Source organism: Gossypium raimondii, chromosome 2, assembly GCF_025698545.1.
Source record: "Gossypium raimondii isolate GPD5lz chromosome 2, ASM2569854v1, whole genome shotgun sequence".
Lineage (NCBI taxonomy): Eukaryota > Viridiplantae > Streptophyta > Magnoliopsida > Malvales > Malvaceae > Gossypium > Gossypium raimondii.
The window spans coordinates 3,696,558-3,768,646 of NC_068566.1; the positions used below are offsets into that span (position 1 = coordinate 3,696,558).

General features: G+C 33.6%; 3 protein-coding genes and 1 non-coding gene across 4 annotated transcripts; 2 read left to right on the plus strand and 2 right to left on the minus strand.

Moving 5' to 3' along the window:
- Positions 1-12,982: 12,982 nt before the first annotated feature.
- On the plus strand, positions 12,983-17,723 carry LOC105789460 (uncharacterized). Its single transcript, XM_012616836.2, has 15 exons — positions 12,983-13,095; positions 13,638-13,701; positions 13,794-13,915; positions 14,009-14,047; positions 14,263-14,502; positions 14,582-14,723; positions 14,805-14,975; positions 15,065-15,226; positions 15,541-15,647; positions 15,739-15,829; positions 16,048-16,189; positions 16,271-16,427; positions 16,549-16,665; positions 17,252-17,378; positions 17,478-17,723. Exons 1-15 carry the CDS (start codon positions 12,983-12,985, stop codon positions 17,721-17,723), a joined length of 2,040 nt encoding a protein of 679 aa, XP_012472290.1.
- A 2,503-nt stretch (positions 17,724-20,226) lies between these two features.
- Positions 20,227-23,155, minus strand: LOC105787743 (probable mannitol dehydrogenase). The gene is made up of 5 exons (XM_012614292.2): positions 22,992-23,155; positions 21,770-21,883; positions 21,021-21,534; positions 20,703-20,856; positions 20,227-20,618 (listed from the first exon to the last, which is right to left on the minus strand). Exons 1-5 carry the CDS (start codon positions 23,087-23,089, stop codon positions 20,413-20,415), a joined length of 1,086 nt encoding a protein of 361 aa, XP_012469746.1. The 5' UTR covers positions 23,090-23,155; the 3' UTR covers positions 20,227-20,412.
- Positions 23,156-27,307: 4,152 nt separating this feature from the next.
- Positions 27,308-27,414, minus strand: LOC128039327 (small nucleolar RNA R71). The gene has a single exon (XR_008193831.1). It is a non-coding gene; the product is annotated as a small nucleolar RNA R71 (small nucleolar RNA).
- Positions 27,415-58,574: 31,160 nt separating this feature from the next.
- On the plus strand, positions 58,575-60,008 carry LOC105787744 (dof zinc finger protein DOF5.7). Its single transcript, XM_012614293.2, has one exon. It carries the CDS (start codon positions 58,883-58,885, stop codon positions 59,813-59,815), a length of 933 nt encoding a protein of 310 aa, XP_012469747.1. The 5' UTR covers positions 58,575-58,882; the 3' UTR covers positions 59,816-60,008.
- Positions 60,009-72,089: the final 12,081 nt, after the last annotated feature.

The window sequence follows — 72,089 nt, forward strand, 5'->3', positions numbered from 1 at the left end:
ATGACGTTAAAAATTCAATAACAAGCCGAATAATGCAATCATATTCATATATACATATTCGAGTTTGCAAATCTTATATATATCAAATATATAACTATGAACCAATTTCAGCTTGGCGAATATACATTAAGTAATAACATAGTTATTTTTTCAGTATTCAAATCATATACCACTCTTTACCGAATGTACTCATTCATATATAAATGCATATAAAACATAGTTATGACTTCACACATATACTTACCATTTGGCCAAATATACATATATATAGGCTTTTTACACATACACATACTTTTGTATCCCAATTGACATAACCAACTAAATTTGATAGCATATATTAATTAAATATTACATACTTATACCAACATATACATATGAGTCACATTTATCATTCATCGGATCAGTACAATTTGTACTAAATAATTTATCGAAGCATTAATAAAGTTGCACCATTAGTGCTCTTCTCTCACTTAACCAAATTGATCTCGGTTTCGCACACTTAGTGCCCGTTATTTAACATCATTATTTAATTTCGCACACTTAGTGCTCGTTATTCAACCTCATCATTTAATTCGCACACTTAGTGCTAATCATATAGCCGTAGCTATTTAATCTCGCACACTCAGTGCTAAATATCAACAAATCACCTTCACATCTATCCCTGCTTCTCAAACATATACACATTTGGCTACCACATATATATATTGCATATTTCATTTTAGCATATATAATTAATATTTATCTAAAATTTACAACGTCTATTTGCTTATAAACTTACCTCGGACAACGATAAGAGAAACGGAACGATTAGTCAAAGACTTTAGTCTTCCCCCGATCCAAGTCTGATTTCTTTAATTCTTGATCTAAACACATTCAAATTGAACTCATTCAAACATAATTCCATTCAATTTTTTCCAACAACACATAAATGGAAAATTTACCATTTTGCCCCTGATATTTAACATTTTTATAATTTAGTCCAAATTGTACAAAACATAAAACATTCCAAATTGACCACACTATATTTTGGCCGAATATTCCTTAGACTCATACAGGTCCTTGCATGTCATTTGTTTCACCTTTTAGCCCCTCAATTAAATATTTTCTTACAAATTAACCCAAAATAATCAAATTCATCAAAAATTCAAGAACAAACATTATAATCTATCACATATCTTTCATATTTCATCATCAACTATTACCAAGATCAAGTATTCATAAATGGCATGTCTCAAAATCACCATTAAATTCTAAAATTAAAGCATGGGCTAGATATAACACGAAGCAACGATCACAAAAACGTAAAACTCATCAAAAACCGAAACCAAACATACCTTAAATCAAGCTTCAAAGATGGTCGAATAGCTTGGTTGTTCTTCTTTTCTTTTCTTTTCTTAGTTTCGGTTAGATGATAATGAAATAAAAGATGATAGTGGCTTTTATTTGTTTAATTATAATATTATAATATATATTATAACTTTTATAAATAATATAAAAACCATATATTATACACATAATGCCGTCCATTATCTTTTTAATGGTCAAATTGCAAAATAAAACCTCCATATTAAAAGAATAACCACTATTCAGCCCTTTTAGAAATAACCATTAAATTTTTATTTTACGCGATTTAATCCTTTTATTTAATCGGACACTTAAACAACGGAATTAAAGCACGAAATTTTCACACTAGTAAATTCACACATAATAAACACAAAAAATAATATTAAAATATTTTTTAACTCGGACTTGTGGTCCCGAAACCACTATGTCCGATTAGAGTCGAAATCAGGCTGTTACATGACGTCTATTTTGTAATGTATTAAAGGACCAATGACAGGGAACAATTCAAGTTTTCAATTTATGCATGGTCTTTGGGCTTCAATTTTTGTAGGTTCATCAAAAAGGAGTTATCAGGCTTCAAATAAGGAGACTAGGGATTCATAGCATTAGCGTATTGTCATTTGAGAACTGACTATTCAAAAAATGCCTTAGGTCATCCCTAAGCATCCACCATACACAATTTTCTTCGTGCTTCAAATTAAATCGAATGAATAATAATCAATTCAAGCATTCATGTCTCTACGACTACCTATAAAATTTATATCTCATATGGCATCATCAAACATTCTTACTTAGGTACTTCTAATCTATTATGCAATTTAACTCGGTAACCTAATCAATTTTCCTTAAAAATAATCAAATTATCTCATATCAATAAAAAAAATTCATGTTTGACAAAAATCATTACATGCTTCATTATTTTCAACTACTATTCGCAGTATTAATATAATCCAAATGCCATGCAACAAAAACAATAATAATATTTTCTTGGCAAATAGATAATCAATTAAATCAGAGTAAACACACAAATGAAAACACACAAAAAATTAATCCTATGTAGTTCCCCCAACACTTTAGAACATACATTGCCCTTAATGTAAAATAATTAAAGTGCAAACAAGAAAACTTCCATGAGTAGGTCGAATCCTTGTTGTTAAGATAATATCTAAGTTTGTGTGCTTCAAACGGATGGAGAGTACCTAAAAAAATTCTATGAAAATAAATATGAAATATAATATAAAGAAAATAAAAATAAAAAGACGAAGTGTCGATAATGGATGACAGAACGTCTACAGATATTCGGATGAACTTGGGCCTTCAATGTTGCAAGGTGCATTATGTCTAGGATGTTGACACATTAGGGTGCGATGTCACGACATCGAGCCCAGTTTCTTATTTCTTCGATTTTTTTTATTTTTTTCTGGTTCTGTCACTCCATGATATTTACACCTACTAGGAAAAAACTAAATACAACTAAAATTAATAATAAAATAAACAAACAAACAAATAAATAAATAAATAAAACTAAAACAATTTAAAGTAGGAAATAAAAGTTATTTAAAAATGGGACAATCCGTGTCGCCACCATAGAAGAACTTCCAGCTGGTTCTCGAAACTTTGAGGGTTTTAGGGTTTATTTTTTATCAACGTTTGTTCCTCTGCCGATGTATATGACCAGCCCTTTCGACTGATTCCAACGATGAGGCATTATTTTTTATCAACGCGACATTTACATTACAAGCCATTTGGTACCAAATCTGAGCCAACCCCAAATCGTTTTTCAGGGTATTACTTCCTCGAGCTTCCTTCCCTCCATGTCGTGTGAAGTTTTGGTCCCTTGAGCTTTATTGCATTTACCAAATGAAAATGGATCAAACTCAATGACTTCTTCGACTGGTTTAAGCTCCATGTTAGTGGTTGTTCGTCTTCCACTTCTACCTTTACGGTTAGTTCTGCTCCTATGTCAATTGGATCAGAGATCGTTTCAACTATGTTCAACTAATCCCCATGATATTCAATTACAAGCTTCGGTTAAATCTCACCATAATTCTCATCATGGTCATCGATAATACAAGGGTTCTCTTAATCCAAGTTTTCAGTGTCAGACATGTCATATTCCTTGGAAGGCAGCGCTTCGGATATTTCTTGCATCATTTTAATCATTTGCGCGATCATATCTGACATGTGTGATAATACCTCAAAGTTGGCCATCCTGGTGGTTTCACATGAAAGCATCTCATACAAATCACAGTGACGCTTGTTTGAATGTTTGGGCATATCATGATCTTCTTAAAATGCCTCATATAAATTATCAGTGAACTCATATGGATGTTCGACTATATTAGTATCTTATTTATTACTCGATATGTTGAGACTTCGTTTCCACGTTGGTTCATCTCCATCATGAACAATATTTTATTTTCCATGATCTCTCATTCTTCATATACTCTCTCATCGTATATTTCGTCATCAAAGTTCATCTTATCATTGAACCACATGTAATCAGTTTCATCCATGTTTGAATGGTTTTCTCATATTAGTCCATATGGATTAGTGACTGACGGAACAAGTTTTTCTCTCCTTTGAGGCATATACTAAAATTAACAAAGAAAAAGAAAGAAGTTAGTAAAGTAAATTAATAATATTAAAAATAAAAATTATAACTATAATTAAAAAAATTCCTAATTAGTCATTAAAACGTAAAAATTAAAATCAATTTAATAGCGTTTCCTCCCTAGCAACGACATCAACAACTTGACCGCCTCCGAACATACTAACGTCCAGAGTGTGAATACTACTACAAAATATATGGAATCTGAGGCAGTGTCCGCAAGTATAAATGTCAGATTGTAATATAGTTTTTTTACAACGAAACACTTCGTAAGTATCCCAATGATCGTACCCAAGGGAGGCTAGTACTAGAGTAATTCTAACCTAAACGTCAATAGATCTAATTCGTACTTTAAATAAACTATATTACAAATAAACATAAATAAAGGATTTTTAAGGTTTTTATAATAATAAAAATAAAATAACATAAAACGATAAAAATTCAAGAGACTAAAGAGTAGAGTAATGCACATCTTGATTATGGGTGTTAGACCGCTTCGGTAATCCCCATCAACTATCTTTTCGGGTTCCTCGTCAATAAACTAGTCGTTACCCTAGCAGGATATTCTGATCTTCCGCTAACATAACGAATCCACAATGACTACTTATCTTCTAACATTATAGTCTAGACCAGTTTGGGGTGAATGTGTTCATGGATGGACCATACCAATTTTGAGTTAATTCCCACCTTAATAACTTCCCGGGTTGTCAGGCCTAGGGTTTGTTTCACGTTCTTCCTTTCCTAAATAGCTGATCCACTTAGTAACCTTACAAAATAGTTAATAGATCATAACTCCACTTGCTAATCCCCCATAGAGGGATTAGTTCTTCATGCCTTCCATAGACAATATAAGATAAATATAAAGAGCAAACATGCTAAATAAATTGGCAGTATAGAGTTTACGAAAGAGCCTGATTGTATTAAGAATTAATTACGAAATCACATAGTTTGACGATCTCCCAAATCAGATATCTTGAAAATAAAGAACAACTGAAAATAAATTCTAAAACCCTAAGAAAGACAGAAAGAAAACTGAACTTAAAACTAAATTTTTCAAAGGAAACTAATAGTATCAAAAGCCATCCATAACAACTGCTAAATAAGCCTATTTATAGATTTAGGGTTGTCATCATCCTCAACCCTAAGTCAGCTAACATTCTTGTGTTAAACATTTGATTGTGTAGACCAAAACGCCTTTGGCTCATAAGTGTTTCCCGTACAGGACCAATATCGCGACGCCAAATGCAATCTTGGAATTCTTCTATTCTGCTCCCTATGTTGTGACATCAAACTCTCCATGTTGCAACACAACGACCAATATCAAAGTATATTAGCTCACCCATAGGCCACATTAAAAGACTTAAATTACACTTTTTATTGAATGTAAATGAAATTATGAAAACTTGACTGAAACATAACAAAATTGCTTGTATTCAAGCTCCTCAAATGTAAAAACTAGTTTAATCTGCTACACCGAATTACGACAGATCAGACATCCATAACATCATTGTTGCTACACCCACGTTGAATGTTTTCTCCCTACACTAACTCAAACGCACTATTAGGTTCCCCATGGCACCATTTCGCCAGTTTAGGCATCAAAATAAGTAAAACTAAACCAAAACGATTATTAATGGTAAAATGAAAAACTCAACAAAAATATGGAAAAGAAACTTAAATCACTTGAAAATAAGCTCCTCAAGTATTTTGGAGAGCCTAATTTGACAAATCAAATTACGGAAGATCAACGCTTATTCTAAACTCGACCGTAAATTCTCTTCCAATCCATTATAGAATGTCTGCAATTAAAGTCAATTTTTTAAACCATGATATGGAAACTTACAAAGCATTAACTTGAAGCACTCACATGCTTCATACGATGACTCTTCTAGTTGCTGAAAATTGGTAATGTCTATCTGTAACTTCATGGTCCTGCTCAGAGGGAAGTCCTTGGGAGATACTCTGTTATACTTAAATGTATAACAAAGAGAGAAAATGTAACAGCCCGTTTTTCAATGGTGTCAAAAATAATGGTGTTGGAAATAGTGGTTTCAGGGTCACAAATTCGACAAGTGGATTTGTAAACATTAGTATCTAATAATTACAAGCCAAATATAGTATTATAATACTTTTTTATTTGATAATTTATATTATCTGAACGAATAAGTAAGTTCAAGTGGTAAATCCTAAAGTCAAGTGATTTTAGAAAATGAGGTATTGGGACCTTGTTTCTATAAACCAAGCTCATAAATATTTTATTAAATATTTACGAGTGTTATTAAGATCATATTACAGTTTGGTTAAGAAATTTTATCATTTAAATAGTTAATTAATTAAAAGGACTAGATTTATTAAAGTTACAAGAGTTTATGTGGCAATTAAGCCATAATTATTTGGTAAGTGCGGTTGGGTTTTGATTTTAAATTTCAAATATGTTTATTTAATTAAAGTAAAAAGGTAAAAGTTGTATATTATAGATTTCTCTTAATTAAATAAATTAGATAATTAAATTTGGGGTTTTATGTTGCAATTAGACCATAATATGAATTATGGCATGGGTGTAGGAATTGAAAAGAAAAGAAAAACTTATAATTTAATATATGTTTATTAATTAAACAAAAGTTAAAGTAATAAAATAAAACAACCAAAAGCATCCATCATCTTCTTTCTTTTATTTCCTAAGTCGAACACCATTGAAGGAAGGAGGGAGCTTTGGGTTTTCTATTTTTCTTTGCATGTAAGTATTTTTTGACTTGTTTTTCATGAATTTGTGTATTTGTGAGGGTTGTTTTGATATCTAGCTAAATTGAGGATTAATTTGTGAAACCATCAAACATTTAGAAATTTACCATTGATGATTTTGAATGCCTTTGATGCTAATTGGTTTTTTTGGAAGCTTGATTGTTAGATATGCTTATTTTATTAAGTGATTTTAATGATTTTAATATTTAAGGATTAATTTGTTAAAATACTAAAACTTCATATAAATATTGGGAATTGATAATGGATATGGGCTGATTATAAATCATATGAAATTGGGCTAGCTAGTATTTTGATTAAATGTGGATAATTCATGAATTTCAAGATTTAGGACTAAATTGCAAAAAGGCTAAAATATCAGGGGCAATTTAGTAAATTCATAAAGATAAGGGTTATAGGCTTGAATTAATTATTTTAAATGCTGGAATGAGATTAATTGAATAAAAATATTTATCTAGATCAAGAAACAACTTGAACAGACACAAATCACGGAAAAGCCAAAGTAGCAGAATAGTAGTCGGTTCATGTTAAAAGTCATTTTTGAGTTCAGGTAAGTTTGTAGTCCTTAAACTCGAACTTTATTTATTTAATTAGTTTGATTATTAGTTAATTTGATAGTCAATTATATGTATTCAAATGATTAATATTTTAAATGTACTGTAATGTTATGGAAATATATTTATGAAAATGGTTATGGAATGAATTATAGAAATATAATATGGAAGATTAATGTAAAGGATTTAAATTATGAATTGAAGGATTGTGGAATGATGTAATTACGTATGTATTTTTCGGTTTATCCGACTAGCGCTAGGCGCAAATCATTGTTGATTTATCCGACTAGTGTTGGGCACATTTGATATCGTCAATTTATCTAACTAGCGCTGGGCGTAACTCATTGTCGGTTTATCCGACTAGTGTTGGGTACACATTTGATATCGTCGATTTATCTGACTAACGCTGGGAGCAAAACATTGTCGGTTTATCTGACTAGTGTTGGGCACACATTTGATATCGTCAGTTTATCCGACTAGCGTTGGGCGCAAAACATTGTCGGTTTATTCAACTAGTGCAGGGCACATCTATCGTCGGTTTATCCGACTAGTGTTGGGCGCAAAACTTTGTTACGGTTTATTTGTCGGGCACTAGGTGCCAATAACAGATTGATCCATGTTGATTAAGTATAAACAATCCATTGAAGAAGGTTGAAAAGGATATAAATGAAAAGGTTGAAAAGGATATCAACGAAAAGGTCGGTATCTCATCCTTCAATCGTTCGCTAATCAAGTAACATGTTTCAGGTGAGATATGTATCACAAGTAGGAATATGAGATGAATGTTTGACTAGTATAGTTTGGTGATGAATATATGTAATACCCCGAAAATTACTACAGTAAGAAAGTAGGTATCCTTGATAGTAAAATAAGGAAATAAAGTGACAAAAATGGAAATTTTGAGTTATGGCAACATTGGGAATTATATTATGACATATTAATTCAAGAAAGGATTAAATCGCAAAAGTGAGAAAATTTTTGTTGCCCAAGAGTAAATACTCAAAATTTGAGGGATTAAAGTGTAAATACAAAAAATTTGAAGGACCAATAGTGTAAATATTTTAAGGGTGGAATAATCTAGAAACTAAGAAAATGGATGAATTAGGACCAAATTGAAAAGGTGAAGAATTTTGAGGGACTAAATCATAATTTTACCAAATTAAGTGATGACTCAAGGATGAAATTTTTAAAGATTATGAAGGGCAAAATTGTCAATTAGAAGAGAGAGAAATCTAGAAGATAATGATGATGTTGGAGATATTTTATATTTATTAATTAATTAATTATTAGTTTATTAATATTTTGTTTTATTTTTAAATGATATTTTATTATTTTATTAGTATTTTATTTAGTATATATAAGAAAAGGAAGATGAAGAATCATCCATTCCACCATATTTCCATCCAACTAACGTGAGAAGAGAGGAGAAAAAAAGAAAGTTTTGCTTTCTTTACAATTTGGTCCTTTCACCAAAAATTTACCATTTTCACCTAGAAATCAAAAGAATTTCCATAGCTTCCAAGAGAGAAGAATAACAAGGAGACAATGGGGATCTAGAATATCAAGTTAGATTTAAGAAATAAAAGCTGGAGGAGAGAAAAAATCAAGTTAAAGATTGAAATCAATAGCACAAGGTAAGAACACCAAGATTTCAATATATTTTTAAGTTTGATATTATTGAAAAAGCATGGAAATAATGTTATAGTAGATTTTTCTTATATAAGATCTTATGTTGTTGATATATTAGTGAAGATAAATAAGTGAAAATGATGGGAAATATTATAGAGAAAGGGAATAATGGAGTTATACACCTAGTAATCAACATTATGCACTAAAACAGTTTTGGACAGCAGCAGAGGGTTAAACTTGAAAAATAACCATAAATTGTGGAAATATAATTAGAGTATTAATAAAATATGAAAATAAATCTTATTGAGTCTAGTTTCTAATAGAAGAAACAGTGTAAGTAATGGAATTGTAAATCATGAGATATAATAAATTTTGTGAGACAAGGTCGAAATGAATTCGGGTTCCCTATTCGACTTGGAAAAATCATTAAAATTGTAAAAAATAATTATGGGTTATAATTTATATTTTAAAATCCTTAATGAGTCTATTTTCAATAGAAACAAACAGGAACATCATCTGAATTCTGTACAAAGAGATAATTATTTTTTAGTGAAGAGGGGTCGGAACTGTCAAACAGTGAAATAATGAAAACTTTAAAGAATAAATCGTACTTATTGGATAAACCAAAAATTCTGAAAATTTTATGGTAAGAATATATTTGAGTCTAGTTTCAGATAAAATTTTCGTATCTCAATTCGGAGTTCTGTAGCTTAAGATATAATTAATTTAGTGACTATGACTCAAGTGAACAACTTGTTATGAGTAAACAAGTTAATAGTGGTATTATGTATATATCAAGGATGTGGAATGGAGTGGAGGAGGAGGAAAATTATATGTGAATATTCAGCTAATATGAGTTTATTTTAAAATAGCTAATTTACATGTTTTAGGTTTAGGGACTAAATTGAATAAAAGTAAAATTTTAAGAGTAATTTTGTAAAAATGTCAAAAAGTGACTAAATTGCATGAAATGAATTTTTTATTATTTAAATTAATAAATTGAATGAAATATTAATTTATATCAAGATTGGGTGGAAATTCAAGGAAAATAGAAAATTACCAAAATGTCCCTAAATTTTGGTATTTCTACAATTTAGCCTGGTAAGTTCGTGTAACTTGAATTATATTCTTAGATGATTGAAATATATATATTGGATTGAGAAATTGATTTGACTTGTGAACATGAGAAATTGTGAATTGAATGAAATGGAAATGAAGCTTTGAATTACATTAGTAAATATCGAGTCCTGTAGGCCCTATTTGTTATGAATATAATATTTCGAGGATATGTTGTAAAGAATTATAAAAGCACGTTAAAAAGCTGAAAATTTTAATTCGGATGAAATTTTGTAACTCGGTTTAATACGTATGCAAATGTATGTCTTCTAGTAATGCCTCGTACCCTATTCCGGCGTCGAATACAGGTAAGGGGTGTTACAATGTGACATCGCCAGATTCGGTCATAACGTTTAGACCGGGTTTGGGGTGTTATAATATAAATGCATTGTTGTAATTATATGTTTCATGAGTCTTTAAATATGTTAATTAGTTATGTTTGCGGTAGGTTTAAAGAGTAAAATGGATATATGAGTATTTTCTATGTACTCGATGTTATTTCATTAGGTACATTGTGAAGAATTGATATAGGATTTGATGAAGGTGAATTAAGTGTTGAAAGGAATTTGGAAGGCAAAGCTTATTACGCACGTTCAAGATTGGATGTATTTATATGTTTTATTGATTCATTTGCTAACCTTTGAAACATGTGTGTATAGAAATGGTATAGAAATGAAAGGTGTGCAATTGGCACATAAATGAATTCATGTTTAAATGGTTTAAATTTTGTATGTTAGGTAAGACTAAGTTCATGTTATACGAGCTTACTAAGCTTAATACTTATGTTAGTTATTTCATTTCTTTGTAGGTCATTAGAAAGCTCAATCAGTTGGGAATATCGTCGGAGCACGATCACACTATCCATCGATCTGTTTTGGTTTTTTTTTTTACTGTTTTAACCTATGGTTATAAATGGCATGTATAGGGTTGTATGTTAAATTGGTATGCTTTGGGTTGTGTCAAACTTTGGTATGTTTTAATATCTTTTTTTACTGATTGGGCATGGCCTTTTGAAATTATGAAAGAAATGTTTGATTGAGATGTGTTTAGTTCATTGAAATGATTAAATGATACGTTTGATTTGGCATGTAACAAGTGCTTGTTTAGTTTCATCACATGGTGTATTTTGACTCTTCTTGTGTCTAGTAGTATATATATATAGTTTGGTTTGGCTCGTATATGTTTAGACTTTTATGGATATGGTCATTGTAATTTTACTTATCTAAAGTGGTAAGTTTTGATGGTATAATTTGAAAAGAAATGATCTTTTGGTATTCATGATATATGATTGAGATGTGATATTGTAATTTAGTTCATGGATGGTTTTGGAGTGTTTGGGTGTTAGTCATAGGTTGGATGAGAATTTGGCATGTTTTTTATGCTTTGAATGTACTTTTAACCATGTGAAATAGGTTAGATATGGTGTGCAATGGTGTGCATTGGTATGCAAGTGATTGAATTTGAAATGGTTTGTTTAATGGGCATTTTTTGCTGCACACGGCCTGGGTCATACGGTCGTGTGTCATATTAATTTATGTGCAAGTTTCACACAATCTAACATACGACCTACAACACGGCTGTGTGACCCAAGTCAGTGAGTTACACGGTTTGACACACAAGCTGGGACACAGCCATGTGTCCCATCGTTCGAATGCTCACACGTCTGTGTGACTCCTATTTTGAAAATTCTCAAGTTTGGCCTGAACTTTTTGATTTGTTTCGAATAAGTCCCTGATTGTTTCCAAACTATATTTTTTAAGGCCTCTTAGGTTTAGTCCCGAAAAAGTAATTATGCTATAATTTAATTATGTTATCAAATGTTAATATATAAATTGCATGTTAATTTTTTTTCGATGTTAAATATTATGTTTTGTACAGTAATGTTTCATAACCTTGGTCTGATGACGGAGATGGGTCAGGGGTGTTACAGAAAAAACGTTTAAGGTGTTTATTAAAATCCTCATTCATGGAGCTCTTAAATTGCAAGTCGCATTGAATCATCTGAATCATTGTTGGCTTGATCTTAAAGTTGTTAGAATTAATTATCAGGTGATTATTAGCATTAATTTCAAGTGGCGTGCATGCACCGAGGGAAAGAGAATCAACACAAATACAATAAAAAAAATATGTAGTGATTATCTAGAAGTGTGATAGGTCAGTTGTAATATTTTTATGTTACAAAGAAACAGGGAGACTTCGGATGATAAGGTGATTAACAATGAGAATACATGCAAATAAGAAGTCTAGCCAGTTACTCACTAAGTATTATAATATGACAAATCATTATCAATGATTAATTACGTTGTCTAATTCCTAGAGGGACTAAATTGCAAAACAATCAACAATGCACAAAAATCAATTCAAAGAGCTAAAGTGGTTGGTTGACATACATGTTTCTAGTTAATTTTTGGATTAGGGATCTAAAGGGTTCACACTCCTAATTGGTCCAATTTTACCTTTCATTAATCATTTTATCAAATTAGACGATTTAGTCCAGTTTATCTCTTAACTTCACTAAACTAAATTGGGACAATCAAATTGGTTCCTAATAGGTTCTTCTCTTGGTCTCACTTATCTAATTGTTCACCTAGAGACATCAATTTTAAGTTTTAAAGTTATTCGATTTAGTCTAATTTTACCAATTGAATCTAGAATATACCATTCTGGTTTAAAACATCGTTATGAGTCAAAGATCAAACAACCTAACCAAAAATATATTAAAAACCAATCATAATTCTAATACTAAACGAACAAGGAGTCGTTCTTTCGCCATTTAAAAACTATAAATATACATACACAGATATTAGAATTCATTGATTTGTTTTTCGTTTTATGCTGACTCTGGTAAAGCGTTATTTCCTTAACTAGTTTTCGTTTACAAATGATATATAATGGAATCTTCGTCTTCATGGTTTGCATGTTTTTATTCTGTGGTTGTACAGTTGGATTAATTCATTGTAGGTAAATAATGGAGAAGGTGGTAAACATGAGCCATTGGAGAAGAAAACTTGTTTTGTGGATGGTAATGGTGATTCAATTATCACTGTTTCTCTCTGTTTTCTCTACTGAAATCCATGCCAGGTTCTTCCTTAATCTCTTCTCCTAATCTCTTCTCCCCACCCCCCACCTCCACCCACACATTTTCACTTTCTGTTTCGGGTTCGAGTTTGAGTTTTGCCTCCTGCTCGACTTTGGGTTTAATCCAAATCGCTGTTTTCTTGTCTGTTTCACAAAGTATTGAATTTTCGGGCTATAGGTTTAGGGACATCATAGCCTTTTTCACAAGGCAAGATTAAATTCTTACCGGTTACCACCATAACTTGGTAATAGAGTTGGTATCTCAACAGTTCCACATCCTCCCTTTGACAATTTCTTTTAATACAAATTATTTTTCTAGTGTTATTTATGATGTCTTTAACCGATGAAATCAAATTCAAGTGTAGATATTAATAAAGACATTTGAAACGTCATAATAGTTTAAGTAAAATAAAAGAGCTGGAGAATTATAGCATACATTAGTCATACTTTTCCAACAACAATTTAAAGTTCAACGTTTCGATTCCTTTTCCTTTTTAGAATTGTTCATATACTTCAAAATTATTATTATGTTTGATTAATTGCAGAAAATTCCTAAAGGACAACCACATTAACACTAATGATGTCCGTTTACACATAAGTGATCGCCTAGTAAGATTCATATTCTTACACTGTTCTTATCATTTGTTTTTGTTTTTGTTTTATTCATTATTATGATTAACTTTTTTATTTTTTATTTTTAGGTGGTTATTGATAATGGACTTGTTGAAGTCACTATTGAGAATCCATCTGGTTACTTGATAGGAATTAAATATAAAAAGATACAAAATGTACTTGAAAGAAGAAACCACAATTCTAATAGAGGGTATTCAAATTTTCTCGAGTTTTAAATAACGGTCGCAAGTTAATATTATCGTTGTTGTTTTATTGTTTCCATTACTTACATTTTATGTTTTAGGTACTGGGACATTGTGTGGGATGGTAATTCCTACGACAAGTAAGTTCTTAAACCCCAAATAATTTTCTTAATTTTTTTTACATACTCTATCCTCATTTAGAAATTAAAACATTTTATTGCTTTAGGAACTAATTTAAAATTTTAACGATAATTTGAGGTTGTCATGTTTTAGGAACTAATTTAAAATTTTAACTATAATTTGAGATTGTCAAGTGGAATTAACCCTCGTTTTAACTGTTTAATGTTTCATACAGACTAGAAACCAAACACGTTGAGGTCATAACACAAACTAATGACATTGTAGAGCTTTCCTTTACCAAAACATGGAATTCTAAAAACCATGGCAAGACAATTCCCTTGAACATACAAAAAAGGTACATAGTCCGGCGCGGCATCTCGGGGGTCTACATGTACGGCATTTTCGAGCGCCAGGAAGATTTTCCGAAAGCTCATATGTACCAAATAAGGATTGCTTTCAAGCTCAAGGAAGACAAGTAAAATACATGAAACCTTGATAACAACTATATATATATGGTACACGTGTATGTGACATTTTTTTATTTTTTGAATTAGGTTCCGATTCATGGCGTTATCGGACACGATACAACGAGTCATGCCTCGAAGTGAAGATCGGGTCAAAGGTCATAGTAAGCCTCTTGACTTCAAAGAAGCTGTTTTACTAACAAATCCATCAAATCCAAAACTTAAAGGAGAGGTAATAATTTTCTTATAGCCTTTTAAAACAATTAAATCGCATGCAAAATAATGTTCTAACTAAGTGCCTTAAAAATGACAGGTTGACGATAAGTACCAATATTCTACTGAGAATAAAGATAACAAGCTTAACGGTTGGATATCGGACCACGATTCCGTCGGTTTTTGGATAATGACCCCCAGTAATGAGTTTCGAACCGGCGGTCCACATAAACAGGACCTTACTTCTCATGTTGGTCCGACTGCTCTTTCGGTAATTTTATTTATAAGCCTAACACAAACAAGTTTTTTATAATGTTTGTCATAAAATAAATTTGATTCGATTTAATTTTCATGATTTAGATGTTTGTTAGTACACATTATACCGGAACTGAAATCGACACATTCTATAAGGAAGGAGAGGCTTGGAAAAAAGTTTTTGGTCCGGTTTTGATCTATCTTAATTCTGCTTCTTCAAAGGACGATGATCACCGAAAGATCATGTGGAATGATGCTAAAAGACAGGTTTTTTTTTTATCACTATTTTAATTTCAGTCCCTGTTTTTTTTTTCTCTTCAACATATTAAATAGTTAAATTTTAGTTTTGGTTCCTCTATTTTTGGTTTTTCTATTTTTATATTCTCATTAGTCATTCAAAATAGTTAATACTTTAATTAATGATGTTTTATTATAGAAACCAAATTATACCAAATCAAATCACAAATTATACCAAATATGAGCATAGTAGAGGGACCAATACCAAAATTTTCCCATATTTAATTTTAATAACGATTTAAACTCTTAATTTTTTTTATTTTTTTTTTATTTTTTACTATTAGTTGAGTGAAGAAATTGAAAGTTGGCCTTACAATTTCACTCGATCAGAAGATTTTCCTCACTCTCAACAACGAGGACAAGTTAATGGACAACTGCTAGTGCAAGACCGGTATTTGTTTAGTTAGCCCTTCTATTTCTTCATCTAATTCAATTTAGTATTGCATGAAGCTTATCTTTACTTTAATTTTCTTGGTGTTTAGGTACATGGATAAGCAATTAATGCAGGCAAAATCTGCCTTTGTTGGGTTGGCCCCCCCTGGAGAAGCTGATTCATGGCAAAAAGAAGGAAAGGTTAATATTATGAACAAATTTTGCATATTAGTCCCTAAATTTAAAAACTTTCCAAGTACAACCTCAAATTAAAGTATTGTTCTAGTCAGGTCCTTTAGTTAGTCTACCAGCTTATGTCAAATATAAACCAATAGCTAGACTCGCAAAAAGACTTGATTGAAACGTTACTTTAATATGAAGACTCAACTGATTTTATCATGTTATTGTTTTGTCTACAGGGCTACCAATTTTGGACCCAAACCGATGAGATTGGTCGTTTCAACATAAAAAATGTCCGACCAGGGGTGTATAATTTGTATGCTTGGGTTCATGGTTTCATTGGAAGCTACAAATTAGATCCCGATATCATTATCCAACCAGGTTAATTTCATATATTATTGATCTCTTTCAATTATAACTTTCATTATAAATTGGTTCCTTAAACAAATATTTGAATACCAGGAAATAAGATCGAATTGGATACACTTATATATGATCCACCAAGAAATGGACCAACATTGTGGGAAATTGGGATTCCAGACAGGACAGCGGCCGAGTTCTTCATACCTGAACCATACCCACAATATGTCAATTCAATTACCAATGATGGTGCAGACAAGTAAGCTCTTTATGTCTTAACACCATGGTCAAGATTCGAATCCTTTTTTTGCTTAAGATTTCAACGTGAATTTTCAATTTTTCATTAACTTACTATTTAATGTTATTATTACAATGAACAGATTCAGGCAATATGGATTGTGGGACCGATACTCGGATATTTATCGTGATAGTGACCTTGTCTACACTGTGGGTACAAGCAACTATTCAAAGGATTGGTTCTTTGCTCATGTTCCAAGGTGCCCTTTTTTTAACTCACTAATTTCATCAACATCTTTGAATGTTTTTCATGGTTGATTTAGACATTGGATTTAATTTTGGATAGGATGAATTTGTATTAGATTAATTTAAATTTTAGAATTTACGAATTATTTCAAGTTTGAATTCTAATCGAGTATTTAGGTTGAATTATCTAGAATTTAAATTATTTTAAGTTATTAGTTCTAACTATTTTTCATTTGAATTATTTTTAAGTTTGCGCTAATCAAGTTTAAGGTGCAGACTTTTATAATAAAATCGGATTAGATTAAGTTTGGATTCAAATTACTTGACTAAACTTTTTAAGTTCAAATTAGAATTGACAAGTTTAATCCTAGGGATGTAACTTAAGAGCCCTTCAAAATTTTAAAAATTTTAATTTGACTTTGGAAACTTTGAAATTTTTAATTAAATCTTTAAAATTTTGAAAATTCTCATTAGTTTTCTCAAAATTTAAGAGAAAATTAATTAAATTCCTAAATTATTTTTTTTTAAATTCTTAACCCCGCAACTTAATGCTATATTAGGCCATTGTCTAATCTGTTTTTTGATCCTTATAAATTACAGGAAAATCGGGGACGATAGGTACCGACCAACAACATGGCAAATAAAATACAATCTCCAAGATGTAAACAATAGAGGAACCTACACTCTCCAAATGGCAATAGCAGCAGCTTCTTTTGCAGAAGTAGAGGTACATAAATCTCTTCTCACATTTCCATCATTTATGTGAGATATCTTTTTCACTTAATTTCACTGTTTCATCCACTTATTCACGAATTGGCATTTACAGGTTCGATTCAACGATCCAAATTCCGATCGACCTCATTTTACAACCAAAAGAATCGGTTACGACAACGCCGTACCAAGGCACGGGATTCATGGATTGTACAGATTGTACAGCATTGAAGTACCTGGATATAGATTTCGTAAAGGGAGCAACATAATATATCTTACTCAGACAAGAAGTGACAACTCTTTTGAAGCTGTTATGTATGATTACATTCGGTTAGAAGGGCCTAATAGTTTAAACAATTAATTAATGGTATCAAATGTGATTTGTTCTTTGTTTTTTAAAATTCTTTTTTAGATGGTAATATGATTGTAATTCAAGCCTTGATTTCTATTACTTTGGCAATATTCAATTGTATATCGAATATTAATTTTATGAATTAAATTATGGGGTGTGGTAAACAGAGCTTTGAGCTTTTTTTAATTGATTTGGACACAAATTGAGAATTTGATACTCAAAACCTCTAATTGTAGTGTATGATGAATAGAGGTTTGTAAGAGCTTTTTGAGCTAAAACCTTTAAAATAAAAAACGCAGGGATAGACAATTTTTTTCACAACTGGTTGGGAATAACATATGTGAAATGACATATCTAAAAAATTATTCATTAATTATTTCCATAATGAATGTTTATTTAAATAAAAAATACTTGTGCAAATAAGGAATTTAAGAAATTTGTTTATTTAAATTTTCAAAATATTCACTAATTAATTTTCATAATGGATATGTTAATTCTTCGGTAATAATGTTTTATTTCAATAATTTCACCAGACTAAAGTATTATAAACAAATAAATACTTAATAATAAATTGTGTCATACCCTTGTTTGTCATTTTACATATCAACTTTCAGCTATTAGTTAAGTTTACCAAATACTTTTAAATAAACAGTTAATAGAATCAATCAACCGGTCAAATCAGCCACTGTAATCAGTTATCAATCAATTGCCAAACAGGTTTATAATTTTCGTAAAGAGATCAAGGATTGAGTATAGAAATGATCACAATTAGGGAAAAACAATTCAATTAAAACAATTGAAAACAACCAACAAACCTACTTAGCATTGGTTGGTTAAGTTTGTTATGAAAATTGATAATGGATAATAAGCGCACCGAAAAAAACCAACTTAACCATCATAATTGAGATGATTGAACCAAGACGTTGGTTAAATCAATTAAGTCAATTTAAACAAACTTTTGTTCATCTCTAATCATGATTAACATTAAGAAATAATTTTATCATAAGATTTTTTTTTTAATGCACATAAAAGTCTTGAAAAGGAGAGGCTATCTCGATCTGAAAATGAATTTTTTTTGGTGAATTGAACATGAAAATTTTAAAACAATTCAAGTACTCAAACAAAATTTATCACATGGTAAAAGAGATAAAAATTACGAAAATTTAAAATTACAGGGACTGATCTTGATAGCTTTTATATCTAAGTGGAAGGGAAAAACTTTTAAGAGGTGGGCCTCAATGTTTTACCAATGTCAATGACAAATCTGTATTTAACATCACCTTTGAGAAGGCAATCAAAGTCTTGATAGCTATAACTTCAATTGTTTGTTTTTATGTTGTGTTAGCTGCGAAATCAATCATTTCTTGGGTTTCTTTCATTCCTCTAATCATGCTTCCTCCTATAAATTTCCTCCCTGTCCATTTTGTGATGCCAAAGTTAAACCGTTAACATCGAAATTAACCATTTTATGACTCAAATTAAAAAAATTTAAAAATATTAATTTGTCTTTGAAATTTTTAAAAAATTTAATTCAGCGTTTTAAATTTCTTGAAAATTTTAGAAGAAAATTAATTATACTCCCTACATTATTTTAAAAAAATTCATTAACCCCGAAAGGTTAATACCATGTTACGCCACTGTCTAATCCGTTTTCTTATCTTTGTCAATTACACGAAAATCAAGAACAATAGGATCCAACCAACAACATGACAAATCAAATACAATCTCCAAGATGTAAACAATAGTGGAACCTACACTCTCCAAATGGCAATAGCAGCAGCTTCTTTCCAGAAGCAGAGGTACATAAATCTCATCTCACATTTCCATGCATCATTTATCGGAGATATCTTTTTCACTTACTTTCACGATTTCAACCACTTGTTCACAAATTAGTATCTACAAGTTCGATTCAACGATCCAAATTCCGGTTGACCTCATTTTACAACCAGAAGAATTGGTTACGATAACGCCGTACCGAGGCACAAGATTCACGGATTATACAGCATTGAAGTACCTGGATATAGACTTCCTAAAGGGAGCAACACAATATATCTAACTCATACAAGAAGTGACAAGCCTGTAATGTATTCGATTAGAAGGGCTTAATAATTTAAACGATTAGTTAATGTTATCAGATGTGCAATTTAGGATGGTTCTCTTTTTCTTTTTAATTCTTTTCTTTAATTTTAATATTATTGTAATTCAAGCCTTGATTTCTATGATTTTAGCAACCATTCAATTGTATATTGAATATAAGTTTTATGAATTAAATTATGAGGTGTTTTGTAAACAAAGTTTTGAGCATTTTTTAGTTGATTTAGACAAAAATAGAAGATTAGGTAATCAAACCCTCTAATTGAGATAACACGCTCATGTAACCTATTTTTAACCATTGCAAAACCCACCTTAACCATCATAATTCGATGGTTGAAGCAAAAGTCAGTTTGAACCAAATTTTGCTCATCTCTAATCACAATTAACCTTGTGAAATAAGTATATCATAAGAATTCTTTTAATGCACATAAAAGTCTAGAAAAAGAGAGGCTATCTCAATCCATAACTGAACATGAAAATTTTAAAACAATTCAAGTACTCAAACATATTTTATTACATAGTAAAGGAGATGAAAACTACCGGAATTTAAGACTACGGGGACTGGTCTCGATGTTTTTTATATCTAAATGGAAGGGAAACACCTTTAAGAGGAGGGCCTCAATGTGTTACCAATGTCAATGACAAATCTGTATTTAACATCACCTTTGAGAAGGCGATCCATGGCGGTATTCACATAGTCCATAGCTATAACTTCAATGTCTGTTTTTATGTTGTGCTCAACTGCAAAATCAATCATTTCTTGAGTTTCTTTCATTCCTCCAATCATGCTTCCTCCTAATAATTTCCTCCCTGTCCATTTAGTGATGCACAAATTATACCGTTAACATCGAAATTAACCATTTCACGACTCAAATTTAAATATATATAAATTACCTTGAATCAAAGGAAATACTTGTAACTCAAATGGTTTCCCTGGAATACCAAGAATCACAAGCTTCCCATGAGATTTCAACAGCCCAAGCAATGGCAACAATGGATGTTGGGCAGATACCGTATCAATGATTCCATCCAATGTGCCAATGGCAGCCTAAACATACAAAAAGAATGTAAGGCTAGCGATGACAAAGAAACAGGACAGAGGTTGAGATGTCCTCATCCATGTTCGTCCCACGATTGTATTGACGAAGAATTTACTAAAGTTGTCTCAAGTGAAATTCGTAGAGTGACTCGGGTTTTATAATCCATACATACCTGAAGCTGATCTTGGTCTCGGCTGACTAAAAACGAATCGGCACCGAGATTTTCCAATGCTTCCTTTTGCTTACTAGGAGATGTGCTGATCACCGTAACATTGGTTCCCATTGCCTTTGCAAATTTCACAGCTAAGTGGCCTAGTCCTCCTAGTCCAACAACACCAACACGCAAACCAGGCTTATCGAGTCCATAGAATCTCAACGGACTATACACCGTGATTCCGGCACAAAGAAGAGGGGCAGTAGCATCAAGAGGCAGGTTCTCGGGAATGCTGACGGTAAAGTGTTCATTGACAACCATAATGTTGGAGTAACCCCCATGTGTAACAGCTCCATCATAGTATTTTGTCCCATAGGTGAATATCATTTTGGGACAGTAATTCTCAAGATTATTCATGCAATTGTCGCAAGAATGGCATGAACCAACCATGCAGCCAACTCCAACTCTATCTCCAACTTTGAACTTTTGAACCTTACATCCAATTTCAGTCACTTCACCAACAATCTCATGCCTGCATAAAATCTAATGCAACTTAGCAACGAAAATGTACGAAGATAAAAAAGAGTTAACAGAACCAAGTGTTGGAATAAGTGCTGGTACAATGGTAAGGGACATTGTATTTTCAGGGAGAGAACACAGCTCCAAACTTTGAAATCATATTGTCGAGAGTAACAATACGATTTTGAATTAATTTTTATAGATAGTAGAATAAACACAAAAGATATGAATGGAGACAATTGAGTTACCCGGGGACAAGAGGATAAATGGAATTTCCCCATTCATTCTTAACCATATGAAGATCTGAATGGCATATCCCACAATAAAGCACCTTGAAAGTCACATCTTTTTCCCCTGTTTCCCTGCAAATCTCGCATCATTTTTGTTTAGCAAACAAACAGAGAAAAGGTAAAATTTAACGAAGGTCCTTGTATTATGTAGTTTTAGTACATTTGGTCCTTCTACTGTTATTTGATAATTTTTTTTGGACACATTGAAAGTCGAGACTCATTTCATCAAAAGAAATACAAAAAGATCCTAAAACCAAAAAAGCAACATCAACACCAAGAACACCCTAAAGAAAAAAGTAAGTGTCATCACCCCTTTTAAACAATTGAAATGTTGGAGGGATCATTATCATACAATGAGGTTCTAATAATTTATTCAAAGAAGTCGAGTAAATGTGTATGATCCCTTCTACACGAAGATCCTCCATTTCAGCTGGTTAATATGAACTTTAGATGAAGACCCAATATTAAAGAGCACCGGCACATGCAACCATGAATATGCATACTGGGTCAAATCCAATAACATGCCAAGACCCAAATAAAGGTCACAATGAGGAACAAAATACAAAAATCCAGAAAATTGAAGCCCACCATCATGGGAAGAGCCCCACCAGAACAACCAAACTCCCAACCACCAAACAAGGCACCGGCGAGCCATCAATGCCGGCATCCGCCACAAATGTCATAGGGAAAACAAAGAATGCCATTCAATTGCAAAGATCGAGAAAGGAGCTGGTGATGGCCACCAATTTTGAGAACTAGTATTAGAGTACGCTAGGTCGGTCTGGTTGTTGGCTGCATGCACGGTGGTGATACCAAAGGAGCCAACCAGACCTCGGGATAATAAAATGAATTTTTTGCAGAGATTCATTTCCATTAATTCAATCAAATAATTTGAAAAGATTTATTTTATAAAAACTACTTTAATATTACATAAACATATTGACATTTGACCGATATGATCATTTTTTTCTTTTTTTTTTTATACTTTTAAGAGTGTAAAAAAAATCCTATCACATCATCACACCTTTTCTCTAAAAATTATTAAATTAGGATAAACGGACTAAATCCACTAAAAATATACAATACCTAAATTATTTTATAGAATTTTACCATTAAAAAAAAACACCCTTTAGAAGAAGAAACGCAGATTTAAAGATAACATATAGTAAATAACAAACACCTTGTGAAAAAATTGAAGGGAGAAAGAACACAAGAGCTATCTTTGGCTGCCCATCCAAAAGCCTTGTTGGAGTGCACTTCTTCTGGCAATCTTGTCATTGTTTGAATCTCTAATTTTTGGAATTAAATTCTTCAAAATTTGAATCTGTTTTTGTTCTTTCTTTCTCAAAAGCTTCAATTTTATAGCTTAAAAACAGGCTTTATATTTAGCTTTTCATGAAGTTTAATCATTTATGAATTTTATAGGATTTATAATCTGAATACTTAATTGTTTAGTGTTATTTGAGGTTAATACTTTTATTCTACATTTATATCTTTGAATTTAATGCTTATTAAATTAATTGCTATTTGAGGTTAACATTTATATCTTTCAATTTAATGCTCAATAAATTAATTGTAGATTCTCTCCCAATACCATAAGCTGTTACAACGGATGTTTTAATGGTAATTACGACAATTTAATAAAATTGTTTACAAATTTCAGTTTCACAATTTATATCTATGGACTCTCGTTCCAAGAATGAATCAAAAATTTTCAGTATAATATTTAAGTTACAATTTATCTGTAAAATATACAGCAGATCATATATATAGTGATCCCTAATTTGATCGAATGTTTGACTCGAGATTTGACTTTTCACCATTGTCTGATTCGCCTGTTCTCTAGTTTTTTATCAAGTACACACGTGCTCGTCACTCATCTTAGTCCACAATGTATAGTCTAGATAACCAATGTCCTGCTCGCTCTCCCCTATTCGTCAACATTCTCCCTAAGGCATCTAAGACATGTGTCACTACTAGGGGGTAACCAAGCTCGTCCTTAACATTTTTGAGCCCTAGGCAAAACAATAAAATAAGGTTTTAAAAGTTGTAGAAAAAAAATTTTAGGTCCTTAAAAGTTGGTAAAAAAAAATTTTTGACCTTTTGCTTCCAAATGCTCTCCTATTTATTGAAATATGAATTTAAAGGATTAGGAATATAAAATTCACCATTTTAAATCGAATAATCATCCAAAAATGCATTAAGAATGAGGCTAAAACATGTTACTTTTGGCATTTATCAAATATCCCCACACTTAAGTGTTTGCTTGTCCTCAAACAAAATCCCCAACCCACATTCAAGTTAACTTTTCTTTATTCATTGTTTTCACCAATCATGTTTTAGGACAACCTATAGATAATCATACATTGGAAATTCAACCAAAATGACACTAAAGAACACAAGCAATCCAAGCAGCGATTTTTAAAACATAAAAACATATGCACCTCCCCTATCTCAATAATTACTTGAAACTCAAACTCAACAAGAATTGGCATCCTCACTAAGGTTCACTCAAAGCACTCAAGGTGTTTAAGGTTCAAGTTATATGCATTCAACAATCAAACGAGAAATATTATTACCATATGCTTGCTTGAAAATCAAATCTCCACCACTATAAAATGAGATGACACACCAATCAAGAGGTATTACATGGTTGTAATGGGGCTTAGATTAAGGGTATGAAAAAGGTCAGAAAAATTGGTTATAATCGAGATTGAGTTGATAAATTACCAAACTAGAAAAAAAAATCAATTGCTAAATTAAAAGAAATTACATCAACAAGAATAATCACAAACGAAATTGAGCTTTTCAACAGAATTTGAAACTAATTATTCAAGTTCAATCAAATATTTTTTATATTTTTATTTTTTTATTTTTATTTTTCCTCCTTTTTATTTTGATTTTTATTGATTTAAAAAAATAAAATTCAACAATTCAAATAATGGAACATAGTTAAGCAACTAACCAAATCAAATCTCGACAAAAAGGGAGTCAATAAAAATGATAATTTTACAACATAAATATGAGTTATGGGTTAACATTATCGGATTAGGAAAAAATGTGTTAGGATTAACGAGGCTTACTAAGGGTTAATTCAATGGGTAAGCTTTTTACAGGTTAAGTGAGTTAAATCCTAAGTGCCTTTATCATCTCAGTATATCAAATCAATAATGTGGTCTCCATATGCATAATCAAAGCAAGTTCTAGAATAACAAATCAAGTTGACATACTCACAACCAAAAATAAAATGAGCACGAAATAAAATATATGCTTTATAGGCTCAAAAGCTCACAAAAAATTATGATTTTGATGTCAAACTTGCAATTTCAAATTTCAAAATAATTTATTATTTCAGGGAGACAACCTAAAATATTTATTTCTGAAAAACAACTTATCATGTTTGACTCTCTCATGTCTTAAAGTATAAATCAACCAATACATAACAATCCACAAATTAATCCAAAACAACATCAATAAAAAATTATGATAAGTTTGTAAAAGTAACATATTTTAATCTCATTCTTAATGCATTTTTGGATGATTAATGATGTAAATTAGTAAATTTTATGCTCATAATTCTTTAAATTCATGTTTCTATACTTAGGAGAGCATTTGGGAGCGAAATGAGTGAAAAATGGCAAAAATCAGATGAATAGAGTTGTTTTCATGATCCACACGGCCTAGGCATTTCCACACGGGCTGGCCACACGCCCGTGTGAGACACACTGGCTGGCCACATGCCCATGTGCCAACCCGTGTCAATATCGCACCCTACTTTCCAAATACGAGGAAAAAAACTCAATTTTTAGGCTTTCTGAGCATTCTGAAGTCTATAAATACCAATTAGAAGAAGACATGAGGGGGTACTCAGAGAAAATCAAAGAAAAAACTCGAAGAATGCCATTAAAATCAACTCGGAAGCGGATCTCCTTCAAGATTGAAGATCTCCATTTAATTTCCTTCGAAGTTTTATTGAGTTTCTTTATATCTTATTGTTATCCTAACTTTAAGATGTTTTCATTCTAGATTATGAACTAAATTCCCTGGATAGCTATGGAGGATGAAACCTATGATGAATCTTATTATTTAATTCCTACTTTTACGCGATAAATACTTAATTTTTGTTCTCAATTATGTATACTTATTTCATGTTTTAATATTTTTAGGATATTAATTCATGTTTAATGTGCTTATTTCAATGAAGCAAAAGTCTCTGTTTAAGAGTAGATTTTAACATAATTGAGTGGAGTTGCATGCAATCCTAGAAATAGGACGACATAAATCTACCGGATTAGAGTCAAATCTAATAGGGGAATTCATAGATCGAGTTAATGCGACAATAGGGGTTTTAATTAGAAAGAGATTTCAATTAATCAACCTAAAGTCAGTTGTTCTTACTCTCGAAAGAGATATTAACATAATTTAGGGATTTCTACGAATCAAGATACAAGTGAATAAATCGTTTAATTCAAATTCAGAATAATAGGTGAAGTCTAGGTGGATTCTTTCCTGGGTATTGTCTATCTCATTGATTATCTTCTATTGTTTTCCTATTTCATTCTCTGTTGCGTTCTTAGTAAATTAGTTTAGTTAATTTTAGATTAAAAACAATCATTTCAATTTATCGGTTAAATAATAGAAAAATTGTAATTACTAGTACTTTTAGTCCTTTTGGATACGATATTCCCTACTCACCATGGCTATACTATTGCTCGAGAGGTGTACTTACCTTTGTCGTAATTATAGTTAGTTTAGTAACCATCAAGTTCTTGGCACCATTGCTGGGAACTAAAATATTAGGAACACTTGTTTTTTATTAATTTAGCCATTTATTTTTATTTCATTTCATTTTTGTTTTTAGTTTAATTTTTGTTTTCTAATTTTTCTTTTATTTGCTTCTGGCAGGTTCCTCTAGTTTATAACTAGAAGAAACTCGTCGGGACCATTATATTTGACAGTGAGATTGAAAGTACAGCTCACAGAAATCGTAAAGAAGCAAAGCAGAGTCGACAAAGTATAGTAGACGAGCAAGAGGACGTTATTATTATTACTAAGGATATGGGTGATAATCAGAATAATCAGCTATCTCCTACAGTTGTTGCGAATCCTGCAAATCCAAATCCTGCTCTTCGTACTATGTACAATTATGCCCAGCCCATTTTAACTGGGGCTGCATCGAGTATTGTGAGACCCACCATTGCTGCGAATAATTTCGAACTGAAGTCGAACACTATTCAGATGGTACAACAATTTGTTCAGTTCAATAGTTTGCAAGACGAAGATCCAAATACTCATTTGGCTAATTTTCTGGAAGCCTGTAACACTTTCAAGATTAATGACATTTTTTACGACGCCATTCGCCTACGGTTATTCCCCTTCTCGTTGAGGAACAAAGCTAAACAGTGGTTGAATTCTTTACCACGAGATTCTATCACTACGTGGGATCAAATGACCGAGAAATTCCTACTGAAATATTTTCCACCGGCTAAGATAGCCAAGTTGAGGAATGATATCTCTTCCTTCGTTCAAATCGACTTAGAGACCCTATATGATGCATGGGAGAGGTATAAGGACTTACTGAGACGGTGCCCTCACCATGGGTTACCTCTATGGCTACAAGTTCAAACCTTCTACAACGGTTTGAATCCCTGAACTAGGCAGTTAATCGATGCAGCAGCCAGTGGTACTCTGAACAATAAAACACCTGAAGCGTCTTATGAGTTTAGAGAGGAGATGTCACTGAATAATTATCAGTGGCAAGTCATGAGGACGAAGTCGATGAAAACAGGCCATGTTTTTAACTTAGATGTGGTCACCATGTTATCGAATCAGGTAGAACTTTTAAATAAAAAAATTGATGGTTTATGTGTTTCTATGCAGGTACATCCGGTGATGCAATGTGATGCAAATGGAGGTGGAATAAATAATCCAAAATATTTACCTTTCGGTCCTAACATGGAGAATGAGCAAATAAATTATATTGGTAATAATTCTAGAGCTCAAAATAACCCCTATAATAATAATTATAATGCAGGATGGAGGAACCATCCAAATTTCTCATGGGGTGGTCAAGGAAACCAAAGACCACAACCCCTTCAAGGCTTTCAACAACCCTATCAGTAAGAGAAGAAACCGAACCTTGAAGAAATATTGGTAAAATTTATTTCGGTGTCAGAGACCCGTTTTCAAAACATTGAGACAACCTTGAAAAATCAACAAGCGTCAATTTATAGGCTTGATAATCAAATTGGGCAGCTTGCTAAATTGGTTTCAAAAAGGCAGCAAGGTAGTTTACCTAGTAACACCGAACCTAACCCAAAAAAGCATGTGAAAGCAGTTACACTAAAGAATGGGAAAGTGTTGGCTGAACCTGAAAAAAAGTTGCAACAGGAATCTGATAAGGAAAATGACGAGGGGGTAAATCCCGAAGTGATTCAAACACCAGTACTTAAATAATACAAACCACCGATCCCATATCCGGCAAAGTTGACGAAAGACCGCATGGATGCACAATTTGGTAAATTTCTTGAACTTTTCAAACAGTTGCATATTAACTTACCTTTTGTTGAAGTTATCTTACAGATGCCCACATATGTAAAAATTTTTAAGGAGATATTAACAAATAAAAGGAAGTTCGAAGAGCTATCCACTTTGGAACTCAACGAGGAATGTTAAGCTATTCTCCAAAATAAACTACCAACTGAGCTGAAAGATCCAGAAAGTTTTACTATTCCTTATTTTATTGGTAGTTTAAACATTGAGAAAGCATCAGCTGATTTGGGTGCTAACATTAATTTGATGCCTTATAAAATGTTCAAGCAGCTTGGTCTTGAGGAACTAAAACCCACTAGGATGAGTATTCAATTAGCTGATAGATTTGTTAAATATCCTAGGGGTATTATTGAAGATGTCCTTGTAAAAGTAGATAAATTCATATTCCCTATTGATTTTGCTGTGCTTGACATGGATGAGGATGTTGAGGTGCCTTTAATTTTACGTCGCCATTTTTTAGCGACTGCTAGAGCTATCATTGATGTGGGTGATGGTAAATTTGTGCTTAGGGTAGGTGATGAAGAGATTATTTTTAAAATCTATGATGTCATGTGATTCTCTAGAGAACAAGATGATTCCTGTTATTTTATTGACTCTATAGACCATGTTATTCAAGATTCATTATAGGAAATTGTTCATAATGACACGTTGGAATTGTGTTTTGTCTAAGGAGATGAGGTAGATGACGATACTACTGTGATAAGTGAGATAAAAATTGATTTAGATTCTAATGAATCTTCACTGAAACAGAAGAATTATGAGGGCATTGAGGTAAACGATGAATTAAAATTAAAATCTTCTATTGAAGAACCTCCCAAATTGAAACTGAAGTAATTACCAAATCACCTAGAGTATACGTTTCTTGGAAACAATTCTAAATTACCAGTGATTATTGCTTCAGATTTGAAGTCAAATGAGAAAGATAAGTTATTGCAAGTATTAAAGGAGCATAAAATAGTTATAGCCTGGAAGATTTCTGACATTAGAGGGATTAGTCCTTATTTTTTCACCCATAAAATTTTAATGGGGGATGAATACAAACCATGTGTGCAAGTTCAAAGATGGCTAAATCCTAACACGAAGGAAGTCGTTAAGGCTGAGGTAATTAAACTTCTAGATGCTGGAGTTATTTATTCTATTTCTGATAGTACTTGGGTGAGTCCTGTGCAGGTTGTTCCTAAGAAGGGAGGCATGATTGTTGTAGCCAACTAGAAGAACGAGTTGATTCCAACGAGAACAGTCACGGGATGGAGAGTTTGTATTGACTATAGGAAGTTGAACGATTCCACGAGAAAAGATCATTTTCCTTTGCCATTCATAGATCAAATGTTGGAAAGATTATCTGGGCATATGTATTATTGCTTCCTAGATAAACTCTTTGGCTACTTTCAAATCCTGATAGCTCCCGAGGACCAAGAAAAAAAATGACATTTACATGTCCGTATAGTACATTTGTTTATCAAAGAATGCCTTTTGGATTATGTAATGCTCCTGCTACTTTTCAGCGTTGCATGTTGGCCATCTTTGATGAACTTGTAGAAGACATTATAGAGGTATTTATGAATGACTTCTTGGTATTCGGTAATTCTTTTCATCTTTGTCTTAAAAACTTAAAACAAGTTCTAATGAGATATGAGGAAACAAACCTTGTGCTAAATTGGGAAAAATGTCACTTCATGGTTCGAGAAAGGATTGTGTTGGGCCATAAAATTTCTAGTAAAGGGATTGAGGTTGATAGAGTAAAAATTGAAACTATCGAAAAACTACCTCCCCTTAGTTTAGTTAAGGCTATTAGAAGCTTTTTAAGACAGGCTAGATTTTATAGAAGGTTTATCAAAGATTTATCTAAAATAGTTAAGCCTTTAACTAATTTGCTAGAAAAAGATGTGACATTCAAATTTAATTAGGAATGTTTAGAAGCATTTAATACTCTTAAAGAAAAATTAATTAATGTTTCGATTGTGGTTGCACCTAATTGGAATTTACCCTTTGAACTAATGTGTATGCGATTGATTTTGCACTAGGTGCAGTTCTTGGACAACGAAGAGACAAGCATTTTAAGCCAATTTATTATGCCAGCAAGACGTTGACATATGCACAAGAAAATTACACTACTACAGAAAAATAATTGCTAGTTGTGGTTTTTGCATTCGATAAAGTTAGACCATATTTGATATTATCTAAAGTTCTTGTTTACACTGACCATTCAACTCTTCGTTATCTCCTAACTAAATCAGATGCAAAACCTCGACTTATAAGACGAATTTTATTATTGTAGGACTTTGATTTGGAAATCCAAGATAAGAAAGGAGCTGAAAATCTTGCAGCAGATCACCTTTCCAGACTAGAGAATTCACATTTCAAAGAGCTTAATGAGAATGAGATAAATGACTCGTTTCTTGAGGAACAACTCTTGGTTATAACCGATTATGAAGTCCATTGGTTTGCAGATATCGTAAATTACTTAGCTACTAACATCCTACCAAAAGGGTTGACACATCATCAAAAGAAGCGATTCTTTGCCGATGTGAAAATTTATATTTGGGAAAATCCTTTTCTTTTTCGTGTATATACAGATCAAGTAATTTGGAGGTGTGTTACAAAATCGAAATCAAGTAAAATTTTGGAACATTGTCACTCAGGACCAACAAGAGGACATTACAGTGGGACTAGAACAGCAATAAAACACTTAAATCAGGTTTTTATTGGCCCACACTGTTCAAGGATGCTAACAGGTATGTTGCTTCTTGTGATAGATGCCAAAGAACAGGTAATATTTCTAAACATGATGAAATGCCTCAAATTTATATGCTTTCATGTGAAACTTTTGACATCCGGGGCATTGATTTTACGGGCCCATTTCCTAGCTCGTTTGGTAATAAATACATCCTAGTAGCAATCAATTATATGTCAAAATGGGTAGAAGCTCAAGCTTTACCTACCAAAGAAACAAGAGTGATAGTTCAATTTCTTAAGAAGCTCTTTTCTTGATTTGGAAAACCTAGAGCGATTATTAGTGATAGGGGTACGCATTTTTGTAATGCTCAATTTGATAAAATTTTTAAAAAGTATGGGCTACATCATAGAACAGCTACCCCTTATCACCCTCAAACTAGTGGACAAGTTGAAGTTACGAATCAAGAACTCAAACGTATCCTAGAAAAAATTGTAGAGTCAAATAAAAATGATTAGGCAATAAAAGTATATGAAGCTTTATGGGCTTATAGGATTGCTTATAAAACACCCATAGGAACATCTCCTTACAAATTTGAATATGAACAAAGTTGACATATATCGCTTGAACTCGAGCACAAATCATTCTGGGCAATAAAATTCCTAAACTATGATCTTAAACTTGCAGGTGAGAAGAGATTGATACAGGTGAACGAGTTAGAGAAGTGGCGAGTGAATGCTTACGAGAACTCGCGACTATATAAAGAAGTGACAAAGCGACGCCACGATGCTCATTTGAAGCAGCCCAAACAATTCACAATTGGAGATCTTGTCCTTTTATAAAATTCAAAGCTCAAGTTGTTTCCTGGAAAGCTAAAATCAAGATGGTCAGGCCCATTCGTAGTACAAATTGTTTTCCCAAACGTTACGATAGAGGTAACCCATCCAGCATATGCCACGTTCAAGGTAAACAATCATCGACTCAAACTTTATAGTGGTGACGAATTTAGAAATGATAGAGAGGAACTTCGGCTTCGCGAACCTTCGTAGTTGTGCGCACAAGGTAAGTCGAGCTTAGACTTTAAATAAGTACTTCTCGAGAGGCAACCCAAGTGTTAACACTGCTAATTTTCTTAATTTTATTTCACGTTATTTTTAAAATTAATTCATAAAAAGTGTGTTTTTTGATCCACACAGCCTGGACACACGAGCGTGTCCCAGGCCGTATGCACTAAAAGGTGTTCGACAGTGAGTTACACGGCCACACGACATGGCTGGGTGACCCACACGGCCTGGACACACGGGCATGTCCTTGGCCATGTGGATCCTAAGGCTTAATTTTAAAATTTTAAAAAAAATCAAAAGTGAGTTATACAGCCTGGCAACATGGCCGTGTAACCTACACAACCTAGACACACGGATGTATCCTTAGCCTTATGAATCCTGTGACTTAATTACTCAAAAAGTTGATAGAGACACGGCCTAAAATGTTCCACATGGCCGGGACACACGAGTATGTTCTAGACAGTCTGAAACTTGGAGCTAATTTTTTTCATTTTCAAATCAAGTCAGAGAGTTACACGAAAAAGGCACACGGCCGTGTGCGAGACACGACTGAGACACCCGGGCGTGTGGAATTGCACACAGGAGTGGGAGAAGCGAAGGAGGTTGCACATGGCCGTGTGAAGATTGGGCCTATATTTTTAAAATGCACACTAGATGAAAACAAACCACACGGGTGTGTGACATGACCGCGTGGCCTAACATAATTCTTACACGACCGTGTCCCCAATTTTAACCCCAAACCCTAAATTTTTTACATTCATCTTCCCTAAACATTTTTCCCACAAACCCTAGCAACCACCGCTCCCCTACCCTCCACACTCCAGCCACTATTGTCGCCCCCTTCCTTACCTCGCCAAATCCTCCACCCTCTCCTTCATCCCCTTCGCACAGCACACACACACCGCCCTCCCCTCTCCTCTCCCTCGGACTTCTCTCAGTCCTGTCGAACCACCCGCACGACCCACTAACCACACCCCCATGTCCCTCTCATCTCCTCCTCTACTCAGCCCCATTCCACCCCCGTGCCACCAGCCTCGCCATCCAACCTTCCCATGCTCGAATCGTACGCCCTAAACCCCCATTTTTCCTTCTCCCTCTCTTTCACCCCTGTCTCACAGTACACACCTACCGACCACATCCTCCTCGCCCCAGCCCTTCTCCCTTGCTCCGACCACCAATGCCACACGACCCTCCAAGCTCCGGCCACCCACCGTCAGTCCCCCACTGTTTTCCTTTCCTATTTTTTATTTCATTCTTTTTTATTATTTCATTATTCAAATATTATATTTTTTTTCTTTATTTCTTTTTATTTTTCTTATTTTGTTTATTTTTCTAGTATCTGTTAATTTTTATTTATGCATTCTTATTATTATTGTTATTTTTGTCCTTAGTATAAGTCATCATATTTTCTTCATATACTTATTATTATTTTCTTCTTAATGTTCTCATTATTATTTGTTTTAATGTTTTATTTCTTATTATTATGATTATTTTAAATTTTGTCTTTTAGTTTCTCATTTTGTTGTTTTATTTATTCCTTCATTATGATCTATATTATTTCTAGTTGAAATCTTCATAGCTTAAGTTCATTTGTTTTTTTTAATGATTAGGTGTTCGTACATATTGTTTTAGGATTAGATTCTTATTTTGACAACTTGGATTCTACCTTCTCGGCCCTTTGTTTACATATTTGGTGATGTTTTATTTATGAATTCTTTTCTTTTTCAGGCGCACCATGACAAACACTCGTAGCAAGTCCATAGTCGTCATCCTCACTTCGAAACAGTGGATGACACTTGGCGCGACCTCCTCCTCGAGTGCCTTCGCCAAGGCCCACCACCCTTATCTCCGATTTTCAGCGAGTCCCCAAGAGGACTTATTTCAATTACTTCGACTGGGACCACACGGCTTAGGCCGATGTATTGATTGGGCCACTTTGGAACAGGTCTAGTTAGCTAATCTTGTGTGCGCCTTTGTTACCACAGCCTCATGGGACTGGTTATTCCCTATCATCGAGCCCACATACATGGAGTTGACATTAGATTTTTGCTCTACATTTCCTCTCCAGCATACAATGACGACTCATAACGAGTAGGGCACCATCAGTTTCAGACTCGGTGGCCTGGTGCGCCATATAAGTGTCCCTGAGTTTGGCACTACTTTGAGACTCTACATTGAGGATTTTATGAGTGTCGAGAACTTCCTCCACCTACACCGGCACATCCACTACTCGTCATCTAGTTGTTGGGCAGATCTTACGACGAGTATAATACCTTATGACGCGAGTCGCTCGAAGGCAACTTCTCTCTCTCCGACTTTATGGTATATCCATGCCCTTTTAGCTCATACTTTGATCGGTAGGAGAGAGAGCACTGGAGTCGTCAGTACTATCGATGCCAATTTTTTATGGAGTATGGCCACCGAGCATATTTTTCATTTAGCCTATTTCATCGCCCTCGCCTTCCGCCATCAAACAGACCGCAACAGGAAGGGTCCTATCTGTTTAGGCCCTTATGTGACTCGACTTGCTCAACACTTCGGTCTCCTCGACACACCAGAGCAGTCCTCTACACTTACACTCGCCGACCAAATGTCCCCACAGGGAATATCGAGTATGACCCATATGAGGATGACCGAGCGGCTTTGTGGAGTAGATCCTCCTCAGTACCGATTATTTCATTCTGACTCTCCGAATGAGCCCGAGGACTTCACTGATGATGTCCATTTCCATCACGAGGACCCACCTCATCCTTCCCCTTCGAGTCACCGTCCTGTTTCTTCTACGGCTACTTTAGCGGACCTCTCCGAGTGGTTCACTCACTTCGAGCACCACTACTTTTAGAGGTTCGGTAGTATTGACGCAACATTACAGCAGATCTGTCAGCATCTCCATATCTCTTCCTTCGTGCAAACGACTCACGACACCGACACTTCTGATGATGAGGACCATTAAGCTTATTTGTTTTATTTTTATTTTTATTTTTACTTTTATGTTTTTGTTTATTGTTATTTTTATAGACTTATTTCGTCTTTCTCTTTTGAACTATATTTTTATTTTTATGGTTGTTTCTAATCGAGCTAGTAACCCTTAATCTTCTTCATTATTTGTGTTTATTTTCTTATTAGTTTGCTCGGTATCATGCTTTACATTTAGATTTGACTACAATTTAGCTTTTCACTATTTTAGGATTTCATCCAATATTCAATGCAATTTTAGTTTTCTCCATCTTATGATATTCTATTTATCTTGTGATTATATCTATTTGTACATTGAGGACAATGTATATTTTAAGTGTGGAGAGGTTATTTATATAATTATTAGAAATCCCTAAATTATGTATTGTGTTTAAGTAATTTTCTTATACTTCTTTTAGAATGAATTTTATTGATTTATGGTTTTATTAATGTGTTTTGGATTAAATTCATAGATATTTGTGCATTGGTTGTTTTAAACTTTAAGACATGAGAGAATCAAGCATGATAAGTTTATTTTTAGAATTAAAAATTTTACGTTGTTTCCCTGAATTGAGGTATTACCTTGAAGTTTTAAATTTACAAGTTTGACATCAAAAACCATAATTTTGTGTGAGATTTTGAGCCTTTAAAGCATACATTTTTCTTGCTCATTTTTATTATTGGTTATGAGTGTGTCAATTTGATTTGTTATTCTAAAACTTGTTTCGATTATGCATGTCGAGACCACACCTTTAATTTGATATACTGAGATGATAAAGGCACTTACGTTTTAACCCACTTATCTCATAAAAAGCCTACCTACATAATTAACCTTTAGTGAACCCCGTTGAGCCTAACACACCGTTTCTTGATTTACCCATTAATATTAACCCATAACTCATTTTTTTCGCTAAAATTTTTTCTCATTTTATTGACTCCCTTTTTGTCGAGATTTGATTTAGTTAGTTGCCTAATTATAATCTTTTGTTTGATTTGCTGATTATTTCTTATTGAAAAAAAATCGAAAAAAATATTGATTATTATTTAGTTCTATGTTGATTGAGCTTGAACAGTTGAATTCATATTTTGAGAAGAAGCTCATTTTTATCCTTGAATAGTTTTCAATTGATGTAATTTTTTTAATTCAGCATTTGTTTATTTTTCTAGTTTGGTAATTTATCAATTCGATCTCGATTTTTAACCAACTTTTTCAGCCTTTCTCCACACCCTTAACCTAAGCCCCATTACAACCTCATAAAGACCTTTTGATTTGTGTTGGAAGCCTATGGTAATGACTTTTTATGTTTGACTGTTGAGTGTTTATTCTTGAACGTTAAACACTTTGAGTGATTTGAATGAATCTTTAGTGTAGATGTTGATTCTTGTCGATTTTGAATAAAAGGTAATTACTTAGATAAGGGGAAATACTTATGTTTTCATGCTTTAAAAATGTTTGACTTGGATTGTTTGAATCCTTAGTGCTCTTTTAGTTGAATTATCAATGTATGATTATTTCTGAATTATGACGAAACATCATTGATGAGAATTATGAGTTGAGAAAGATTAATTTTAATTGAGAGTTGAGGATTTTGCTTGAGGACAAGCAAACGCTTAAATGTGGGGATATTTGATAAACTGTAAAAGTAACATATTTTAATTTCATTCTTAATGCATTTTTGGATGATTAATGATGTAAATTAGTGAATTTGATGCTCCTAATCCTTTAAATTCATGTTTCTATACTTAGGAGCATTTGGGAGCCAAAGGAGCAAAAAACGAGCCAAAATCAGACGAATAGAGTTGTTTCTAAGATTCACACGGCCTGGGCATTTCTACACGAGCTGGCCACACGCTCATGTGCCAGCCCGTGTCGATATCGCACCCTGTTTCCCCAATAGGTGGAAAAAACCCAATTTTTAGGATATTAATTCATGTTTAATGTGCTTATTTCAGTAGAGCAAAAGTCCTTGTTTAAGAGTAGATTTAATATAATTGAGTGGAGTTGCATGCAATCCTAGAAATAAGACGACATAAATCTACCGGATTAGAGTCAAATCTAATAGGGGAATCTATAGATCGAGTTAATGCGACAATAGGGGTTTTAATTAGAAAGAAATTTCAATCAATCAACCTAGAGTCAGTTGTTCTTACTCTTGAACAAGATATTAACATAATTCAGTGATTTCTACGAATTAAGATACAAGTGAATAAGTCGTTTAATTCAGATTCATAACAATAGGTGAAGTCTAGGTGGATTCTTTCCTGGTATTTTCTATCTTATTGATTATCTTCGATTGTTTTCCTATTTCATTCTCTGATGCGTTCTTAGTAAATTAGTTTAGTTAATTTTAGATCAAAAACAATCATTTCAATTTATCGGTTAAATAATAGAAAAACGGTAATTACTAGTACTTTTAGTCCTCATGGATACGATATTCGTTACTCACCATAGCTATACTATTGTTCGATAGGTGCGCTTGCCTTTGTCGTAATTATAGTTAGTTTAGTGACCATCAAATTCAAATAAAATAATTTACTCTAATGAAGGGTATGAGAAAATTACTTAAACGAAACAAATAATTAAGAGATTTTATCATAGATATACAAACAACCGCCCCACACTTAAGATGTACATTGTCCTCAATGTATAAAAAGATATAAGCATAGAATAACTACAATATCAAAAGAGAGGAAGAGAATTGAAACTGCCCTGAATTTGGATGAAATCGTCAGAATAGTGAAAACCAGCATTGTGGGAAAATCTAAATGAAGTGCATGTTTCCGAGCAAAAAAATAGTGATCGTCGTTGTAAGAGGCGTTGTGATCGTGTGGTGCATAATCAGAATTAGAGATATGAAGGTACTGGTGAATCTGATGCAAAGTCCCGTCGATGCTATCGAACCACTCAAAGCATCGCTGCCCACAATGGTCAAACCGTTCGGAGAGATCTTCGAGTGTAATAGCGAGAGCAGCGGTCAGGTAACTCGGAGGTGGATAATAAGGTTGGTCCTCATGGTGAGAAGGATCATCATCGAGAAACTCCTCGTGCTCATCTTGACGATCAGAATGAGATCATCTATATTGATGGAGACCCACTCCATATTCTCACTCAATCATCCTCATATGACTCATAATCGATAATCCCTGCAATATCATCTATCCAACTAGTGTAAAGGAGGATGTCTGTTCCGAAGTACCAATGAGGCCAAAATACCTTGCTAGGTGAGTCACGTAAGAGTTCAAACAAATAGGACCCTTCCTACTACGATCAGACTGTGGCAAAAAGATAAGGCGATGAAGTATGCAAGATCAAATAAGCATCGCATCGCCATTCTCTAAAGAAAATAGGCACCATAACTATCGATAACCCTAGTGTTCTCCCTCCAAACGGTCAATGTGTGCGCCAAAATGACATGGATGTAGTGCAGCGCTGGAGGTAGAGAAGTTACCTTCAACTGACTCGGGTTATATGGTATTGCAGTCGCAGCAATGCCAATCTAATAGAGAGAAAGTGACTGATGGATGTGCTGGTAGAATGTGGAGAACCTCTCAGTTCTCATAAATTTCTCATAATAGAGTCCAACTGCGGCTTCAAAACCTGAGACGCTCAGATAGTATGTCACACCCCCGAGCTTGAAGGAAATAGTGGGTGGCTCATCTTACTACGACATCGCCTGTTGAAGGAAGAATGTAGAATATAACTCTTGTGTGAGCTCTGAATAAGTCAACTCAACGATGGTGAAAAATCGATCCCATGGAGCTGTGTCGATGAGGGCCTGAACCCGGTCACCCAAATGGATCACCTCTAATGCCTCTTAATCTCGACAATGACCTAAACCCAATGGTCGCGCCTTCAGCTACTAATATTGGTCCTCATGTGAACCTAAGAATGATTGAAGACACAAATGTCTCGCGACTGAATGAGTGGCCAAGGATAAAATCTCCCCAAGTGTTTTTCACCCTTTTGAAGCGGGGACGATGGTCTTAGTCTTACCTTTGGTATTAGTCATAATATACCTGTAAGAATGGATAACAACCGAATAATGCAACATCACTACAAATGAAATAGCACATGGACAAATAAACATGAAAAAATAGAACACATTGGCAACCAACTCAACCAACGACAACCAATGACGAAAGCCAAATCACATAACCAAACTAAGAGTCTACTCCTAATTTCAACTAGAACTAATACTAATTAGAATCAAATAGGAACAACAATAATAATAAAATTATAACTAAACCTAAAAATTTTAATTACAATAGTAAGCTCACGCATTATACTAAAGATAATAAAAATAAAACTGATAATAATAATGATAATAATAATAGTCAAATAAATATAATAAAATAAGGGAAATGAAAGGACTGTTCAGGGTTATAGTTGGAAGATGGTAGTGGTTATGGACAGAGATGTGGCTACCGACGCGAGCAGTGATGTTGACGAAGAGGAAAGATCGAATGGTGGGCTAGTAGAAATGGCCGGTGAAGGAAATTGTGGGGGAAGTGGGTTGTACACGGTGTAGATCTAGGGGAGGTTAGGGTGTTGTTGACAATGGAAATAAGAAAAGGGAGGCGCGGGTGGTTGTGCGTGTTAGACTCGGAGAGGAGGAGGGACAGTGGTTTTGGTAGTTTTTGAAGGAAAGGACAGGGAGCGCTGTCAGTTAGGGGGATGAAGGAAAAAAGAGAGGGGGAAGGGAAAGTGTTCGTCAAGCAGGGGTGACTATGAAGGAACTAGTCGAAGAGTGGAATAGGGCTTGTGGTGGTCAGATAGGTGTGAGGTTGGGGTGTTGTTGACGGTTGAAATAAGAAAACTGAGGCACAAGTGGTTGGGTGTGGTAGACTCGAGGAAGAGGGACATTGATTTTGGTGGTGTTTTGAAGGAAGGGGCGGTGAAAGGGGATGGGAAGCGCAATCGGTGAAGGGACGGAGAAAAAAGGATAGGAGGAGGGGAAGAGTTCAGTCAAGCAGGGATGACTACGAAGGGACTACTCGATGAGCAGAATAGAGCTTGTGGTGGTCGAATAGGTGTGAGAAACGGTTGACAAATATTGTGAGGTTGGTACGTGAAAAAGGTATAGCTCGAATGTGGTTTTAAAGGAGATGGTGAGTCGGTGGCTAACGGTGGAGAAATATACAGTGGTGCGAGAAGACACGGTGGTCGAATGGAAATTGGTGCTTAGTTGGGGGCAAACGGCGTTGAGATGCGGTTGATGGAAAAATACAAAGCAAAAGTGCTAAACAAATTAGGGTTTAGGTTAAATTTGGAGGGCATGATCGTGTTAGGCCCCGTGTTGGGTCAAACGTCCGTGTCACACGCCCATGTGTGCCCTTCCAGGTCGTGTGTCCATTTAAAATCCAAAAAAAATCTTGCCCAAGGTTCACATGGCCTTGGACACGCCCATATGTCAAGGCCGTGACATAGGGTCGTGTCGCCAGGCCGTGTGGTCACTTTTAGCCCGTGTGATGCTTCAAAATAAAAAGAAAAATACGCCCAGTTCCACATGGCCTATTGATAACACTCTAGAATAATGTATTTTTATGTATTAATTATGTATTTATTCTGAGTATGATCCTGGTAATTTGAGCTATTTATGATCTTTTATCTCATAGGGACTAAATTTGAGGCAAAAGCAAAATTAAAGGCCAAAAGCGTGAATTTAGAGATAAAATGGGCCAATGTGCGACACAAGGAAAAGTTGGAGCCAAAAGTGCAAGCATGGAGGACACAAGGGTTGAAATGCAAAAAGAATAGATTTTATTCTATTAAACTCTATTTTAATTATATTAGGATAATTAATATTGAGATCATTATTAAGGATTATTTTTAGAATTTTATTTTATTTATCTTTATTTATCTTCAATTAAATGTATTTATCTTCTAAGAATTTAAGTAGGATTAGACTATCTCCCCTAGCACTATAAATAGGGGGTGAAGTGACTCAAAAGAGATCCATCTTTTTCTGTAAACACTTTCTCCCCAAAAGTCTAGGCTTTTGTTCTTCTCATATTTTCTTTCAATAAAATCTCCTTTTTTATTATATTTATTTTCTTTTCCACCACAACCATGAGCCACTAAACCTATCTAGCCAAAAGTTGTCGATATTCACCAAAAAGGGTTCTTGAGGCTTAGAGTCCGTACTTAGCCTCCTCGCTGAGTATTCATCGTTTCTCCGCACTATAGGGCTGACGCTTCGTCCATGTCCCTTAAGAAGTAAGCTTTTCAACGTATGCAAAGGCGGCCGCTTTGCATGTTTTGAGAAGGTTGCACAGCCGGTTCGTTAGCTTACTGCGTCAGAGGTTGGCGAGCCCAAAAGATAAAATGGCGTGTGATTCGCCATTGAGAAGCGTTGATCTAACATAAGACGATCCCACAGAAGTGATTGTTGGCTAGAGTCAGGTTCCACTAAATCATACGTCTAAATCCTTAGAGCTGGTGGTCGTAGGCATCGTTTTCCACCATAACTGGCTTATTCGATTTGGGAAGGATCATCTAAAAGTCGAGGATTGAACCCAAGGCGGAACGAGACAACTGGAGGCTAGAATCTTCCATAAGAATTTCATTTCTCTCAACTCTATTTTTAATTTCTCGAATTTTCAATTCAATATTCTTAATTCTGTTTTTATTTTATTTTTTGTTTCCCGATCCAAACCTTTAATTATATTATTTTCTTATTTTTTTCCAGGAACGCAAGTTTTCTTGGGAAAGATTCTGCCTTGGATTTCACAGAACAAGACATTGTGCAAATCCAGTCCCTGAGGATTTGACCCTATTTCCCTTTTACTATTCTTTTTCATTATTTATTAGGGATAGGATATTTTTGTTGCTTTCAACGACCACATCAAATTTTGGCGCCGTTACCGGGGACTAGCAACGTACTAATCTTGTTTTTTATTTCTTATGACCAGATCTACTCCAAGTACTCTTGCGTTCGATTCAAAAATTTAGAAGACTGCTACAGCCTATTGCAAGAAGACAAAGTTACAGAAAAAGCAGTCAGCGGTGGTTGGAACTTAAAGTAACCCACCGCTAGAAATGGAAGCCGACGACGAAGCTGAGTTTAGGGTTAACAAAAACCCTACTCGAACACTTGAAAGCGAAAAAGTAGAAGTCGACTCACCAGAAGAAGTGCTTAACGCTAGGGTTAACGAAAACCCGAATCTAGCATACCAACCAACGGCTCAAACGATTCAGTAACTGGTCGAAGGTCCGGTAGAACAACCGCCATTCTGCATTCGTATCCTACTGTGGATGCTGATTTTGAGTTGAAGTCAGGTTTAATCCAGTTGCTGCCAACTTTTCATGGGTTGCAAAATGAAAATCCCCACAAGCATCTGAAAGAGTTTCAGATGGTTTGTCTTAGCATGAAACCTCGGGGTAACGAGGATCGATTAAATTAGTGCTTTCCTTTCTCCCTAGCAGATTCCGCTAAGGAATGGTTATTTTATTTACCCCTGGATCTATTACAACTTGGGCTGATCTATCTCGTTTGTTTCTGAACAGGTTTTTTTCCAGCATCTCGAGTAGCTGAGCTAAGAAAAGAGATCATTGGAATAAGGCAAAAAGAAGCTGAGTCCCTTTACAATTATTAGGAGCGGTTTAAGAAGTTGTGTGTAAGCTGCCCACAACGTAGTATAACGAAGCAATCTCTCCACCAATATTTTTACGAAGGTTTGAAGCCCATAGAGATGAATATGGTAGGCGCCGCTAGTGGAGGAGCATTGGTCAACATGACTCCTCAACAAGTGAAAGACTTGATCTCCACAATGGCTGCAAATTCTCAGCAGTTTCGAGCCAATACTGAACCCCCTAGAAGGGTTCACCAGCTAAGTAATTCAACCCTAGAGGATAAAGTTGATAGACTTACTAATATGATGAACTCTTTTATTGCAAAAAAAGTGAAGGCAGCCCGGTTATGTGAAATATATACTACACCTAATCATGCAATTGATGCATGTCTCAGTTTGTATGATAATACCATGGCCCATCTGGATGCTGTGGGAAATTTCCCTGGGCCACCACAAAGGCAATACGACCCCTACGCTAATACCTACAACCCAGGGTGGAGGGACCATTCTAACTTAAGTTATGGGACCAATCCACGAAATAACCATCGATACCAAAATCGATTTTCACAATAGCCGCAAGGTTCATGTAATTTTCTAGAAACCATGGTCAATAAGTTAGCAACTAATGTTCTTGATTTTCAACAGCAAACTCTTAATTTCCAAAAAGAGATGAAGGATTTTTAACAGAAAACCGAGGCGTCCATCAGAGAGTTGACCACATCGATCGAGAAATTAACCTCTCAAGGGAAGCTGCCGTCACAAATAGAAACAAACCCTGGACAAAATGCAAATGCAATAACGTTGCGAAGCGGAAAGGTACTGGAACCAATTCCTGACAGGAATCTTGGCCAAGAAATCGCCCAGGAAAAACTTGAGAAAGACGAACAAGTCCGACCGAAGCCTCCATTGCCTAAAATTCAATCTCTATTTCCAGAACGATTCAACCAGTGTCGAAGAGGTAAAGAGGATAAGGAATTCCTCGAAACATTTACGAATGTCGAGATCAACATTCCGCTGTTGGACGCCATCAAGCAAATACCACAGTATGCTAAATTTCTTAAAGAACTTTGCACCAACAAGTGAAAATTAACAGATAATGAAAGGGTGAATGTTGGTGAGAATGTATCCGCAGTGTTATTGCGGAAAATGCCAGCAAAATGAAAGGATAGGAGCATGTTTGCAATACCATGCAAAATAGGCCATCTGGCAATTAAGAAATGAAAGGGTGAATGTTGGTGAGAATGTATCTGCAGTGTTACAGCGGAAAATGTTGGCAAAATGCAAGGATAAGGGCATGTTTGCAATACCATGCAAAATAGGCCATCTGGGAATTAAGAGGGCTATGTGTGATCTAGGGGCTTCTATAAATGTAATGTCATATTCTATTTATGAATCACTTAAATCAGGTTTTTTGACAAAAACAAGTGTTATCATTCATTTGTCGGACAGGTCTGTTGTACATCCAGAAGGAGTCGTTGAGAATGTTCTGGTAAAAGTTAACGAGCTTATTTTCCCTGCAGATTTTTATGTAATCAAAATGGAGGAGGATAGCACTCTTGGATCTTCAGATCTCCTGCTGGGTCGACCGTTCCTTAGTACAGCTAGTACTAAAATCGACGTTCGAAATGGAACTCTCAGAATGGAGTTTGATGGGGAGATCGTAAAGTTTAATGTCTACGACTCCATTTGCCATCCAAGCGAAATCTTGAGCGTAAATCGTATCGACATAATTGACTCTTTGGTGGAAGAGAATTTTCAATCAATTTATGGAGATAATTCTGAACTTGATGAATTTGAATCTGTCAATGAGTTATTCTCTCCAAATCCTAAACTGTTACCTTTTGTTATACAGGCACCAGAGTTAGAAGAAATTCGCAATGATGCCTACGAGAATGCTCGCATTTATAAAGACAAGACAAAGTTGTTTTACGATAAGAGAATAGCTCAGAAGCATTTTTCTGTAGGACAAAAAGTTTTACTTTATAGCTCTGTGTTAAAGTTATTCTCAGGTAAGCTTCGATCATGATGTCAAGGATATTTTATTGTTACTGAAGTGTTCACACATGGAGCGATTGAAATAGAGACTGAAGAATCTGGAAAGCGGTTCGTAGTCAATGACCAGCGGTTGAGGCCGTTTTATGAGAATTTTCAAGCCCACACGGTTGAGAAAATCCATTTGGAACCACCATAGATCCAATAACGGCGTCGAGCTAACGACGTTAAACAAGCGCTTGTTGGCAACCCAATTTTTATTATTTATTTATTTATTTATTTTCTTTACTTTATTTATTACTTTATTTTATTTTATTATTTATTACTTATTTGGATATTAATAAATTTTTCTTCTTTTGCTTAGATAAAACAGAACAAAAATACGAAGAAAACCATTAAGCAACGCTTAGAGCGCATTGAGGCCCGTCTTGAAACCTTCGGCCAGCAACTGACCGAGCTCATTGCCATCATATGCGATTGACAGTAACAACACAGAGAGTTTTTCTAAACTTTTCTACCTATTTATTTCTTTTCGTCCACATTGAGGACAATGTGCTTTCAGTAGGGGGAGGTACTCTTCGTTATTACTGTCATTTTCTGCTGTGATTTTGGTTGTTGTTGCTGTTGCTGTGATTATTTTTGGTTGGTGTTGCTGCTTGAGGCTCCATTTTGTCCATATTATCTGCCTCTTTTCATACTCAAGATTCTTGCCAAAAATTTCCTACTGCTTGACCTACAAGCATGATTCTTGTTTTCTGAGGAAATTATGGATTTTCCATAATTGATGTAATCTCTACTATTTTATTCTTATTAGGCTAAAAATAATTATGATTCATAGATTTAACTTTATCTTGCTTTTCGTAAAATTGATCAAGTTTAATACAAAGTGGACACTTAGTATGTTTGCATGCTAAAATATGTTCATGACTATTAAGGTAATTACTGAAACTTATTTTTGACACTTGATTTTTTTTCTAAAGTCCTCATAAAAAAAGTTATTATTAAAATTTTGTTTAATGTTTTCGTGGTTATGAGTGCAGCTTAAAAACGTTACTAACTGAGTATCCGGGGTAGGGTGCTTGGGTTGTCATCCTATTTCGCGTCAAAAGGTTGTATGACGTGTTAGGTAAAACTCCGCTAACCTGAATTAATTTTTAAGAACATGTTGGGCTGAGTAACCGGGGTAGGGTGCTTGGGTTGTCATCCTATTTCACGTCAAAAGGTTCGATTTGTCTTTAAGAAAAAATTATAATAAATTAAGAGTCTGTTTGAAATTTGAAATGCTTAGGGTGGGGTGCTTGGTACATTATCTCTCTTCACGTCAAAAGGTTCAGTATATTCCTAAAGGATAAAAAAATATAAATAATAAAAAAATAAAAATAAAAAAATAATTTGGGGACTAAAGGAGGAAACAAATAAGGTGTTTTGGTAGGTTTGGTAATTTACCTAATTTTCATTAAATAATTCAAGTCGATTCTAATTTTTGTGTGTATTAATTGGAAAACTTTTTCTATTTTACTTAAAGCAGCCTTAGGATCCTCTTAATTTTTCATATGCATTTTTGACTGATTTTTATAAAACTTTGGAGTGATATTTCTTTTATGGCAGAATTTACCTTTCACAGTATATAGGAACCATACTTGAAGGCAAGCATGGGTTAAGTAGGGGGAATTTGATAACACTATAGAATAACGTATTTTTATGTATTAATTATGTATTTATTCTGAGTATGATCCTGCTAATTTGAGCTATTTATGATATTTTATCTCATAGGGACTAATTTTGAGGCAAAAGCAAAATTAAGGGCCAAAAGCATAAATTTAGAGATAAAACGGGCCAATGTGCAACACAAGGAAAATTTGGTGCCAGAAGTGCAAGCATGGAGGGCAGAAGGGTTGAAATGCAGAAAGAAGAGATTTTATTCTATCAGACTCTATTTTAATTATATTAGGATAATTAATATTAAGATAATTATTAAAGATTATTTAATTTTAGGATTTTATTTTATTTATCTTTATTTATCTTCAATTAAATGTATTTATCTTCTAAGAATTTAAGTAGGATTAGACTATCTCCCCTAGCATTATAAATCGGGGTGAAGTGACTCAAAAGAGATCGATCTTTTTCTGTAAACACTCTCTCCCCAAAAGTCTAGGCTTTTATTCTTCTCATACTTTCTTTCAATAAAATCTCCTTTTTATTATATTTATTTTCTTTTCCACCACAACCATGAGCCACTAAACCTATCTAGCCGAAAGTTGTCAATATTCCCCAAAAAGGGTTTTTGAGGCTTAGAGTCCGTACTTAGCCTCCTCGTTGAGTATTCATCATTTCTCCGCACTACGAGGCTGACGCTTCCGTCCATGTCCCTTAAGAAGTAAGCTTTTCAATGTATGCAAAGGCGGCCGCCTTGTATGTTTTGAGAAGGTTGCACAGCCGGTTCGTTAGCTTACTGCGTCAGAGGTTGGCGAGCCCAAAAGATAAAATGGCGTGGGATTCGCCATTGAGAAGCGTTGATCTAGCATAAGACGATCCCACAGAAGCGGGTTTTGGCTAAAGTTTGGTTCCACTAAATCGTAAGTCTGAATCCTTGGAGCTGGTGGTCGTAGGCGTCCGCTTCCACTATAACTGGCTTGTTCGGTTTGGGAAGGATCATCTAAAAGCCGAAGATTGAACCCAAGGCAGAACGAGACAACTGTAGGCTAGAATCTCCCATAAGAATTTCCTTTCTCTTAACTCTATTTTTAATTTCTCGAATTTTCGATTCACTTATGGTGTATACGTGTGTCTAGGCCGTGTAGCACACGGCCATGTGTCAGGCCATATGTGATGATTCTTTGCTTCTCACACGTCCGTGTGTCGCAAACGACCATGTCTCCAAACCATGTAACTCTCTGTTTCTTTGTGTATCAAAATAAAATTGGAAAAATTAGCTTCAGTACCCACACGGCCGTATGACTTTTCTTTTACATACTAAACATGCAACAAAATTAAGGAAAATAAAATTTTAAACACTCGGGTTGCCTCCTAAGAAGCACTTATTTAAAGTCTAAGCTCAAATTTCCTTTCCAAGCTCACGGTTAATTCAGATCTTAGAGCCAAAGTTCTGACATCAGTCCCCAACGTCACGACATCCCCTATTGAGGTTGTGACGTCAACAATATGTTTTCGGAGTTGTGACATTGTATTATTAAAGTTGCAACGCCAAGCTTCTACTCTAGAAGTCGCAACTTGATTCTTTCATAGGCACGACATCGACCCGAAACATGTGAAAATGTTTCATTTTAGTCCTCAACAAGTCTTGGGTTATCAAAAGAGCTTTCAGAAGCTCGTTTAAACCCCATAATTGATTATATAACATGTTGTGATTACATATTGAACTTAATAGTATGTATAAATTGTAGTATTGAATTGGAATTGAGATCGTAGTTGTTTTGGCAATGAATGTGGTATCACGTAACTTTGACCTGACGATCAGATCGAATATGCAGTGTTACATTTAGTGGTATCACATATATATACACACACTTTTCAAAACATTCCATATTTTCAGCAAAATGTTATAAATACAATTTCATTTTCATTTTCATTTTCATTTTTTACTCAAAATGTATGGTATAGATTTATGCATTCTATTAAGGCAAGTCGGGAAGTAATGTTCTAAGTGACACGTAGTAGTATCCACTACAATTTATCATTGAGAAAGTGCAACAAAACTTGCTATATTTGAGTTAGAAGTTTAATGAATCTCAAAATCTTTGAGCAATTGAAATGTAGATACTTTAAAGATATAAAAGTCGTTTATGAAAATTATATGTAAATTTATAATTTTGATAAACTCAAAAACTCGAACCCTCGAAAACTCATTAAATTTATTATTTTTATAAACATCATCCAAGATTATGCTAATAATATTCTCAACATATGAACCTAATTTTTCTATGAAAACAAATAATTAACAAATAAAATGAAAAACTTTGTATAAGCCTTTCTCAAATCATAATATTTTGCATTCTTGTCAACTTAATGAATCTTGTAATAATTTGCACCTATCTCTAAGCATAAATTTTATTAAGATGTACTTTTGGGGGTTTCAATCTAACTTGAATTTTTTATATTTTTATTTTGTAATATTTTTTATTTTTTAGTTACATATATTTTATAATTTATAATTTCTTTTACATTTTAAAATTTTAGATATTTTTAGATATTTTTAGATATTTTCTTTTGATTTTAGATATACTTATAAAAATAGATTATGGCATCATTAGTGCCACATGTCACAACCTAAGAGTGACATGTGTCCTATATTTAACACAATTACAAAGACGTACCAAAACCCTTGTTGGATACCAACTTGAAAATAATCATAAGTACCATCTTGAGAGAATGTGTCAAATTCGAGGCTAAATGCATATTTGATCATTATAGTTATAGTCAAATATAAACATATATAATATTATCTATATAAATATATCTATAACATATATAAAAATTAAATACATATTAGGCATTGTAAAAGTTATTATTCCACAGTTTGACACCTAGCATTTTGTATTTAAATTAGGGTTAAATATAAATTTGGTACCTGAATTTGTCCACTTCTCTCATATTGGTACTTAAGGTTGTTTTGTCTTAGATTGGTACTCAAACTTTTTCTCCATCAACTAGTTTAGTACTTCTTTTAACACCGTTAAGTCTCAAACAGGTGGCAATATTAGACAACGACATGTGTTATTAGTGACATCAAAATGATGTCATCATCTAAAAATTAAGTTAAAAATTATTAATATATTTAAAAATATATACAAAAATAATAAAAATGATACTACCTATTTTCTTTTCTTTCTTAGATTTCTTTTCTTTCCTTTCTCTCATTTCTCATCATCTTCCTCTTTTCTCCTTCTTCCTCCCTCAACCCTAGCCACCACCTAGCCCACACCAACATGATTGGTCGCTTTTCTGGCCCGAAAGTGGCACTTAACTTTTTCTCTCCATTCCCCATTTTGAATGCTCCAATTATATTTCTTGGAAAATTTACCAAAAGCCACAAAAATGCCTTCAAACTTTTGAACTTCTCTAAAGTCAATCTAAAGATCCGACCGTTGAACCATCTTGTAACTTTGACTACGACTTCTCGTTGGTATGATGAACTTCCTCACAGCTTAGATCTCTCAAATAGGTTTCAAAAAAATTAACCTTAAAATTCTGAAACACTGGGTTTCTTGTGTTTGATGGGTTAAATCCATAGTGGTTGGTATTTAGCCCTTTACTGAATCATTTTCTGCAGCCATGGGGTTTGAGGGTCTTGGTATTATGAAGGATTGAAGGGTTGGTTGATGGGGGTTAGGAGTTGATGGTTCAAGTACCTTACATCCCATTGTTGTAGTTATTGTAAGCAAATAAAATTGTTGCAAATTTGGGGTTTTCTTTTTTCACAATTCCAAATTTGAGTTATTTTTTGTTTTGTTTTGTTTCTTGATATTTTAATTGATTTTGGAATTAAATGAGTGATGTTTTCTGGGCAAAATACCAAAAAAAGCCCATTTTTTTAAATTTACCGAAATGGGCCCGGTATTTTATTATTTACCGGAATGGGCCCTTTACACGAAAATGTGTCCCGTCGGTAGCGATGTTAGGGGCGTGTCGAAAAAAGCAGCGTCCCGGGCGCTTTGCTTACGTGGACACAAAGATTGCTGACGAGGACGCGTTTTGTTGCCACGTGTAAAGCGCGCCCGGGGGGCGCTTTTGTTGCCATGTAGCGCGCCCCTGGGGACGCGTTTTTGTCGTTTCTCCACGTTAGGTTTTGGGTTTTTAGGGTTAGGGTTTAAGGGTTTAGAGAAAAAAATTAAACAAATAAGGGATTAGGATTTAGGGTTTCTTAATTAAAATAATTAATTTTTTTTAAAAATTATATTAGGTTTCGTGTTTATGGGTTTTTAAGATAAAATCAAAGCAGGATGCTTTATCAAAAGAATTTCTGAAATCGTGCCCACGTGGACGCGTTTTTGCTATAGTTGGTCCTGAAAAAAATAATTTCGAGTTGACGTTTCTGAGCGAATAGTATAAAAAATGCTTCAAGCAGGATGCTTTATCAGAAGAATTTCGCGCCTACGTGGACGCGCTTTTGCTACAGTTGGTCCTGAAAAAATAATTTCGAGTTGACGTTTCTGAGCGAATAGTATAAAAACGCTTCAAGCAGGATGCTTTATCAGAAGAATTTCTGAAATCGCTCCCACGTGGACGGGTTTTTGCTACAGTAGGTCCTGAAAAATAATTTCGAGTTGACGTTTCTGAGCGAATAGTATAAAAAAGCTTCAAGTAGGATGCTTTATCAGAAGAATTTATGAAATCGCGCCCTCGTGGACGCGCTTTTGCTACAGTAGCATGTTTGGTGTGAGGCTATAAATGAGGCAAAAAATGTTTTCAGATTGCATAAGTTACAGAGCAAAAAAATTTAGAGAGGCTAAGAAGGTTAGAAATTAAATATGAGTGAACGTATTAGTGATGTTATTTACTATGATGGTGAGGTTTGCCACACCGAGAACGATGTTATTTTTTTTCAGAGAATACGGTGCGATTGGTTTTTAACCAGAACATAGATTTGACAGAACTTCGTAAATAATTAGGGGTAAAATTTTCGGAACGACGCCAATAAAAGTTCTATCTATTACGTATCAATTTTGTTCTTCTGTTGATCCGGTGACATATGACTCGTTCGACATAAAAGGTGCTCGTAGCTTGGAGGCAATGGTGCAGACTCATCTTGCTAGTGGAGCACCTTATATTGAGTTATATGTACAATTTACATTGCCAAATGATGTACTTGCGACCGGTGTTCGAGATGTATACACAACCCCTGGCCGACACTCGGTTAGCAGGTTACAAAACACGGAACAGCCTATGTTTGGTAGCGGTGTGGAATGCACATCCCCTGCAACACACTCTGTCGGTGGATGGGACATGTACGTCGGTGGCTCGATGTTTGATGCTGGAAATACGTACTGGGAACGGCATCAAGTTCTAGTGGTTGGCAATCTACATCCAATTGGGGACGTTATGAAATGCCCAGAAGAAGGGATGATGTACTCCCTACGACGTCCACCTGTGAGGGGACCTCTTACGCTGCAGATGATGGTGGGTTAGAAGATGACTCCGATGTGGATCCACCTGGAGAGCCCAGGCCCGATGGTGCAAAAGTTGGCTTACTTTCTGAACCGGAGTCTATTCCAACAGAACCTGAAGATGCTAAAAGAAGTTCAGATGAAGAAGAAAATCCACGATTCAAAGCATACTCACCTCCAGCCCACATTTTTATAAAATTATAAAATTATAAATTTTTAATAAATTAGTTTAGGGTTTTTAAGTTAAGGGTTAGGGTTTTTAAGTTAAGGGTTTAGGGTTTTTAAGTTAAGGGTTTAGGGTTTTTAAGTTAAAGTGTTAGGGTTAGGGTTAGGGTTTTTGTTAGGGTTTGTCAATTAATATCAAAATTTAATTATAAATTATAAATTTATAAATTTTAATAAATTAGTTTAGGGTTTTTAAGTTAAGGGTTACGGTTTTTAAGTTAAGGGTTAAGGTTAAGGTTAGGGTTTGTCAATTAAATTATAAATTTAATTATAATTTATAAATTTATAAATTTTTAATAAATTAGTTTAGGGTTTTTAAGTAATACCTCAAATAAATTTCTATTTTATTACATCAAATAATATCAAAATATTCAAAATGTTTGTACAAATATATTAAAATACAAATCAATCTCCGTGCCCGCCGGATTCAGTGCCACATGGCGGCCGTCAACGATTACGCGCTGGATTCTTCCTTTGTCCAGCTTCAGGCGGGGGTTGTGATTGCTCCGGTAGGGATTCTGGTTCCTCCGGTTGTCGGTGTTGGGACGATGAGCCACCTTGATAGAATGGTGAATGTGGAAGTGTTTGCATCACCAACGGTAACGGTGTTTGAAACCCATACGGTGATGGGGATTGGTAAAAAAAAGAGCTCCCCGACGGCCCCTCTTGTGATCCCTCGTGCGACGCTGGCCTATACATCGGCGGTCCACTCTGCATAATAGAAAATAGAGATGAACCGGGCCATTGACTCCAACCTGCCATAGGACTCGAAAAAGGAAACATATAAGGGTTAGGATACATTAAGGGGCTAGGATACGCACCTGGCATCATCTAAAAAGGTTGTGCCATAGGTATTGTCGGTTGAATTGTTGGGTCTGGTGACTATGTCGGTGTCGGGCGCTGATGACGGCCCGGGTGAATTTCTGGGCCTCGTTGATGGGCCTGTGTCGTCGTCCCTTCGTCTTGGATTTAAAGGCCCACGTTGTTCCCTTTGGACACGCAATTGTTGCTACCTTTCCTCTGCCGACTGTAAATACGGCTTGCCATGGATCCTAAACCATGGCATGTATTCTGACACGCACGCTAACTCCGGAATGATGATCGGTTCTATAGTAGGTATATACTCATACCGATCTTCCCACATTTCGATGTAGTGGGACCAGAATCTCGGCCAATCCGTATGCAGTTGCCGTAGGTCGATTTTGTGGTGATCATCAAACACCTCAGGTGCCACGAGAATCGGTTGTCTACATCCAAATTACCGTAACATTCTGTCTGACTGGTGCATCTCCACGGTCGCATAGTTGTTCAACGCGACTTTCGCGTGCCAAGCGTTTGGATTTTGTAAGAACTCATCCGGAATTACTGCCCGAATTGCCGAATCCTCGTATGGTGTCCATTGAAACTATATGAACATGATAGAAATATTAGCTATATACATAATACTAAATACTAAATATCAATCGACTAGCTCATTATGAAAATATAAATTTTATTTAATACTTACATGTGCTTCTGACTGTTGGTCTAATAGAAGCCGTATATCTTCAAGAGAGGTAGGTAATCGAGCATAACTTGCCAGATGGTTCCACCTAATTAAAAAAAATGTAGCATACTATTATTTTTAAAAATCTACATAATAATTGTAAAAAATCTAATATAAAATTTACCTCGTTATGAGTGGGAACGTATATGGGTGGTCCACTCGAGGACGTAGAAATGGAAAGTGAAACCGTGCCCAAGACTGCAGTAGTGACAGGCAACCTCTGATTTTCGCTTTACTCGGTCGCGTCGCCCCGCACATCTCCCGATATAATGTTTCCAAGACGACAGACCCCCAACTCAATTCACCAGCTGCTCTAAAATCAACGAGTTTCAGCAGCCATCTTAGATGTACGAGGTTCCGTGACAAGTCTGGCATCAGATAACCTCCAATTATCTGAGGAATGTATGCTTGAGCATATCGAATTCTTTCTACTTCAGTTGAATCATTATCTAGCTCCGGGAATGTGTCTCGTAGCTAGCCCATCTCGATCCGACCTCCGTTAATTTTCTCCGGAATAGCGCCCAAAAGCTCATAGCACACCGCTCCCCAATCGCCAGATTGAACAGACCCGATGGTTGGGTACCCGTCCACCGGCAATCCCAATTGCAGATTTACATCTTCCAAAGTGATAGTGCACTCTCCACATGGAAGATGGAATGTGTGCATCTCGGGTCTCTACCTCTCGATCAACGCACTGATAAGTTTCGGGTCCAACTTGCATCCCCGGCCTACCGTCGCCACGTGCCAAAAACTCGCTTTCCGCAAGTAATTCTCTACCAACGGTGATAGAGGACCATGCATATTCCGGATATAGCATTCAAATATCTGATCTACAGACTTTTATAACAAATAATAAATTAACAATTATATAAAAATGAATAAATAAAAAAATCTTAAATAATATTTAAAAAATATATTTTACACTTACCATTTTCATTTGTTCAACGGATATGTGCTGGTTATTAAGACGAATCAATTCTCTGGCCATTGCTAAATTCATACAAATTTTTACGATTTAAAAGAATTAAAAAAATTTTAAATTTTTTTAAAATAATTAAAAATAGGGATTTAAGAGAAATTTAAGAGGGAATTGAGAGCAAAATAAAATTAAATATGGATTTGAGAGAAATTTGAAAGGAAATTGAGAGCAATTTGAGAGAAAATTGAGAAAATAATTGAGAGAGGATTAGTTTGTGAAAAAAATGAAAGGGTGGGGGATTTTATAGGTTTTTTTTTACCGTTGGAGGGGGCAACGGTAAAAAAATGACCGCTACTCGTTTCACGCAGCGGGAAAAGCGCGTCCCAGGCGCTATGTGGCAACAAAACGCATCCCCGGGAGCGCGCTTTGCCTACGTGGCAGCAAAGCGCGTCCTCGTCAGCGCGCTTTGTGTCTACGCAAGCAAAGCGCGCCCCCAGGGACGCGTTTTGCTGACACGTCTCCTGACATCACTCTAACGGGGACGCGTTTTCAGGGAAAAGGGCCCATTCCGGTAAATAATAAAATACCGGGCCCATTTCAGTAAATTTAAAAAAAAAGGCCTTTAATGGTATTTTGCCCATGTTTTCCCTTTTTTGTTGAATATCTATTTCAAGTATTCATTTAATTTTATTTTATTTGTTTGCATGTCTGTGATATGTTCCTTTCACTACAGTATTTCTGAACAAGTTACTGATAACAAGCTTAAAGGTTTTCTAATTGATGATATCGGTATTGATGATTGTGACGATATTGATGCTAGTGACGCTATTGATCGTGTCCTTGATACGGAGTTGGAGCTTCTAACTATGATGAATGCGTTAACTATGGATGTGATGTCGAAAATAGACCGATTTTATATCACCCTTCAATTCGAACTATTTGTTACCTTGAATCAAGGATTACTGGGTTATTAATGAATGTTCTCCAACTTTCTTCAAATTTATTTGCAAAATCTCAAAAATTCTCAAAACATGCTCTCCTTTAACATGAAAGAGAAACCGTCGATGAAAATAAAATCGATAAAAACCCAGGTTGATTCAACATATCCAATTCAAACACAAAGAATAAAAGCTATGTAAGGCAAAGAAATGGAGCAAAGGATGAAAGGCAAAGCAAGCAAAGGGAAATGGAACAAATTTAATGGAGATGGCTTATTTGAATCCTATTGAGAAAATTTGAGAAAGATTTTTTTTAATTTATCATTTTTATATATTTTAAAACTTTTAAAAATAAATAAATTATGGTATTTAAAAATATTTTATTGATTTTAAATATATTTTTAAACTATGAAATCATCATGTTGTCATTATTGTCATGTGTCACAATCTTATTTTGTCACCTATCCTACACTTAACGATGTTACAGAAAATTACCTAATTAGTTGACGGAGAAAAAGTTCAAGTACCAATCTGAGACAAAAAAAACCTTAAATACCAATCTAGGAGAAATGAAAAAGTTCAAGTACCAATTTATATTTAACACTTTAATTTATTCAATTAGTTGGGTTGGGCTTTGGGTGAGAGAAGAGTAGGGATTTGCGGAAACGGAAAGAAAGAAAAACATAATGTCAAACTGTGCGTTTGGTCCTTTTATTATACACAAATTTGAGATTTAGTCCTTATAACTTAATTTGATATAATTTGTTAATGTCCTTTTATAATAGAATTATTTAGTCAAAATAATTAACGCAGTTAACAATTTCAGTTGAATTTTTGAAGTGGATTTTTCCTTAAAATTATTTTTCCAACAAAAAAAAATTCTATGTTAGTATGATTAATTAAAAGGTGATTAAGCCATGATGTAATTAGAAGGGTGTTTTAAGAAATGATACACAACATTATTTTAACCAGAATAGTTCAAATTGTTAGCTATATGGAGTAATAAAAACATTATTATAAAAAAAGACCAAATTATGTCAAAATTAAATTATAGAGACTTAATCCTAAATTTGAGCATAATAGAAGGACCACCATTGTAATTTGACAAAGAAAAGAGAAAAAGAATAGAAAAATAAAGAAAGAGAAGTAGTTTTGTGTTATTATTTTTATCTTTAAGTTTATGTATTTACTTTTTATATATAGTTATAGACTAATATGATTTTTAATATATTAATAATCTTTATATTCAAATGATAATCATTTTACATTTTTACATTGTGTTAAATTGTTTTCCTATATTACATTTAAGAAAAATTTAGAAATTTTTACAAATCAATAATTTTTATATAAATTTTGTAAGTTTATGATCATACATGTTTGTATCCAAAATTCATTTTGATGTATTTAAAAATTCATAACTTCATTTTATTCATCCACTTAATTAGATAACCCATTAAAGGGTAAAGTATTTGCAATGTTAAATTATGTATTTAAAATATTGGTCTCAACATTTACTCACAAATTATTAATTGATTTTAAATTATTTTTATAAAATAAATTTCATGATTGTATAAAAATTTCATGATTAAAATGCTATAATATGTTAGTTATATAAATTTAATTTAAAATAACTTTATTTATAAAATCAAATTGTAAATCCCCACTTATACGGGATTTAAAACTAGTATAAATAATATTATATTTTGGACTTTTTTAATAAATAATTTATATTTAATTATATATGTTAGAAATAAATTGATAGAATTTATAAACGTGAAAAATTAAAATTTTCAAATTGGTAGAATGTATATTATAACAATAAAAAAGGCTACATCATCACTTCCGTTAACTATTTAATGGAGAGTAACAAAAATAGAAATTATCTAAAACGTTATTAACTAAAATTTGGTGGCCAAAACAAAACATGCTAATAGTTGGATAATTAATTTTAGAATTTACCCAAATTTTAACACTCGATCGAATCCAACCGGACCCGACTATTAACATTAACATGCATATGTATGTATTTGTATAGAGGTTGGGTTTTCTGGTTTGGTAATCACGGGAATCCAGCCACCTCCTCCCTGTCTCTCTCTTCAGCAATCACATGTTTCTTCTCCCTTCTCTCTGTCTCTTTCTCTCTCTCGTTTCTTCATTCATATTCATATGTATATATCAGACAAGTGATGCTATTTGTCTATCTGGACCCTTCCATCGAACCGTTTTCCTCACCAATTTGTAACTGTTACTTTAACATCTTCGCTCTTTGGTCGGTTGTACTATGCCCACTTCCCCATCTCAACTACATTCGATAATGATTGGACATTATATAGATTTATTATGATTTATGTTGGGATAAATTCTTGTTATAAATTGATTTTATTTTATAATGAATAACTTTTATTATTGTTGTTTTTTCATATTTTAAAATTATTGAATATAAAGGATGAATCTAATAAAATAAATGAAATAATAATTAAAAAAGGTAAATTTATTTATTTTTATTTAAAATTCATTTAATAAATAAAAGAACATTTTTGTTGGAATTTTGAATTTTGTGAACAATGATCGATTTATTTTTAAACAAAATAAATGACTGACTGAATTCTTAAAATAGTAATTTCTATAATGGGTTAAATTATGAAACCTTGTCAAAAATCAGAAGAGATAGTTCTGAACAAATTAAATCGAAAGAGATAAGGTGTTTACTGTAGCTGACTAGCTACTTCTAATACTTTGAGTTCATTGTATTTCTGAATATCTATTTTGGGTTAACAGATTGACCCATTGTATGTTCACTTAAGGGAAATAGACAAGACACAAAGGAACTGAGAGTGGATTTTATGTAACTTCCTCTCACAAAACCAAATATGTTTCATTTTCATTACAGCACTTTAGATTAATACTGCTCCCAACCTACTTTTAGCCCTCTTGTTTCAATGCCATCACTTTGTCTTAATTGGTACCATGAAATAGACTAGGCAATAATACTGCCAACACAAATAATTACAGGACTAATAAGTGTTGTTTTATAGTGGCAAAATACACTGCATTACTAAAGAAAAAAATTTATAATCATGAATCTTGAAAAATTAACCTTTCAAGTTTTAAAAAAAAAAAAACAGTTCTGAAATAATTTTGTTCATATTTAGGGGTGCGACTTAAATACCGAAATTTTCTAGAAAAAAAAAATCAATCAGTCTCTATCCAAATTTGCATCTCTTTATATTATGCCAAATGTTTCAGATCATCTATAGTTTCTTTTCCTCAACTTTATATCTCTACTCTTTCCTCATTTTCCATCAGATCTAACCTCAAGAGATTACCCCGTAGCATATTTGTATATAAAGCTTTCTTTGATCATCAAATCAAACCCATATTTTTTCTCTTTCTCTATCTATCTAACCCATGCATGAAACCAATCAATTGAGTATCACTATTGCCTCTGCAAAAGGAAATTGATATTTATTAGCTTTTTTTCCTTTCACTTTTTTTTTCAAGTTCATTTTCATGATGTCTCTTGATAATCCTCCTGCAAAACCAGGTGGTGGTGGTTCTAAAGAAGAAACTCAAAAAGGTGGCAGCCGGAAAACAAGTTCAACAAGGACACAAGATCAAGCCCTAAAGTGTCCAAGATGTGATTCACCCAACACCAAGTTCTGTTACTACAACAATTACAGCCTCACTCAGCCTAGGCATTTCTGCAAGACTTGCCGGAGGTACTGGACTAAAGGTGGGGCTCTTCGTAACGTGCCGATCGGCGGCGGTTGCCGTAAGAACAAGAAGATGAAGTCATCTTCAAGACTGTCATCAGGTGACCCTAAAGGCTCTACTTCAGAAATGGGTGGTGGATTGAAGTTCTTTCATGATATATCACCAGCTATGGATTTTCAGCTCGGTGGGTTGTCGTTTCAATCACCAGCAACTGGTATTTATAACCAGTTTGCTTCATTTGGAGATGGCAACAATAACAGCTCGGTGGGTTCTCCATTGATGGGGTTTAGTAATTATCCACAACCATTTCCTTCGGTTACTACTAACCTTACTGGTGCAATTCCAGACATGGGTTCTTCATTGAATGTTAATAGCAACCTTGCTTCTTCAATTGAGTCTTTAAGTTCCATAAACCAAGATTTACACTGGAAGTTGCAGCAACAAAGGTTGGCTACTATGCTCTTTGATGGCGGAGAGCAAAACCAAGCACAACAACAAAAGCCATTGCCTATTTTGTTTCAAAACCTAGAGGTTTCAAAACCTGAAAACGTTTCAACAATGGAGAATCCAAGGAAAAGCAATGAAACTGCAAAGGAATGGTTCTTTGGGAATTCATATGCAACTCCAACCACTAGCAGCAATGGCAATGATAATAACAATACAAGCAACTGGAATGGTGTTCAAGTTCAACCATGGAATGATTTGAATCAGTACACTACGTTGCCCTAAAAAGGTAGATTAAAAAAAAGTAAAAGCTAATATATTTTCCAAAACAAAAACCCATTTAGCTAATTATCTGTTTAGTATGTTTCATTGGATTTTCTTTCACATGTAAAAGTTGAATCAGGTACAACAAAAAGAGAGATTGTTTTTTCTTTTTTTGTTCTTCTTTGAACATTAAGTACTCGCTTTATATTTTGTCTCTGTTTGCGTTTGATATATGCTTTCTGTATTTGTTCTTTAGATACTGTTGGTGTTGAAGAAATTGACATGGGTTACAAAATTTTAACTCAAATCACTTTGGGATCTGTAATTTTGGACTGTTATTGAATGTTGGGGGATTTAATGGCATATGTTTTATCTGTGGTATGTTGAGTCAGTGTCCAAAACTCTCAGTGTTTCAGTACTGTCTCCTTTGATATCTCTAGCTACTAGATTAAGGAACTGTGTTTCAGGCTGTTCAGGTCTACTGGACATTGTCAGTTTGTCACCTTATAAATGAAACACCACGGCCACTGGGAGTAGGCTGGCCAAGCCCCGGCTTCACCTTCCTTTGCCTTTGCCTTGGCAGTGTTTAAGCCTGCCACTGTTTCCACTTTCCCCTTTTATCGAATGGGTAAACTAGACTTAGGGTCACTAATCTATTAGTAAGTTTATATTTTGGTCACTCAACTCCAAAAAGTTACAAAAAGGTCACTGAACTATTCAAAAGTTGTTTTTAAGTCACTAAACTATTTAAAAGTTTTTGTTTGAGTCATTTGGATGTTAAGTATTTTTTTAAAGTCTGAGAAGCGAGTTCCAAGCGACGATTTGACAATTGATACAGTGGATCAATATCTATCAACAAGTAAAAGAACATAGAATAAAGCTGTTTGGATTTTGACTAATAGATTCATGACCTACAAAATTATTTCGTGAAATAAATTAAATAAAAAAAATCATACAAGAATAATTTTAACAGTTTGATAACTTAAATAAAAACATTTATTTACAAATTTTTAAAATTAAACGATGAAAACGTAAATTTATTAATTTACTCTTATCGAATATGGATGTAAGTAGTTGCAGTGTGGTCTAATTCGGTGGTGTTTGAGGAAAAGAAAAAAGTGGTGGCTTCAAAGTGAATTGAATGAAAAGATTGTCAACATTTGAAGATTCTTTGTTTTAAGCTTTTTATGGTATTTTCAGGGAGATGTTATCCTTAAATAATTGATAAAGTTGTTTTCTCTTCTTCTTCTTCTTCTTCTTCTTTTCACTTCACGATATTAAAATTTTAAATTTATTTAAAATTATTAAATTTCTTATCATTTGATGTAATGGAAATAAAAATATTTAAAATTTGAGGTTAAAATACATGATTTTTATAAAATAAGATGTCATTCCCAAATGCAATGGCTGGCTTGTTTTTCCTATATAATCACAATCATTCCCAATATGATTTTTTTTCATATCCCAATGAACCAATCAACTACATTTTCATATCTAAAACATTAAGCTTTTTTCCTCTAATGCATCAATCAAGAAAGAAGCAACATCTTTAACCAATTAGCTCCACTTTTCATTTCTTTAACCTAAAGTTTTCCAAACCTTAAAAAATAAGTATTAATTTAATCAAGTTTTAATATGTGCAACCCTATTTTTATCTTAAAAATAATTGATTTTAAAGCCACCATTCTGTCTCATTTTCTATTTGTCTTTGGGGTACATAATAGCTACAAACTATTATCATATGTAATTACATAAAACCATCCTTGAAAAAACTCACCCTTTTGGCCATTTAATCACTTGTCTGCCTTTCTCTTCACTCTTTTTATTAAACATTAAATTTTCGACATTCTATAGGCTTATGTTAACCTAAACAAAGGCCATGACTAAAAGACACCCAAAAATTTTAATTTTTTTTTAAACAAATTTGCTTTTGGCCTAAGGTCCCCCACCCCTCCCAATCCCACCTTTTAACATCATGTTCCTCCTTTTCCCTACCAATGTTTTCCTCATATGCACCAAAAGCTTTTAGCAATCATTTTACCCATTTGTTTTATTCTTCTGAATTTTCCCCTTTCTTTTTTCTCCATGACATGACAATAATAAGGATTAAATCACCTTTTGGATGATAATTTTTTTATATTAGAGTCTAAATATTTTTTGTCCAAGTTAAACCCTAAATTTGATACTTGTTCTACATTGGGGTTTGAAATTTTTTTTATTCTAGCTCAGGTCTCAATACGGGAACAATTTCCAAATTCAAAACTAACTTGGACAAAAAAATTTAAGCCCCAATTTGAGAACAATTGTCTAGTTCAGACCCCAATGAAGAAACAATTATCAAGTTCAAGATTTAACTTGAGCCCAAATATAAAAAAAAATATTCAAATTCAACCCAAAATAATAATTTAACCCAAAAATAACTATTGTATTACTTATATATATAGTGGTTGAGAGACAGATAAAGAAATGGTTGGCTGAAGAAGAAGAAAAAAACTGATGAAGAACATGAAGGAGCGTGATTAACGTGACAGAGTCTCATTTTTGAGAGGGAAAAAATAAAATAGAAAAGAAAAGTTTTGTTAGAGAGATTACTTGGTGATGTTGGTGCTTCTAACTGTCATTTTTACTACTTACAAACATGCAAGAAGCTCATGAGTCATTGCAACGCTGGAAAACTATCTGTGTTGATTCCCAACCACCTTTGTTGCTCTCCCCACACTACCTTTTATTGATTTTTAGGTTTAATTATGGTTTTAGTCCCTTTACCGTCTAAAATTTAAGATTTAATCTTTTTATTTGTTTTTCTCAAGATTGTTGAACCGGTTGAAATGGAAATCTGCTGGTACACTAGTCCAGAACAATGGGAAAAAATTGATTGATCCACGAAGTGGTACAAACTAGGCTTTATAATCTATTTTAATATTTTCATGAGTTTTTAATAGTTTATTTATATTTGAACCAGCTAAGCCGAGAATCGGAAGTTTTATGTTTTTACCATAAAAGAAATTTCAAATTCTATAAGTTATATAGAAGTGACACATATTATTAAATTAAATACTTTTGACTCACTTGTTAATCATAAATCCTGTAAGTAATGAACAATGTATAAAAACGACAAAATTCAATTTAACATTTTAAATTAAACATAAATCCTTGTTATGAGTCCAATTAACGAAATCATATGATAAGTTTTCAATCTTACATTTTCTAATACTAGAAGACAATTCCTCAGGCCCCATCTTGTCCAAAGATAGTAAGATTGATTAGCAAATCACAATAGTTATGCTATTCTTAGCAAATCTTCTTTTGGAATTTAGAATTATATAAATTATTATCATCATATCATCATACGGGTTCATTAACTATATTTTTAAAACTCTAACTATTCCACAATTAGTATTAAAAATTGTCACATGTCCTTCAATTATAATTAATAGAGGAAATTTATATAGTATTTATGATTATTTTCAATCAATAATAATATTGGAATAGATTCTAAGGCAGGTTATAATTTAAAACTAAAAAAATTGTAAAAGCTAGAGTTTAAATTCCAAATTTATAAAATTCAAATTAATTTAAACTCGTGTATAGAAACAAAAAGGGAAAAATGCTTCGGTCTACCCTTTCCCCTCCCTACCACACCTTCAACCAAGCCACCATCATTCATCATTTCATTCTTAGCATTTTCCTCCATGAACTTCCATGTCCTTTCTCATTTTGTCCCAAATTAATTTAATTTCTATCTACTTTGTTAATTAGATGTTTGTATCAATACAACAATGAGTTTCTTTTCAATATTTTGTTTTATATATCATTTTAAAGTTTAAACAATTAAAGTGAGTTTCATTCAAACTCTAAGTAAAAGATGTTATATATAAAATCACCATTACCGATTCGATAAATTTGCTATGTGGCATTAATCTACTATAGGTTTTGTTAGTAGTTTATAATGTTGATAGTAATAATAATATTTTATTATGTAAAAATTCTAATAAATTATAATTATGGATCAAATAGTTGTATTGTAAAGGCATAATTTTTGTACATAAAGTTATCTTATAAACATATTTTACGTAAGGTTGTGTTGTAAAACAACACAATTACATTAAATGGTATCTCATTAAAAGATATATCCTACAAAAGGCATCTTATAGAAGTCTTAAGGAAAACGTTCTACACGTCTCAAAGTCGTTATATTTTAATAACATTATTTTATTTTTCTTGTTCTAATTTTCCTTTTATTTATTTTTCTAACAATCCTAAGGCTTTTGTATGATGTATTTCTTATGAAGCAAGAATTATATTGTGGTTACTAAGTGGAATTGTAACGCCCCATACCCGACCCAATCGTTGGGTCTAGGTACCGAATGCTACAAGAACCCGTTTAATTTTACTATACATTCATAATTAATTCAGTTACATGTCAGAACAACTTGAAAACATAGGCCTAATTGCCACTAATCTCATACACTAAAGAAAGACCGTAATGATTTCTTATGTTACTAAGCGGAATTGTAACACCCCATACCCAACTCTATCCCTGAGTCAGAGTACTGGATGCTACAAGAACCTATTTAATTTTATTCTGCATTCATAATTAATTCAATTACATGTAAGAACAACTTGAAAACATATGCCTAATTTCCACTAATCTCATACACTAAAGAAATACCGTAATGATTTCTTATGACCTTAGTTTCTACAGTTTCACTGTTTGAATATGATTGTACAATTCCTATGTTTGCCTTAGCCCTCGAGGCAAGGCCTCTGCGCGTGCCCCTCTACATACACATACAACTTTTACTACACCATATTGAATAAGCGATGGTTGGCTTGGTCCCTCCATTAGAATTTCTTGTCACACTCTATCCTGTGATTAAACAACAAAATCTATAAGTTCCGATGAACTTAGCAAGAATCAGCCAAACGACATAACATAACATAACAAACTGGCAAGAGAACATAAAGAAATAAGGTTTAAGCAAAGATTTCAGCTCCCTATCTCCTTTTGGTATATCATCGTTTTCACTAGAGATGTTGTTGTCTCTCATTTCACTTACAATTTCTTGTTGCCCTGACTCAAAGTCATTATGAGACACAAGCACATTCTTTAATGATATTGCTCACTTGATAGGGCAGACCTAGCTTTACCTTACCCTGACCCTACCTTTTTACTCATTCTCTACTATTCTTAGTGAACTGTTCTCTGCGAGGTTGTCAACGGACTTATTCCGCCCTTGGCGAACCTTCACCTACAGATCCCTACTATCCGGCTCCGCTTGATCACTCGTTGCTACCTCGATTTCCCCTATTTTGTTGATGAACTATTTTAAACAACCAACCTTTTTTCCACCTTTTTTTCCCTACGAATTTCCAACGGACCTTCCATCAATCTAAGACCGATGGCGTTAGGCCAATAGAGGTTGGTCCGTGTCTGCTTAACCTCATAAGATACGCTGCCTCTCTGGCGTACTCAATTGACGTGTTGTTCGCCCATTTTGTATCATTATTGGTGAACCTTTCTGCATTTAACGTCTTGGTGGACTTTCTTTAATATCGTAACGACGTGCCACCATGGTCTGACTTGACATAATCCCCATGTTTAACATCCTGGTGGACTATTTGCACAAGTTTACTGTCAGACTCCTCTAGTTGCCTTAGCCAAGCTAAGGTCTTACACCCTTCTCCCATATTGATAGGTGTTATTACGAACTCTTCCCAATATATTTTTTGAGAATTATGTGGGCTCACTTGATTTAGGAGGTTGCTTAGACAAGGTATATTGCTTTAATGGAGAGGGTATGCAACTGAGCTTCGCCATGTATAAAGCTACACTTTGTCGAATTTATATAACCATCAAACAATCTGGTAAAGGGGTTTAAGGTAAGGATGGAACAAATATTTTATAACAGTTTATCATTTTACTCATAAATTTAATATATTAAATCAAGAAATCATTATATTATTAACCTTAAAATCTCTCTTAAAATTAACAATAAAAGCATTCAAAATGAAAAAGAAAATCATATAAAATATATATTAAGTCCACACAAAGAAATTTAAAATCTCTCAATTTAACTATTCATTATTTTAAGATTATTTTTTAAAAATTGTAGTTTAAGCTTTTTTTAAAAAGGTGTAGTAAATAAGTTTTTAATTTAAAAAATTATAAAATTATCAAAAGAGATTAATACCTTTATAATATTTTTTTTATTGACCCGAGTTTTGAAAGTGGTTGTCTATGTGCCAATGAAATTGGCCACTTTCACTATCATTGTTCTAGACACATAACTTGTCTTATTTGTTGGCATGTTTGATTAAAATATTTTGATGATTTGCTTGCATATTTTTTAGGATCTTGTACAACCAATCTCGTGTTTGTCATTGGAGAAGAGATTGAATCAAGTAAGATTATTTTCCATTAATTCTAATATGGTCTGCTTACCTTATATATTGATATATTCAATCCATGAAAATATAAGTTGATTCTATGATATTTTGTATCCTTATATTAAGGATAATTGCTTTGACTAGATTTGGCTGCATCAAAATAGATTAAAGGTTACCTTATGAAGATGGATTCATATTCTAAATATAGAAGGCTTGTTCAATCTTGATAAAGGTTTTATTGTTAAGGCAAGTTTTTTTTTCAAGTTGTCGTTGATGTGCTAATGGAAGTGGTCACTTCTACTAGCACATGAACGGGCAATATAAGTTGCCTTATTTGGAGTTAGAAATCTTTTCAACCAAAACAGTTGCATAATGACTAAAATGATTTTGTGGATGTGTGTTGACTCATATTTGAATATCCATCTTGTGGAGCAACAAATCTTTAAAGATTTGATCAAACAGGATCAAGAAATCGAATCTTGTAAAGTATGGAGAATGAACCAAGCCTAATTTGAAGATTTATATTAAAGATCTTTGATTTATTCTGGACTCTATGAGTATATTTGTAAAGCCTTTCTATAAGGATATTTTAGTGAGATCTTGATTGTTCTTTACCTTTTTCTTAGCAAGCCTTAAAATCTTAGATATTAGAGGCTTGTGTAAGTTAGAACTAAGTAATGAGCATTTCATTAAGGAACATTATTTGTGAGAGTGTATTTGTGTTAGTAAAACTTTTTGTTGTTGGTTTTACAAGAATTTACTAGTGAGAGGTTTAGTTTTTGAAATACAAAAGTGAGGGTTCTTCGTTAGTGTGTGTTAGAACTAGGAGCACTAGTTGTATGTTTCAAAGATAGTGGATTGATCTCACTGAGTTGGTCTCCACAAATGTAGGAAAATCGAATTGTGTACACAACTTTTTTGTTCCCTGTTTTCATCGTGGTTGTCGCAGTTATTGCAAAAATGTCCACTTTTACTGTCACTTCTACTCATAATTTGTTTCTTGCCATTATCATCTGGTTTAGGTCAACATTTAAAATATATATTAAATTTTTAATTATTTCAAACTAGATGATGTTTAGTTAAATCATGACACCAACTTAATCAAAGATTCTATTAGTAATGTGTATATATATTGCCTTTTCTATTCATAACCAAAACATTTGTCGATGTTGTAATGATACGTAGAGACGATGATAATGGTTCGAATTGGTTTTGGATAAAATTTATAGCATTTTGGATATAATTATTTTATTTTTTAAAAAACAAATATATTATTATAGCATTTTGAAGTTTTTCGTTAATATTTTTTTGGGTAAATTATACTCGAGGTCACTTAACTATTAGTAAGTTTATGTTTTGGTCACTCTACTTCAAAAAGTTACAAAATAATCACTAAACTATGTGTCGAAACCATTCTTTTGAAAAACAAACATTTTAGGTTGTCAACTTTAAAAAATGAAAATTGGGAGTCGCCACCAATCTTTTATTGAGGTGTGATTGGATCACCTAAAAAAACGGCTTTGGTCTACGAGTTTTAGAAAAACGGATCCGGGAGTCGGTTACGTACGAGGAAGGATTAGCACCCTCATAACGCCCAAAATTGGTACCTAGTTAATTAATTAGTGTCTTAATGTCGAAAATTTGAAAAATATAATCCTTAGCAAAAACTTAAAAACGTTACTTATTAAAACTCTTATCATTTCGGAGAAAGAAAATGTCACACCCAATGCGTTAGGGCACAACATTCTAATTTCCTCAAAAATGAATTAGTCTAAAACTCATGTAATAAAAATTTAAAAGAATATTCATTTGTTTAAGATTTAAGAAATCGCGGCCCAATACGTTAGGGCACAATTCCTCAAAATCTCAAACTTGAAATATTTCCTTTATTATTATTTTTTCAAAAAATCTTTGTCTCGAGAAATCAATACGTCACATCCAATACGTTAGGACACAACATATTTAACTCCCCAACAACAAGCTTTTTATTTTATATATTTTTTATTAATGAGCAACCCTTGATCGTTGGATTTAACGAAGAAAATCGGAACCCAATACGTTAGGGCTCAATTTCCTTGAAAATCCTAAATACGAGTGTTATCTCAATTTTGAAAATTTTAAAATCGAAAAAAAAATGATGTGATGCTACATTAAATATAAAATGTAATAATAAATACAACAATGGCATAGAAATAAACGAAATTAATGTACATAAACAACGACATGTAAAATATCAAATGAATATAAATGAAAACATACATCAATAAGCAAATGAAGGAAATAAACAAAAAAATAAAGAGAAAAGGTACAAAATATATATACATTTGTAACTATGAAGAATAAAAGACATAAAGATAATTTACTCATAAAATTTTGGGTTATAAAACTTATATATATATATATATATATATATATATATATATATATATATATACATAATGCATTTAAGAAAACAAGGAAAATATAAATATATACATATAAAATATATTCATGCATTTACAAAAAATGAAATATATAAGTATAATATAAAAACGTGGAAAATATTTATAATAAGCTTTGAATGGAGTATAAATATATGTGTATATATTACAAAATGTATAAACATATAAAAATCATAGAATATGGGCAAACGATAAATATTATGAAATATAAATGTGTATATATATGTATAAAAAATATGAAAATATAATAATAATAAAGTATGTATATAATATGTATATATATTAAAACGTTTAAAATATATATGTATATATATTAACATGCATATGCACACATATATGTAGGTATAATAATAATAATATATAATATAATAATAATAATAATAACAAAATTAATAAAATAGACTAAAAACCTAAAATAAAATATTAAGGATTAAATTGAAAATCAACAGAATAAAAAAAATGAAGGGCCCAATTAAAAGGCGCGAATAACTCATAGGACTCGAATGGGAAAATATCTCCATCCTTTGAAATGCGTCACTTTATTAGGGTTAAATAAAATAAATAAATAAAATTCGTAGTGGTATCACCTTCTCCCTTTTTTAAAATCGTAAATAAGTAAAAAATAATCGAAAAAGAAAAAAAAAGAAAACAGTAAGCCACCTTTAAAAAACTGCCAATCGTTCTCCCTTTTTTTATTCTTTCTTTTCTTTTTTTTTAAAAACTGCCAATCGTTCTCCCTTTTTTTATTCTTTTCTTTTTTTCTTTTTTTTTCGACAATGAAGAGAGGCCTCTATTTATAGCTGAGCCTCCCCAAATCCAACAGTATAGATCAATTACATCAACGGCTAAGATTAAAGGGTATCTACAAATTAAATCTCTAAGATTACAAAATCATATCTTCTAAGATTGTATATATCATATCTAAGATTGCATATATCATATCTAAGATTACATATATCATATCTAAGATTGTATATCATATCTAAGATTGTATATCCTCGAAAATTATGTTTCCATATGTGAGCCCGAGCTAAAATTGGGTATTATACTATGCAAAAGTTTTTATTTAACTTGCTAGGTTATTAAGTTTTTTTTTTTGTTTTTAAAGTCTGGCTAGCGAGCTCTAAGTAATGATTCGATGACTAGTACAGTGGATTAATACCTATCAAGGTGTAGAACATACATTAGATCCAAGTTAACCTAACAATCAGTGTCAAAGATCGAAAAAGAAAGTTGTGTGAATTTTAATTTACAAATTTGTGACATTCAAAACTATTTCATGAAAAAAATGAATTGTAGAAGAGAAGAGAAAAAAGAGCTTTCGATTGGTGCAGACAATGCAAACAGATAAGGCCACATAATTGTTATTTTAACAGTTCAATAACTTAAATGAAAATTTTTAAATATTGTAATTTTTTAAAATTAAGCAAGTAAAACATGAATTTACTATAGTTTAACTATTATGGGTGCAATTTCTTTGGCTATTTTACCAAACTGAGCCAAAAAAATTTGATATTTATAAAAATGACCCAGGTTTTAAAAAATCACCAAAATAACCTAAAACGAACAATAAAAAAGGGTTTTGGCATGTCAATGGCCGGCACCACCTGGTATTTTGGACCCATGATTGCCTGATGATTGTGTCACACTTTAAAAAATTAAATTTTTTGGTTCTGGCCTGTCAATGGCTGGCACCAGTGTATTTTTTTTAAATTGTATCATATTGGTATACACAAATTAAAAAAAATTGCACCAAAGAATCTGAAAAAAACTTTTAGGTGTTGGCTCATCAATAACTTTGTACCAAAGAAGAAAAAAATTAGGGTGCTAGCTTGTCAATGACCGACACCAGCAATACGAAAATAAAAAATTGGGTGCTGGCTTGTTAATGACCCGTACCACCAGCATGAAAAAAAAAATTTGGGTGCTGGCCTGTTAATGGCCGGCACCACTAATACGAAAAAAAAATTGGGTGCTGGCCTGTCAATGGCTGGCATCACCAGTACAAAAAAAATTTGGGTGCCGGCCTATCAATGGCCGTCACCAATATACGAAAAAAAAATTTGGGTGCTGGCCTGTCAATAGTTGGCACTAGGATACGAAAAAAAAAATTAGGTGCGAACCTGTCAATGGCTAGCACCAACAGTACAAAAAAAAATTTGGTGCTGGCGTGTCAATGGCTGACACCAAATTTATCAAATATATATAGGTATTTTATCTTCCATTTTATTTGGTTTGAATTTTTTTTTCCTTTGTTTAGAAGAAATCAATTTTTTTTTAAAATGAGATCCCAAATGTTGTTTGTTTATGTTCATTTCGATGGAGAAATGATAAATACAACTGAAGAAGGCTGTGTATTTCGAAGCCGAAAAAAAATAGGAATGAGATTCAACAAACGGATTTCGCGGTCAGATTTAAAACGAAAACCAGTACAAAGATAGCAACCCGTTGCGGAAAGCAAATGTTGAAAATGTTTTACAAATTTCCGATTTCAACTGATCCGCTAAAGTTCTCAGAAATGGAGCTTGAAGATGATGATGATTTAGGGACAATGATAGCAATTTATTGCCCCCTAAGATAGAAAATCTCAACCCGGTTGAGTTGTTCGCGGAGATAACTGAACCGAATCCCATTCAAGTGGTAATTCCAGCAAGCCAGTGCTCCAGATTTGATTTTGATCTTAACGTCTCTTGGGAAGATCAATCGGGTTTTGGACGGTCAACGCCAACTCTTGAAAATTCAAAAACCGGTGGATGTTCGTATAACACCCCAGACTCGTGTCTTCATATAGAGATCTATCCAGAGGTGTTGGCCACCATAGAAGATAGTGATAAAGGGTCCGATAATAATGATCAGTCCCACCGTGATCCCAACAATGATTTTAGTGACCCCGATTTGGATGACATCCCTGAAGACATAGACGATGAAGGGCCAGTAGAGGGTGAAAATACAAACCCCCATTCAGCCAGAAACACAGGCTCTGGTATAGTTATAAGAAATAATCCAGGGTCCTTCATGACCGACGTGGATCCTGATGCGACTCTTGTACACGAGTTCCCCGAATATACAAATATTGTGCTGGCTCACCTAGTTGACAATGAATTCGACGAAGAAGAGTTGTTTGTAGGACAACAATTTGATAACAAAAAAGACTGTTTACATGCTGTAAAACAACTTAGCTTGAAGTTAGGTGTGGATTATAAAGTAACGAAGTCGACGCAGTCTTTGCACGTAAGAGAATGTTGGAAAGTGTCAAGTGGTTGTAAACGGTGTGTCCGAGACGCGTTAATGCAGTAGATACAGATGTGGATGATAAGGAAACTAGAAGGTCCACACACATGCACGTCCGCTCATATGTCGCAAGACCATGGAAAGTTAGATGCAAAAACTATATGCAACTGCATCATCCCTTTGGTGAAAGAGTCGCCCACCATTCAAGTGTCGGTCCTTATTGCGGATATGCA

Bases quoted from the DNA above. Each gene is read 5' to 3' on its own strand.
- LOC105789460 (XM_012616836.2), top strand. From the start codon at position 12,983: ATGGAGAAGGTGGTAAACATGAGCCATTGGAGAAGAAAACTTGTTTTG. The intron at 15,648-15,738 runs GTATTTGTTTAG...CTTGGTGTTTAG, and splicing joins CAACTGCTAGTGCAAGACCG to GTACATGGATAAGCAATTAA. The intron at 16,666-17,251 runs GTGCCCTTTTTT...TATAAATTACAG, and splicing joins TTCTTTGCTCATGTTCCAAG to GAAAATCGGGGACGATAGGT.
- LOC105787743 (XM_012614292.2), bottom strand. From the start codon at position 23,089: ATGACAAGATTGCCAGAAGAAGTGCACTCCAACAAGGCTTTTGGATGG. The intron at 20,857-21,020 runs GTATGTATGGAT...TTGTATGTTTAG, and splicing joins GAGACCAAGATCAGCTTCAG to GCTGCCATTGGCACATTGGA. The intron at 20,619-20,702 runs GTAATTTATATA...CTAAATGGACAG, and splicing joins AGTATTTCCTTTGATTCAAG to GGAGGAAATTATTAGGAGGA.
- LOC105787744 (XM_012614293.2), top strand. From the start codon at position 58,883: ATGATGTCTCTTGATAATCCTCCTGCAAAACCAGGTGGTGGTGGTTCT.